Genomic DNA, 71852 nt, shown 5'->3' with positions numbered 1-71852 from the left:
AAGATCTTAAGGTCTAATTACCCTTGTGGATGCTGTCAAGCTCTTTCAACCTGGGCATTTCTAGCTTTACTGTGGTGGAGAATTTAGTCAGTCATCGCCAAGGCTTTGCAGTGTTAATCAGCACTGCAAATGATGATCAGCACTGCAATACGGCAACTGATTGTCAAATTTACTGCTAATGTAGTCTCATCCTGTGCGTCATGGAGAAGATAAACACCTTGTATTTAATCCAGTTATGGAATACAAAACTGCAGATTGCTGGATGCCCTCCAAATACAGAGGTCTGGTAGGATTGTTATCGGTCCTACCACAACTGGTCTTGTAGTACCAGCAAAGGAGTTAGTCATTATATACAAAGCTATGGATTACAGATAAAAGTCTCAACTAAAAACATTGGGATAAGCAATTGTAATTTTTTCTGAAAGTCTACAGTGAGCTAAAATTACACATATTTTTGAATAGGTGTAGCCTGTCTATCTGATTATTTGAAAAGTGAATATTTAAAAGATATGTTTGAGAAAGGAAAAGTAATCTACACATATATAGTATATGTTATATATTACATATATATCAAAATTGTCATTTATTTTTTTCTGCATTCTGAAAATAAGATTATTTTCCTGGCCTGATTTCATAATATAGGTATGTTGCATAAATGAAAAGCTGTTTTATTTCTATTAAAGATTAAAAGTACTGAATGAGTAGAGGAGTTGCAGGAATATAATTCAATTTAATACCAGTAATTTGTGTAAATAAAAGTCTAACATGAAAGAATCACCACAAGTAGAAATTAGGAATGTTCAATTTTTCATGACACTTATCAAAAGAACAAAAGAGTCCATGCTCATTAAAAAATTCTAAAAATAACAAGCTTCAGTTTCTTCTATGAGTGCATATGAACTTTTTATTTTCAATTTTAAAATTAGGATTGTGCCATATGCATGATTTTCTGTGCATACATGAATTGAATTTAAACTTTTCTGTTAAGATATTAAACAGGGCTTTAGTATGCTCTAAAGTGAGTAAATTGGGGGATCTTGGATTGGAAGAGGTGTAGAAAGTGCCTGTATCAAGGGAATTGGTGATAAAATTGCTTGGAATCATCTGGAAATGGGTACTTTGGATTTTCTTGCAAAAGGAAAAATATGAAGCCCAATTTTCAGCCTAGCTTTTGGGGGGCTTTTGATTGGTTCACTGACTGACACTGGTAGATAAGTGATACGACTGTCCTCATTCACCTGGCAATGCTCTTCCCCACAGTAGAGTCCCAATGAAACTAAGAGGGCTTCCTCAGCAACACAGAATTTCATTAACAGCTCTTAGTTTGAGACTTATAGCATTTAGGTATTTAAATATCAGACTTCCCCTAAAGTTTGAGAACATTTGTGCCCAAAAGCTTGAAGAGCAAACAGGATGCTTACTTCTAATAAAGATGGACACTTTTGACCTTTAGCAATGGACCATGTGTGATTTACACAAACCCATTCTAGGTTTGTGTTTCAGCAAACTAGGGGAAAGCACATGGTGAATGACTAACTTTCTCACAAAGTAGAAACAAAGGAAAAAAATGATAGAGAGTAATGTCCTACTGAGAACAGTAATGTCCAGCCAAGGGCTGGAGGTTTTTTTCACAGAAGCACACTTTTTTATCTATCACACTGTAGTAGAGGTAAATTCTTAAGTCTTTCATGACAGCTGGGACAATGACTCTTTCTGTGCAGTCTACCAGCTGACCACCCCAGACTATTCCTTTTTGAACGGAGCAGTCACATCATTTGAACAACATTGTGGCACACTTTCAAGTCCCAGGATGACAAGACAATATCCTGTTGAGTGCAGTTTTTGTCAGTTTTGTCTACTGATATATAAAGGCTTCTGATGAAATTAAGATCTGTAGTCTGCAAGCAGCTTTCATGCTCTATATAGTCAGCTAGTGTAAATTAATAACTGTGATGATAGATATTGTTATTTTTTTATAAAATGACCATTTTTATAGGCCTCTGTATAAGAAGAGATCTCATAGAAAATGCCTTCCACGTAAATTTTAGAATTAACTCACTCTTTTATGGAGATAGCTTGACCTTGATTAAGCTTAGATATGATTAAGCTTAGATGTGGCACAGACATCTAACTGATCTCTAGGCTGAGTGTCAGTTCCCCATGGTGAGATTTTGATGGAGTTTTAGATATATAAAATTTTGATGTCTCCATTTAAGCTATTTACTTTAGGCTGCCTTTTCCTAAAGGCATTTCAGTTGGCCTATTTTAGATGCTTATCTTAGCATAAGAGAGATCATTCTCTGGAGATGCCTATTTTCTTCCACTGACTGCAAAGAAGACATAGGGTGACTGCATCAGGCTTAGACATCATACTTTTGAATGATAAAGTTACAACAGAGGAATCCATCCTCAGCAATGAAGGTAAACTTGTGTCTATATCAAGTCTTGAACCCTTTAGCAGCTCTTTAATTCTTGAATTTTGTTAATTCATATCCAGTTCCCAGAGAAGTGGAAGTATTTTTCCTCTCTGAGTGGTTTTGAGCAATTAATCATCTGCCCTTAGCAATATTTTGTGCAGGATTGTGGAAGGTTCAGTTTAAATCATCTACTACATCCCACATGTACATAAGGCTGCATGATATTCTCAGTATGTAGATTTTTTCCCATCAAACCTGGATGATATGTCTTCACTTTCCGAAATTCAGGTGAACGTCAATCAAAATGGAGGAAATGCCAATGGTCTTGACTGTAAATTTAATGTGAGGTAGTAGCTAACCCTGTATAGTAGATTTCTTATACTTTGTTCAAAAGATCTCTAATTTGTGGCATCTCTTCATACAGCCTCAACTTAGCATCAAAAGCAAGGAATACGTTTTTTGAAAAGTAAGCGTTTGAAGTCTAGACAGTCATTTTTAGGTTGCTATATTAAGCCAAGAATTTATGCCTTCTAGAGTAAACCCCTGGAAGCAATTTTAAGTAGGGATACATGGCCATGTGAGTTACTAGTGCTATTAACAAAGTCAAAATATATGAATCATGAAAATATTAAAGAATATTATTTCACTCATTTTATTTTAGAAGAAACTTTGTCCAGTCTTCCTCCTTCACCCAATAAAGTGTGTAATACTGCCAATACTCATTGAAATAATTACCTTTATTTGTCTACTATTAAGTGCAGAGGAATGATAACATCAATAATAACATTATTTAGAGAAAACAAAATAGGCAGACTAATTATAGCACTCCACTTAATAAAAAATCTAACTCTATTGCCTTTAGCATTGACATTATATAGTACAGTATAATGATTATACCTTTTAGGGGGAAATAACCAGCATGTTTGTCTCAGCATCTCTATTACTTAAATGATCTTCTATTATATAATTACCTTCCATGTAACCATCCTATCTCATGGAAGATCTGCCAGAAGGGAAAATAATTTAAATTTAATGACTTTTCTGGCAGAATCAGTCATTCATACTGTATCTTTTTATGTGAATAAAGTTATTGATACTGATTTGGAAAAGGGAGACGGTAAATGCATGAGAAACACTGTTCCAAAACACCTAAATATTAGAGAGTAAATATCTTTCCATGCATCTATCTAGATCAAGTTCCCATAGATATATCTACATGTATGCTAGATGTCTCCTTCATTTTGCCAATCTCTGCTCAGACTTCTTCAGATGACCATGACTTTTTGTCTATTTCTCTCTTCAGTTACTTCTTTTGACTTATGCCCTCCTCCCACAGCTTTGTGCTTCCCTGTTCCAACTCTCTTTGTAGGTGCAATTTCATAGGAAAATGTTATCATGTCACAAGACTCTCTTTGCCTCCAGCTCAGCTACTAACTGAAACTTATTATGTTAGTAAATTTTACTATGAAGTCACTTGTGCTATGTCTGCAGTGAATGCATGAACCCAACAACAGGATCAGAAGGGGAAACATTTTTGAGAACGAGGGAAGCTGGCATGGGAGTGGGAGAAGAATCCCTAAAGCCGGACACATCTGGAAGGCCTCCAGGTCTCATAACTCTGGAATGATGCACTCTTACTTGATAGCCTGCCGTGGTTTCCTGCAGATAAATTAAGCTATGACATACATAGCTCAGATTAGAGGACAGGTGACAGATGCTCTTTCTGCCAGACACACGAGGGTCTTCAATTTTACAGGCAGATGAGACCACTGAAATTTGTATAGTGTAATTTTTGGTGTAACATAGGATGCCTCTATTCTATCTTTGGAAGAGTTTACACTGTTGACTTAAAAAGAAGAACTCACCTATAAACCTGTGAATGCCAGTGACCCCTTCAAGCAACCAGGCAAATGATCATTCTGTCCTTTACTTACCCGCCTACTCTATCTGAGTGAAGAAACAGCAACTGGAGGATAGCGCCAGTGCCAGATGAGGAGGCTAGCACCTGTTCCAACAGCTGTCTTTGTTCCTTATGAAACCCCATCCCAGATCCTTGCCAGTTTTTAATTCACAAACACTTCCCCCAGCACCCAAAGTATTCACCTTTTTATTCCAGCTAAGATTGCGAAGTGCTGCACAGGCTATGTCTTTCCTCTGGTTTTCTTCAGAGCAGATATGTTACCTTATGACCTGATGTTTATGACATTGTATAACTGAATTGAAAATATGCAGATTACCTTATTAATGCCAAATATGGAGCTACAAAAAGCTAAACAAATAATTCTTGTGTTCCTGGCCACAGATTTGGCAAGACTGTAAATTATTATACTCTGGGGCTATCTAAGCATAAGGAAGAATACTGTAGTGATGTCTGAGTCACTCTCCAACACAGAGAAATGAATGTGCATCTACTTTGGGAAAATACAGATGACTGAGAATAAATGATGGATTGATTAAAAAGCATATGATTTTGAGGAAGTTTAAAATATAATGTCACAAGTAAGTTATACTACAGTCAGTGACTAATTGAAACCCCCTCAGCATATAAATATCTCTGTCATGTGTGAACCAGAAGAGACCTAGATTCCTATGGCTTCAAACCTTGAAACTGAGTTGGCATCAAACTGTATCATGGCATGGCGATTAGCCACACTGAGAGGAAGCTTGCAGCAATGTTTCTGTTTGAAGACAGATTTTCAAATCTGTCCAAAAGCCATGTGCAGTGATGTCACCTTGAACACTGAAGGAGCTATACCTGAGTTTTTCCTGCTCTTTCACATTTGAAATGTAGGGGTGGAAGTCCCACGTTCTGGGTGCACCCAAGGAGCAGAGAGTTATTTAAGCAAAAACAGCAGGAGAGGGTGAAAGAGGGTGACTGAACAGAAGAGTCCACACGTTAGTAAAAGAGAGCTGGTGTGGTCTAAAGTGGAAGTGTTTAAGAGCCCTGTCCAGGGCATAGAGCAAGTAATATGACAGTCTTTAAGGCAGGCTTCTACACTTTGAGGTCCTTGTTTGTGCTGTGGGGTGAAGAGTTGTTGCTTGCTTAGTGGTGCAATCAGTAGTAGCACACAAGTATTCAAAATGAAAGCTGTATGTAAAGGACTGAAATGAACTTGCAGATTTTTTGTTTTTCAATACAGTAGTGATTTAAACAGCTGCTACAAAATCTGATTGAGAATTGTAACTATTGTATTCAGGATGTTGTAATCGGGTTCCTTTTTTCGAAGCTTTTCTGTAAGTATTGCATAACAGCAATAGGTCTGTGTGGCAGACCCTCAAAGGAGAGGTGATTGCTGTGTTTTATGGCATGAGAACCACAGGAATGCAAAAAATGACAATTGCGAGCCTTTTATGTTTGTGGTGTTATGGATTCTGTGAAGTTAATGTTACTGTTTGGAGCGTCTAAGATTAGTCAAAGCTTCCTTTAGATAGCACATTAATGTGATGGATTGTTTTCCATGTCTGTTTAATTTAGCAAATTGTTCAGTTGCCTCAATATTGTACGTTTAAGGAAATTCAGCTGTCAATTCCTATTAAACTGGGTTGAGTTTTATATTGTTAATTCAGTTGTCTTTCACACTCTGACTGTTAAACCTAAAAAACTCTTTGCAAAGGCAGATTTATGGTGGATGCCATCTGGCCTGATAGAAGGAAACAGATATTGATTTTTAATATTTTCTCCAAACTTGTTTACTCTAGGATAATACAGCAGCTGTGTGGCGGCTTGTCTCAGAGTGGAAAGGATTATTACCAGTGCCTTTTGATGAGATAAATTACCTAGAATGACTTGAATGGCTAAAGGGTATACTTTGATGTTATGTCACTTCATTTACCCTTATGACTAAATGATTATTGATTTTATATTTTTAAGCTCTTGAAACGTGAAAATAAGTTGGTAGAGAAGCCTAGCTATGATAGTTTTATTAATTTATTTCTGGAGGGCATAATTCACTTTGGACCAGGTTGTGGAGGTTTTGGGTTCATGACCGACTCCAGATACAGTTGCAAAGAAATGGCTTATTTATATAGTCATTGCAAGTAGTTCCAAAATCAATACTGTCTGGGATTGGATGATTAAACTTAGTCCCTTTGTGGGATTCATTCCTGTAGCTACCTCTGAAATGATCTTGACTGAAGCAGATTCATGTGATCCAGTCTACAAATAGCAAGTTTGTTCAAGTTGAAATATTATTTTTTGCTCATCATTTTTTTAATCTACTGTGTTCACTCAGTGACATTTTAACAACCAGAAAAAAGCAGCTGATTGACTACTTCAATGAAATCACTAATCTGCATTCAAAGAGTTGCCTCCAAAGACTACTTAGATTTTCCATGGATAGATTTAACTACTGCTTTGATCAGTTAGTCGCAGTATGCAGTGGATTTAGGCCTCTGTACTTATGTAGGCAGCAGGAATCCAAGGTGTACACTAAACCTTTAAATAGTCTTCACAGTTCAAAACAGCTATTTGCCTTTTGTGTACAACAGACACCCACATATTTCTGTGAAGTATTGCCTTTTCTATCATCATTTAACATGTTGGTGCTATTTAATGTTTGTCTGAAATGTGACTCTACTGTCAGTCTATTGAAGTATTTTGTAGACACTGGAACAAGTGCAGAAATGTTGCTTGAAAAAAAATCTCTCTCCACTTTTTCCCACAATGACTATTTATACATGCATTTCATCTGGTATCATTTCATACCTTAAACAGCAGTACTTTTAAACTTAATTTCTTCTGGAAAGGTTCAGCAGCCAATCTACTGCATTATCTTATTTAATCTTAAAAATGTGGATCAGAATCCTGACATTTCATTTATATAGACCATGAACAAATTATGAATAATATTGTTAGAGGTATTGCAGCTCTCTAAAAGCAACTGAAGGCAGTAAGCTATAACAAAGGCTATAGGACTCTAACAAAGTTTATTACTTGGAAGAGTTAGCAGTGCATGAACCTGTACAGGACTGTCTAAACTAAAGAATAATATTTCATGATTTAACAGTACATATCCATCCATCTTCTGTATAGGTTATTAACCATATGCTTGTCTCTTGTTCCTACATAACTAAATAGGGAGAAACTTTTTTTAAAATAGATGCCTCAGCTAAAACTATGTGTTTTTAAAGCATAGAAATCTTTCTATATGTTAAATTTTATGTAGATAATATTTGTTATTTTAAATATATGGGGGGGGGGGGTTGTCAGTCAGGAATGCTATTCCCCAGAAGGATCTTTTATTGTTATAAGCCTTGGCAGCATATTTTACAGAGTTAAAAAGAGGTGTAAAACACTTTTTCTTACTTTAGACACAATATATATATAATTAATGCATAGTAAATTATATGGCCCAGTTTAAGGCTTGTTTAAATGCATAGAATTTGAAGTCTAATGCAGGAATAAAATAACTTTTGGATCAGTGTAATGTAATATGTTGATCCATTTTACAGGGTGGTGGTGATTATTTAATTAATCACCTTTTGACAATTATTCACACAGGTCCAAATCAAGGTCTCCATTAAAACCAAAGAATAGCTTCATTACAAATGACCCATAAAAGTGTCAAGTGCTGGCAGTGAAGACAAGTAATTTCCTTTCCCTTTAAACCATTAGATCGAATGATGGGGGAGGGGAAGGTGATGAAGTGCGTAATAGTGTGATTACAAAGAAAAGCTTAAACAGTAAATTTGACAGCCGCCTTAGAGTGGATAGAAGATAAGGGTTATAAACTGTTGGTTCTATACCTCCAAAAAGCTTTTAATTTTATAAGAAGACAGGAATGAGTGGATTACATTTTCAAGAAACTTTTTTTATCCTCTTTTGGTGTTTACTTATGAATTGAGATTTGAAAATCATCTAACTTAAAGCCATGTAGCTATAAAATAAATACTGAATTGCCTTACGAACATTGCTTAAAATAACACTTAATCGAGATAATTTTTTACAGTTCTACACCTATTTTCAAAGGCTTCTTATCTATGGAATCTCTTCTATATCATATTGGTTAGAAAATCAGTAAGACATTTATGTCAGAGTAATTATTTTGTGCACCTTCTTTTATGTCTGGAAAGTACCAAGAACTACTGATTGATTTTGTGTAGAGATAAAATTGCACTCATCTTTGATTAAATGTAAATGCTCTGTCTTGGTGAAAGTTCTTATGTCCTTACTGTGCCAAAAACATTTGCAATGGTTTTAATTCTCAGCTTCTGATAAAGCCTTGTATATTTCTCTAATGACCACTACAGTTTCTCTATAAAAAGATAATTTTTGCACCTTTCAGCTCAAAATACAATCCTATATCTTCAGTATTAAATCCAGCTAAATATTCATAAAATGAAATGAGATAGCACTGTAGCTTCAGAAAGAGTAATAAGAATAACAAGAGTGTCACTTTCAGGTCAGCCGAATTGAAGAAAACATCATTTATCGACCACATTCTGATTTTGAACACATATTTAATAAGCCTGTAGTAGTTTTTCTTGTTGTTCTGTTTCCTTGTTTTACTTTAACTTGTGAAATAAAGCTTTTCTAAGGAATTCCATGTAGTGACCTTATCTCTTAAGCAGGCACACTAGCTTCAATTTTAGAGAGCTAACAGGTGGTGATTATTAAGTTCAGCTATGGTCACAAATAGACCTTATATTTATACTCTCACTTTAAGATACTGGATAATCTTGCTAGCATAGATTCGATTTACTACAGAAAATGAATATATATTTAGTAGTTCTTCAAAAGAGCAGCAAATATTGACCAGTTGTGGAGATGTATTTGTTAAATCTACTTGTCATTCTTTCTTTGATCTTCATTTGTTTTAAAAACTTGCACCTATGGTTGGACTAGTTACTGTAAAAAATCCCAAAAGTTCAAGTGCTGCTTCTAAAACCTAATGGCTATTGACTTTCATTAGGATTTCTGTGATGTTATCTAACCCTGTAAAGACATTTGTGGTATGCAGTTTACATTGTATCTAGTGATTGTGTAATCATTATTGATTTTACTTCTGTGTAGTACCTATGTCAAACAACCTAATATATTTAAATGGTGATTATTTCAGCAATATATCTATTATTAGATAAGATCAAAGGCAGTTAAATGTGTAGCAGATAGTGTGATAAGATGATATAATGTGTATTTGTGCCAGTACCTATGGCCTTTTGTGCATAAAACTGCAATTCATAGTCTTTAATGATTAACACTCTGAAGCATGTTGTGATTTTTATCCTGTAGTAGAATAAAGTATGACAGATGGATTAAAGGAAGCCCAGTTTTAAAGCAAAAGGCCTAGGAGTTATGTAAATGTAATACAATTAGATGAATTGCTTTTCAAAGACCATGGGAAATCACTCTGTATACGCCATTCACTTCTTGTTTTCCTACCAGTACTTGTGAAGAAAACCAGAAATATATTTAGAAAGCTGCATGATTTCCCAAAGGATATAATCGCCGCTAATCCCATGAGTATGGATTAACAGAATAACTCAGCCCATGACAGCAAGTGATTTCTCAGGCCGATCTCATGAGTTGAATGGTTATTGTATTTTATTAGTGATCAAACGGTATTCTTCTTAGACTATAGTAGAAAAGTGGCAAATGCATTAATTTAATATCAAAGAACACTGTAGTTTACTTGTGGTGTTTCTCTATTTTTACTAATATCATTTAATTAGAATATGCTTCTGGTCAAAAAATAAATGCTGAACTATATATTTAGTGCAATTAAATAAAATACAATATCTCAATATATCTATAATACTGAGGTGAAAGTACAAACCCTGTCTTTTCATTTTGTCTTTTTACTGTTGTGGTTTCATCACTTTCTGTGTGGCTCCATAAACGGATGTTGCATTTGAAAACATAATATCTGTGCCTGCAAAATACACTCTTGAACGTGTGATTGTACTCTCTTAGCAAAGCTGACAACTTCATTACAAATATTTAGCAGTTCTAAAAACTGGAGCCTTATGATTGTACAACAGGCATATGTTCAGCTCCTGCCACTAGTTTCAGTTTGGAAATGGTTCCTGTGCAAGTGCTAAGCCTCCACACGTGGTGTTAGATTGAGATTATATAGGATGTAGATGTGTGTTATGTCCACTATTTACTTGCTACTCATATCCTCAAAATTGCTCTTTGATTTTGCCCCTTCTCTCTTCTGTATCCAGATGTAACAATGGAACTATTACTGTCCCTAGCTCCTTAACACTGTCTTCCATCTGGAAGTTACCAACCCAGATAGTCCAATGCTGGAGCAACTCATGTGGATGTTTCCTAATTCATCTCAAAGAAAAACAGACATATAATTTAAACAATTAATATGCTTGTGTGCAATAACCTGTCTGAATTTGCCTGAAGCAGTTGAAGAATGCTCTCAGTAAAAGCTCTTCCAGTAACTCATCATTAAAGGTGATTGTTCTATTGACCAAGTAATAAAGGGGTAACTCCAGCAGGGAGTAGTGATGAGCAGCTGGAGCATTAATCTCTTCACTGGCACAGCTGGATTAAGAACAGAGTGCTAGGTCCCAATGGACTGCTCTCAGTTTCAGTGAGTCTGCAAGCACAAAGATGCCTACCTGGTAATGTCACCTCCTGGCTCCAACCTTTAGTAATCTGGAGCAAGGTAGCCAAACAGTGTATCCCCTCGTTTGCTGCTGTGGCCCATTCTTTGATTTCCTTGCTCCAGATTGACACCCATCCTAGGGTAAATGTGACAGTCTTGATGATGGGGATATTCATCCCAGATAGGAGAGCAGTGCTTTGGGTTGGGGAAGCATCTTCAATTGACAGTGAAGCTCCTTGGTTGATTCTCAGTTTTGGAAACTCAAAGTCCTTTTAATGGAAAAATTTCACATTCAGCTTCACATTTAGAAGCTGAATGGTGAATTATTTATTTTAATCATTTTATCTAAACCCTGATTGTGCAAGTCCTATCAAAGCTACCTCAGGAATTTGAATCATTCTGTTGAGCTTGGTAAAATAGCATGTGTGCATAAAGCTACTTACCATATGGGTGTCTGCATGGAATGCTAAGGACAAATTTTAGACTGTAGAGATTATTTCTTTATATTCCAGATTAACTAAAGATACTGTATGAAGTACAAAGAGTTGCACCCCAGCAACAATTACTGACTTGCCATTACAAATTGGCATAGATGTTCTTGTGCAAGCCAGCCAGGTAGGCTTAATTGCAGGACTTGGATCTAAGTGATTATCTCTGTTGTAGATCCAAACACACCAGCTGAACTTCTCCCTTGTGCAGCCCTGTGATGTGTCAAGATGGTAAACAGAAATAGGAATTGGTAACTTGAAAAAGAGGACACTGCTAAATCAAGGAGGCTTCCTAGAGAATGCCCCACTAGCTCTTCCATCCATGTACTCGTGAATCATTTCCATTATAATTATTTTTACTGAGCTTTGTGGTGATCCTTAGACAGGAATATGCACAGAAGTGCAAGTGGCTAGATCTCAGCCATTTATTTTTCTGCAGAAAGTGCAATAATGATGTTCTAGTTCACATTTAGGAGCTTAACTACATAGGAGTTTCTCTTTTATTCTCTGACATACTTTGAGTAGTAAAGCAGCTATTTGTGTAAAATTGTAGTTCAGCCTATTGCAGTTATGAGAGAAATGAAGAAGAAAAGATCTACTCTAGTTGTGTCTGAAGTCTATGATTTCTTCTATTAAAGGCAGAGTGTGGGAGAAGATGAGAGTGAGCAGCCAGGAGCAAAGCTGTGAGCAAGCTTGCAGGGGGTAGCCAAACTGTCAAGTTATTCTCCTATGTTTATGAGTGTGATCATTCAACTAAAATGCTCATTTGTTTATTTTAATGTGGTCTTTTACATGTGCAGGCAAGAAAGCACCCAGACAGGCACAAACTTGCTCTTTATTTAAATGCATTTTTAATACTGTATTTTGCATTTTGTAACACGTATTTTTTTCAGTTGATACAACTCGTTCTCAAACTTCAGGCATATAAACAATCTAAATGAGTTTGAATTAACTGCCTGGAGCTTTGCAAAAGCCAATTAAACAAGTTTAAGTAAAACCCCCAAACCTTAAATCTTTTTATGCCAAATACTAAATCTCATTGCACAAGGATCCAGAGGCCAAAAGGATGCCATGGGATAAATTGCGGACAGAGCCTCTAATTCCATGTGTCCTTGAATTTCATTGCACAATTTGTGTCTCTTTCCAAAAGTGTGCAAAGAGGAAACTGGGAGGAGCATGTTAAGAGTATGATTATTATTATGTCTCAGCATCATGTAGAGCCGCTATGCAGAGGAGCTCTGTAGTGGTTGGTTACAGCAACATAATTTCTGCACATCATAGCTTTGGGCTGCAGGGAAACAATTCCTACCTCCACCCTCCCCTTTAACTTCACATTGTTTCTCTCCTTTGCTAAGTCCATTCAGTCAGACTTTGTGCAGGACACCAAGAAGCTGGCTAGAAATTCCTCTTGTGCATTAGAACAGTTCTTAAGGACTTTTGCTTGGGAGACTGTCAACCTCTAAGGTGTCTTTAGGACCAGGATAAATTTGTAGTAGATAAATTTTTTTTAGGTAAGAGGACCAGAAGTCCCATCTTTGGTGTATTTTATCTTTTGAGGGGGTACAGGAAGTTTTCCCTCTCTCCTCCCCATAAGCCATTGTCCATTCTGAGCTTTGTGACAAAGTCTGGGAGACAAGCCTTGACTTTTGTGCTGGGCTATATAGTCCTTTGCAAGGAGTTTGCCTCCAGATACATGATCCAGTGCAAAGGCACATACTTCCCCCTGTCTTCTATGCCTGCTAAATATATTCAAGCCAAGCATATTCCCCATATCCCAGCCTGTTTTAATTTAACTGGCTATCCTGGCTTAAATGCATGCTTGCCTTTTCCCAGACTCACTTCTGCTACGCAAGTGTTCTGTGCAGCTGAAAACCTTGCTGAGAGAGGAAAGTATCCACTCCAGAAAATAAACAAGCAAACAACCAACAGTTTGTTTGTTCTCCCATTCTACTTTGGGACAAAACAGAGCCTTTCAAAACATTCTGTCCAAACCTCTGGGGCTTTCAGTGGAGAGAAAGGGAGAGAGTTTGTGGGTTTCACCTTTAAGAACCAAAAGCCCAAAAGGAAAGACATGCCCTGGAGAAATGTAAGACCCATAGGAAAGTTCTGAACTGTGCGATGTGGACCAGCGATTTGATTCTCCTCCAGTCCAAAGGATCATCCTCAGCACTGCTCTTCTAGGGATTTTTTTTCTTCATTAAGGCGGGGGGAAAAACAACCCAGTCAGCTCTAGATCCAGGCTTTTGTCACCATAGTATATCTAAATCAATCCCATTTACTGTAAGCCCTTCAGGAAGAGTTGCAGCTACCGTATGTGTTTCAAAAAAAGAAAAAAAGTCATTTTATGTGCTAAACATGGAATAGAAGATATTTTACTGAAATTAAAAAAATAAACAGTATTTTAGGTTACAGTCATTACTTATACAAAATAAATGATCAAAACTAAGTAACAAACTCACATCTCTCTTTTGAGATTTCTATGCAAAAAGAAATTGGTTTATCTACAAACACTTTATGGTTTTGAAATGTGTTACTGCATTCTAAATACTTGAATTAAAACAATTTGGTTTGAATTGTACTATTATAGGAGACTCAAAATCCTTTTATCAGAGGTTCTTTTTTTCCTTTTTTTTTTTTTTTTTTTTTTTTTGGTATTATTAAAGGATTTCAAGCTTTGTTATTTGAACAAGATAAACACTGTGGTAACTAAGAAAGCCAGCATGTTTTAGAAGTCTGCAGCTTTAAGTGCTTTCCGAGGAGACAAGGTAGTATCTATATCCTAGTATTTTCTCAGTGCATGCTGTAAAATAGAAGGAAAACATTTCAATTACATTCCTCAAAAATCATTAGACATAAAAAGTCCTGACTTCAATGGAGGTATTGCTTGAGAAACACCTTCAGGATCAATGTCAGTCATACTTCCTTGTGCTGATGCAACAATTTGTAGGAATCTTATTTTTGCAGACTAGAACATACCATTTTTTAAAGTAAATGCTAAATGCTAATGTAAAATATTTCACTCCCAAATTTACGGATGTTCTACCTGTGTATGTTTAAAAGTGCAATTCCTTTTTTGGTGGGCAGGTGGCTGAAATGATAAATGTGAAAAGAATGCCATATGTCTTTGTTTTTCAAGTGAAACATGCAGTCATTATTAAAAAGTAACTGGTTGAAGCTTACTGAGTAAAGATGACTAAATTTCAAAAGCTTGAAGTCTCAGTTTACAAGTCTGGATACTTATCTGAAGTTTTCTGAACTGCCTAATTGGGCAGTTTCAGATGTGAAAAACATGTATGGACATCTTGTGAGAACTGCCTGTTTCATTTCAGGGTCTGAGTCCTTCAGACTTTTCTCATTTCCTTTTTTTGAATAGCAGCTCTGTGCATAAGTACATATGGCATCTTGCACTTGCTAATGGTCACAAATCCTTTAGAAGGGATGTCATAACGAATGTAGAAGAAATTTAAATATGTATGAAATCAGAGTTTTAAACATATACAATTCCATGCCCATTGGATTTTATTGTGTCAATGCATTAAAAAAATAGCATATATCTTACACATTAGTGCAAAAAAATATTTTTTCTGAGTGTTTGGGATGATTAAACCTCACTGTATTTGTAATCTAGCACCATTAGTCATTTACACAAATTAGGCACAGGCTATGTTGCATACATGATGCTGCTAGCTTTCAAAACTCACCACCACAGGATACCAAGACCAAGACCTTCATATTTATAAGAATGATATTTTTAATAGAACACTATAAATAAAAAAGGAATTCAAACTACAAAAACTATCCAGTTAAGGTCATAAATCATCTTCTAATGATCTGGGAGGGAGGGAGAAATTCTTCTATAGAATATGGTGTAGCATTTTATACGTCTTCTGAAGCATCTCTACCACTTTCAGGGACTGACTGCCAGACCACCTGGATGGCAGGGTAATTTGCTGCACTAGTGGAATTTGCTACATGTGGTATTTGCTTTCCACAAGTACAGGCAATGTGAGTTCTGATTTAGAGTGACTGGCATCCAAACCAATCCAAACCCTCTTACCACTAGTCCTATCATCAATTTAGGCAGCTTTTCACAAGCAATATCATATTTTCATTAAATGAGAAAAAAACATCCCTGAGGGAAATGCTTTTCTTTTGCTAAATTATGTTTTCCTGATTATTAAACATTCAGGGCTTTCCTATGTAAGTTTATGACAGGAGCTAGTGACTGTTCAGTTAACTACTGAAGTGTATGAAGTGCCTTAAATTATCAAAATAACTGAACATTTAAAATTTTACAGAGTAGTTTGTAACTTAGCAGGACAGTTAAGTCTCCTAAGTACATTTCAATCTCTCTTCTCTCTTTTTGTTTCACTTTTTACTTCACAAAAAAAAAAAGAAAAAGAAAAAAAAAGAAAGAAAGCAACCTGCAGCCAAGAAGTTCCATGCAGTGCCTTTTACTGTAATGCCCAAATAAGGTATCTTTACTGAAAGGTGTCTTTAGACTTAGGCTCACAGAATGTTCTGTGAACTAGAAACTTTATATTTTTATATGGACACCTCACATTGTTATGAAGACATGACAGATATCTAAGTCTTGATCTGCTGGTTGGATCTGCCAGAGCTTGCAGGACATGAACATATTCCTACCTTGATGGTGAGGCTGAGAAGACAATAGTGAAAAATGAAAGAATAAGATTCATAGCTAGAAGGATACTCATTTAAATATGTCCTTTCTTTTTACTTTTCTTCACTTGTCTGCTCTTCTGTTTGTTGAGCTAGTTCATAAAATTGTGCTGAAAGGCATGGCTGAAAGATGATCACTTTGGTAAGCTGGTAAAAGATCTATATGTTAATACTCTAAAAGCCATTATATGATCCAGACTTTCATCTAGTAAAATAGTAAAACACACTCCATACAGTCTGTGTCCATTCCACAAAAATGTTGCTGCATTCATTTTCTCCTTTTATTGACAGTCAGGTTTTCAGCAAGCAAGCAGGATGTAACTAGTAAGCTTAAATAGAGCGGCAGCAAATTCTTTACCTGCAGTAAGCTACTCAGGCTCTCTTTAGCTCAGATTCTTTTCCACAAGTTAAAATATTTGTTATGGACATAACTATTTTTCATCCACAAGAAGCAAAAATGTTTCTGCAAAAGCAGCAAATATAACTAGTCTGAGTTTGCAAACAGGTCAGTGAACCATATGAATTGATTTATTAAGCCTCACAGACTAAATATGAGTCAGTAGAAGAATGAGAGTCTACTAATCTTTTCTGTGAGTCTTTGATCAGCATGTGTTTTAACATTTTAGTGACTTATTTTATAAATAGAATTTAGGATGAAAAGTTTTCAAATATTTCACATGTTCAAGATGCTTGGGACCTGATTTCACTAGGTATTTAGCACTATGTACTACTTCCTATCTCCAAGACAGAGTTTTTGTCTGCTGTTCTGAGTTACAAGAGCTCACAATGTCAAGTACAAATCTGGAAGATAAGAAAAATACAATTATAAAATACCTCTGACACCACTGATTTAAATAATCTTCCCAGCCTGACACAAGAGCGGTAATGCAAGTGTCCAAACATAGCCCATCTAAAATGACTGCCATCATCCTGCTCGGTTGCCAGCTGCTGCTCCAGAAGTACATGGGTCTCCCATGGTTCCTGTGTTGTATCTGCCATTCCCATGGAGGGTTCCCATACAGCCTCCAAAATCTGTGTTTAGGCACCTGAATCACTTCCAGGAACCCTATGGCAAAGACATAGAGAATATTCCAGGACACCAGTAAGCCGTTTTACCCATGAGGTCTTAGTCACTGTACCAATTCCAGCTTCTGGGGGGATTTTCCTATCAGGCAACACCTTTCTTTGCTATGCTATCTTGGTTAATTCCAGAAGATGGACCCCCTAGCAATTTCTTATTTTTGATCTCTTAATGTCGTTTTTCTGTAAATACCGAAAACAACATTCACTTGAGTCATCCAGGGGGCTGGAAATGTTAGCTTTCTTCCTCAGTACTGTATTGCTAGAGATAAATGAAAATTCTGATGGCAGTCACTGCACCTGAAGGATTATTTAAATTAAATCATGATCCCACTGCGCTATTACCCAATCTCCAATTAGACAGGATATTTGGAATATTAGGAAAAAAAGGAATCCTAAAAAATCATAGAATTGTCAAGAATAATCATGAGAAGTCAAAAGTGCTTTATGTTTGGAGGAAGAAACAAATTACATAGGTACATTATACTACGATGATGAAATACTCTCTACTGGAAAATTTATTACCCAGATATTACACAGCGTCTGTTAAAGCTAGTCATTTTTAAATCAGTAACTCTAGAGAACGTGCAGATTTTTGAAAGAACTAACCAAAGAGCTCTCTAGACTATTAAAGTTGTTTTTCAATAACCCTAGGAATTTGGAAAAGTCCAAAAAAAAAAAAAAAAAAGAAAAATAATAAAGCTATTATTGTGTCAATGTTTTAGAATAATAAACAGGAAGGCCGTGGCAATTAAAGGCCTACTAACCTGACACTGACCACAAATTAATCAAGTACCCACTGTGACATGTGATTAAAAAAGAATTACAAAGAGAAATATAACTGATCCTTCTGAACATGAACTTATAGAAACTTACTTATATATTTCTTCCCATAATAATACATCTTTTACAAAAAAAAGTGGAATTTTTTTTTGTAAGATATTTGACCAGTTACCACATATTCTGATGAAGGAATCCAACTATTCTTAAATGCCAATAATATTCATTCTGTGAATGAAAAATCATGCTAACTGTTCAGAATATTGGGAAATATTGTTTATCCGTTCCTGGCCCTTCTTACTTAATCTTTCTAGCAATGATCTGAAAAAAGCTATTATTGATAAAATTGGAGGCTGATAAAGCAAATGCTATAAAGAAGATAGATAGGTCACTGATTAATGGGCACATGGATAAACATAAAATACTGGGGAAGGAACAATTTGTTTTGTGAAGACATGTCATGTCTCACAAACCTATAGAACTTTTTTGAAGGAGTCAACACTAATACAAAGACAGATTTAGCTGATATAGCTTTTCAAATATCCAAAAGACATTCAGCAAAGCCCCTCTTCAAAGTTTTATAAAGAAACTAAGCTACTGCAGGATGTGAGAGAAGGTCCCTAAATGGATAAACAATTTCTTAACAGATGGTAAGAGTAAATGATCACTGTTCATAATGCAAGGTAATCACCTCAGGAGTCTCATAAGGGTCTGTTATAATCAATCATCTGAAAAGAAATGAATAATTGCGCAATAAAGTTTGATATGATGATACCAAGTTTTTAGGATAATAAAGATAACTACAAAGAAAAGAAAAAAGGAAAAGATGATGCTGAAAGATTTGTTGATAAAATGGCAAACTCTGCATGCTAAAATGTGCTAAAAAGTGACCAGATCATTTATGGAAGAAAAATCCATCAGGAGAGTCAACTAGCACCTTTGGCTTAGGAAATCCCTGTGTTACATTTTGCTGGGAGCTGCGAGAATACTCTTATAAAGTGCTGCTATCTTACTCACACACTTTTCCTTAAGCATGTAATATTGGTCACGGGCGGGGGGGGGAAGGGTTGGCTTATTTGTATTTTGTCCTAAACCAGGAGAGAGCTCAAACACAGAATTCCACTATCACAAAATATACAGTTGAGTTTGATGCATCTGGGGAAATCACAGGTGATGAGTTTTCACCTGGGAAAATCACCTTCCGGTCATGGTCTCTCCACTGCCAGGTAGCTAAGGACTGCTGTCAAAGAAGGGATATTCAGCTACGTGGCCCACTGGTCTGACCCAGCATGGTCGTAAGGTTAGAAAAAAATATGGCTGGCTCGGTAAACTGAGCGTGAGCAAAGCCCACTTTCTATGTGATCAAATATAAAGCGTAAATGTAAAGGAGCAAGAAACATAGGTAAAATTTCCCAGATAGAAAAGCAATAGCTTGGAAAAGACTTGGAAACATTATGCAATCAGCTGAGTATGACTCTGTGCAATATTTTTGTAGCCAAAGAGGATTGTTTCTATATTGCAATTCTTTTTGTGTGATTGTAAGTGATTGGTTAGTTTGACCTAAATGACTCTCAGTCAACTGAGCTATAAATTCAGAGTAGTGGTATTTATTAATTGGACAGGCTACAAAGTTTTACTGAGGAAAATTTGAACTCACTAGGACCAGTCAAAAGTGTGCCCACAGAACCCAGTGTTCTTAAAATGAAAAAGTGGCAGATTATAGGAAGAAATAATGTGCATGGTTAGTACAAGATTTTTAAGCACTCTCAGCTTGGTCAAATCAAAAAGCTTATCTAGAACAAGTCTCTGCATTACACTTTAGTTAGAACTATTTCCATATTAAAAGTCACTTTCCGACCCCATAGATTTCATAGGCACATTTGTTGACAAGAGAATGGATTGAAAACTTATTTTCTCTGATCTGCAACACACATAGACCTGAATGGCTTTCCTCAAACTTTATACAGCTTTGTGCAAAGTTATCTTCAGGCCAAAAAACACTAAGAAATTTCAACTAGAAGTGAATACATAAAAGATATTGAAAGCATCAGACACATAAGAAAATGCTTTGAGACATTAATTCTGCCCTACACTTTCAGCATTCAGTTTTTGTGTGCCAGTTTGACTGAATAGGTTAAATTGAAATTTACACATTTTCTGGTAAATTTGCCAGGGCAACAGCTAAGCAGGAATTTTAGAGAATTGTGACACCTAAATGTTGGACTTGGACACCAAGGTCTCTTTGTGGGTCAAACTGGAGAACTCCTCTGAGTATTTTGAGTACAACACCAAGGCTGAAATCAGATATCATTAAACACAGGTATGAGGAAAAACAATATTGTGCTGGCCACCCCAGTGCTATTAATATAGATCTTATAATGAGAAAAAACATACTTTTCTGGGGCTGGACATTAAACCACAAATATTGACAGACAATACTTGGTTAAAACGTATCCCAGTATACTCTAGGACTGCAAAAAAGCTTCAAAAATGAAGACAATATAATATTTTTATGCAAGTGCTTTCTAAAAAATAGTTGAAACATTCATATATTTGTTTCTGTGCAATTTTTTTTTACTTTCATCTTCTTTTATTTCCTCTCTCTTTTCTCCTTCCAGAGCTCTACCAAAAAAAAAAAGTTCTATTCCTTTATGATAAGATTAATAGCACGGTTTATTTGACAAGGGTATGGAATACAGATTTTTTGGCTTACTCTTCATCCATGGATATCAGAGAGGGATGAAACTGACTGAAGTATGTAACATTAGATTTTGTTAATACTAGGCCTTAAGAACCTAGAATGTTACTCATACTAAGTTATTCCATTCTCATAAACTAATCTGAGGTCACTTGGAGGCTTACCATTGTGTACTAGCAATGCAAGAATGTTCACAAAGTAATTTTACTGTGAGAATTAGAATTACTGTATGATAAAATGATTAATATATTAATATATAATTAAAAGGCTTTTCTTTGATGATATTCTTTCTTTTAAAATATTTGAATACATAATAAATATTATATATAAAATATATAAAATAAATAAATATATATATGTATATATAAAAAAATAAAAATTCCTTTTAAGGGTAAATTTATTCAGTATTTACTTTTTCCAAGAAGGTACTTGAGATATGCCTTGTTTATTTTGAATAAATCTGCACAGGAAAACACCTAACAAATGATAAATGGTGTTGGGGGGAGGGTTCAGCATATTGTTCAGATGGTTTGAGGTACTAACTGGACTTTGTTAAGCTTTACCTTTGTTGTAGCTTTATATAGAAAAAAGGTGACGATCTCTGTCAGGTTACAAAATGATGGATGAGGTATATAGTGAGCGACTGGAGGAAGCTAGTGTCGGGGTAAAAGTGCAGGAAATTATTGTTGGGAGGAAAAAGAATTACAGAGTTTCACACCAATCGTTTCCTGCCCTTTTACCCCAACACTAGCTTCCTCCACTCACGACAGAGATTTTCAGTCATTTCCGCTGAAGTATCAGCCCTGGCAGCCTCTAAGCTGAGAGACGTAGTTCACCATTTGTTGTATCAGCTGATTGAGGCCTGACCATGGTTTGACAGGACACGTTAGCCAAAGGGGTACTCTACCTGCACCACAGGCAGTGAGATAAAACATAGCAAAGACAGTGTGGTCATCCTGCCCAATTTATTTAGCTGCAATACAATTCTCCTGTAATTTCTATACTGCAATTTCTATGTGACTGCTTTATTTTCACCCCATTTGTCTCCAGATTAGAAACAGGTGACATGGTAAGACTCTACTAACTCCTGCTTTTGCCATTATAAACCCTTCTGCCCTTACAGGGAACGTGGCAAACACAGATTATAAAACCCCATTTCCTATATAAATATTCTATTTCCAAGAATCTCCTAGCAATTTGTTATTTTGACCTTTGTACATATTTTTGCAGAATGAAGATGGGGCGGGGCCAGTCTGAGACATGTGTAGGGAGATTGAGTTATTAAGAATTATGTGCAGAGACAGAGTGAGCTTGGAGCCTTATATATGTTAATTCCCAGATACTCTAATTATTTGTAAAAGTGCAGAAATATGTTTTTTAAAAAAATGCAATGTTGGGTGGCATGTGGATTCTATGGGCACACTTTTAATAGAAGCTAAGGATCTGGCCCTTAATCCTCCTTCTTATAAAGAGTTTTGCATATAAATAAATATATGTGATGCTATCACAAGCCTACAGACTGTATTCTGGAGTCCCTACAGACAAGCAGGGAATGAACACAGGCCCGGTGGGAACGGAAGCGAGCTGAAGGAAGGGGTGCAGCCCAACTGTATGAGTGCCCTGGCACCATGAGGGCAAAAGTGCATACTGCAGGGGGCAGCACGAACGAAGGAGCATGGGTTTAACACCCTCGGCTGCCTCTACAAATGTGTTCTTGCAAGCCATAGCCCAAGAACTGAAGGCTCATAACCAAAGTATCAGGCTAGGGCTGTGTTTGCACGAATAATGTCCAGAGAACCGCTTACACACACGAGTTTCATAACATGCCTATTAGCAGCTCTAGATCTGTTCCAGGTTAAAAACACATGGTAATGTATTATCCCTCAGAAGTGATTTCCTTTGCTGCCTCAGAGAAGTGGGACCTGAAGGGCTAGGCAGAGGGGAGTTTCCCTGCTGGAAAACATGCCCCTTTCCAGGTATGCGCATGAACTGATGGAAGGGCAACATCAGGTCATGAATGCACTGTGCTTAGGGCATCTTGCTGGGGTTACTAGTGCTGGTTCTTTCAGAACTGCTTCCAATACCCCAGGTATTATTATTAAAGAGCAAAGAGAATATTTCGGTCAGCTGCCAGAGACAGACACAGACAGCAGCTTTTGCAGCCAGAAAAGTTTTGCCAGGTTAAATTTGCAGAAGGTATGTCATCAGTAGAGCAATACTTTATATAGATATGATATGACTTCCCTGCAATGTATCATGGTCAACTGGCAAAGCAAGCAATTCCTGAAGGCAGCAAATACTCCTGGGCATGCTGTCCACTCTGCCCATGAGGAGCCTGTACTGCTGAGGGCTGGAAGGAGGACATCCCCTTCCATAGCAGCAATTTGCCCAAAGGAACAAGCTTGGGCAAGAGCAAAAGAAAAAAAGTGCAGTTCTCCAGGACTCTCCCCCTAGCTCTTTGTTTAATTATGTCATTTCCCACTCTCATTTCAGGAATATTCCCCCTCATCCTAGTCCTAGCATCGCATTGTAGGGGAGCAAAATTCAGTTTTCTCAATAACCATTGAGAATCTCTGAGCTCTTGCTAGAGAAGGGTTTTTCACCTTCCTGTCTTGATTCATTTTATTATTGTTGTATTGTTGTTTGTGTTGTTGTTATTTTGAACCAAACTGTGCTAACAGGACACTAATGTCCTCACTGTTTGAACGTGGAATATTGCAGTGCTGTTTCACCACCCTGCACCCTGCCCAGGTCTGGGGCAGGTTTTGCTGTGTAGCCAAGGATAGATTCTGCTGTCACTACAGGCCTTAAGGAAATGCTACTGTGATAAAGTCTGGGATCCATGAGCTCTTCCTGTTAAGTTTGCCTGGAAGCAGAAACTTCCATGAATATATGCAAGGTTTGATACAAGGTTTGGATATGACAAGCATGATGTTGTAATTGAAGCAAATGTATTACCTCTCTTTGATTGGTTATCCTTGATCCCACACATGATTGAAAGACGTAAAACATCAGCATCAAGAAGAACAAGTGTTGTAGAAAAGTGGGATGGGCTTTTCATTTACCACATCTGGTATTAGACTGGGATGACTGCGCTGGATGGACATTTACAAATCCTTAGTGAAGCGTATTCATTGAATAACCAGGAGGCTCTTAGATAACACAGTCCAAATGATCTGCCCAGCTTGGTCATCACATTTCCTGGCAAAGACACTCTGTCTGTCACAAATGTTGGTATGTTATTGTCTATTGTCATCCATCTTTTCGGGGTGAATATATTCCTCCTAGACAAGGCGTAACATGATATAATAAACTGTGCAGTTATGGAAGTTTATAACCCCTTGCAATTAATAAGTAGGACGGGCAGCATCCCTTATATCAGAACACCCTCCTTTGAAATACAAAGTAACCACAACACATGATCTGTCAAAAACTATCATGATGATAAACAATGGAGTAAGCTCCAAAATAAATAAATAAACACCACCAAAGAAATTATTTGCATATTTTTCTCTCTCCCCAACCAGTGCTTGAAAAATGTCCTCATTCAATGTGCTTGCTCATCCACGCAGCTGCCAGCTGTGCCTCTTCCTTCAGCAGCAGTCACATGTTACAAGGTTTGTAATAGCAAGTCCATACTGCTGCAGAAACCTAAGCTATGAAATACAACTCTCTCCGGCCCTTTAGAATTTATGTGGAAGTATGATTTCAGCACTGCAACTAAAATTTGACATTCGGCTGAAAACTGTGGCATGCAGGAAACCAAGACAGACCGAGTACATGCAAAAATGTCCAGACACTAAGAGACATCTCCAGAAACCCTCATGTAATTAACATAAATCTGGGCTGCCAAAAGTACTAACAGCACTTGAAGCAGCTTTGAAATCCCAAATGCATGACTTCTAAATTTAGAGCTCTGTTCTTACTGTATTCTGTTATGCACATGTTTAGATTTCTGTTGATTGTTTGCAGAAGAAAAAGAATGTAAAGGTTACTTGTTCGGAGCTACACTGTGGCCTACAACTGCATCTCAGTCCTGGGGAAGAAGAAAAACTACCCTGCAACCATAGGAATTTAGAGTGGCATCACAAAGTATTCAGAATTGAGGCAGCTGCTCTGCTCTTGAGGAGGGTGAGGCTGGTGATAGCAGTGTTTACTAGCAGTGAGGTACACACAATCCACCCCGTTCCCTATGCCCTGCCTTTTTCAGATGCTAAAAGAAATGGTAGGTCTGCACAGCTGTTACACTCACTTAGTGCAAGATTCTGGCCATAACTGTCCCCTGGGAGGATGGCACAAATGTGAGAGATAAGATTAGAGTGTAAATATAGTGGCACTGCAAAAGGATGCAGCTTGCACTGAATATGAACGCAGACCTCAAATATGGAGGAAGAAGGTAAGAACCAACATGCTTTTTTTATTATTATTCATGAGAGTAACCAGGATGGTGGTACTCAATACATGCACTGATGTTTAGCATCCCCCCTTAACATGTCGCAGACAGCTGTGGCTGCAATTCAGTTGTGTACGCCACCTAATTATCCATAAAGATCTGAATTTTTAATCTCTTTTACCATTACCAAAGCTTTTACTTCAGCATTTCACCCCATTTCTCCCATGGGCTTATAAGACATATCTGTACCACTACATAGCTGAATAGAAATAATATGTATCCTATTCCTGCCATTTTGTCTTCTTTTTTTTTCCTTCTGTGTGGAAGGAAATCAGCAGAAGATCATACCACATGTCCACCCACTAAAATCTAAATCTTTTTTTATTTCCTGTTTCTAGATTTTATATGCAACTTCATGAATTTGAAGCTGCTTTAACGTGTGCTTTTACATGTGCTCTGTAATGATGAGGCTGTTTTACTTTGTGATTATACATGCTTTTATGCTGTTATGAATCTTGAGTTCAATTTTATTTCTTTTTTTGTACTTAATTGTTCCCTTGTAGTTCTATTAACTGCATTAAATGTATTTTGATGGAAAAAATAGATTGTATATTGTTCAATATGATTAAGTTTCTTCCTTTTCTCTTGTCTTTTGAAGCGATTCTGTAGGTCTTGTCTCCTTTTTCCAGAAACCTGAAAATTATATTTCCTAAAGTTTAGGGTCTTGTTATACCAGTATTTCTTCCTTTTCTTTGTAAATCATTCTAGCAGTAGTCTGAAGGAGAAAGAGTGTGTACCCAGTGGCATACACACATACTATGAACAGAGGCAGACTGCACGACTCTGATGGATACCATCTCAGCAGGAGAAGGAATAATCTCTAGGTAAGGTATTAGGTTGCTGTTAATGTAACTGTGAAGGCACAGGGTGGTAACAGGATAATTCTGGTAGACATACTCAAGTTTTAAACCAGTTTTATGGTATCCTCCACATGATAATGTAAGCAAAAGGGGTCAGATAAGGAACACATTTTTAACCATTTGTATATTAGTGAGACGAGGCTCGATAATAAAAATAACAGCTGGACATGCTCTTGCATGAAAATAAATATTCTGCATTTGGTACTGGAAATACGATAAGATGGTTGTTACAACTAAAATAGCCTTTCAGAGTTCCAGCTTCTTCCATAATTTAAAATGGAGAAAAAGGGTACAGACACGGACTTCACATCAAAGATTCTTTGTTTCTGATAACTCAAAATGGGAGGCAAATGTTATGGACAAAACATCTACATAGCAAAAAAATCTAATAGCCCGTTTGTAGAATCCATAATAGAAAACCTAATCACACTAGATAACAGTCTGTCCTGCTCTTTAACATTTGCCCATAATGTGTGACAAGACAGAAGATTTTAATAGGGGTGACTTCACCCCAGAATATATTTGCTCATCATCTCATGCATCACAAAATTTTCCAGAATTTCTAAAAATAATAAATGGTAATTTCTTTGTGCAGAAACTTCTGATCTCAAATAAGATAACTCAGGTTTTGATCTTATTCGAATGAACTAAGAGTTAATTGCTACCGTAAAGCAAGTGGTTTCCTAGATATAGATATCATTATCTGATTGCATTTACCTTACGCAAACAGAATATGTCAGCAAACAACAACACACATGTATAACGAACTTGGCAGAGGCTAGGTTTTGGTATATCATACATTAAAACTGTTGTTGGTATAGCATACATTTAAACTGGTAACTATTGGAAAAAATATGAAAATTGACAAAAAATAAAAACCTGAATAGCCACAATGCATTATTCACATAAATAAAGCAAATTATACTGAGCAAGAAGCTGTCCTAGTTAAAAGGTGATAGAAAACAATAGAATATAAAATATTAATACAAAACGTGAGTAAATAACAAAGTATTATAAGCTACAAGTTGAAACATACACAGCCTGAAGAAACGATTGTATGTCCAAAAGCTTGTCTGCCTTTTTCCGGTTACATCTTGTTGATCTAGTAAGAAACATCCTCTTTCCCTGCAAAACTTGTACTGAATATATCCTTAAATAGTGGTGGCTACAACAATACATAGTAATAAAACCTTTAAGAGCAGAGGAAGGAGAAAAAAAAAAGCTTATGTATGTTCATTCCAGATTGCAAACTGTAAATAGATGTGTATGTTCTATATATGGTTTTGGCTTGTAGTTTTAATGAAGTGGTATATATCAAAACCATTCAATATAGCACCAGGGAAAGGGAGTTAATCATCCTCAAAGGATGGCATGTGATGATATATATACTAAAATGGGAAAGGTGCAAGCTGACATACTTTATGTAAATACTTTACAGGCCTTACAGAAACTAATTACAGAACTCCAAGCAATCAGTATTATAGTTTTATAAGTGTATGAAAAAATGGGAAAATTTCAAGGTATTGAAAAATTGCCTGTATTGATATCATTGATATTTAAAGCATAAAAGGTTCACCCAACTTGGTTTCTGGTTGAACTAATGGATTTTTAATTTAGGATTCTATTAGTAAATAAGCTTGGGTGAAAGAATTGTTGCATTAAAAAACAGTTTGCCAAACAATCATTTTTATCAAAATTACAAGTCTAATCATGTGTTATCATAATAAACTTGGATTTCTGAAGAGCGCAAGGCACTTCAAAATTAACAGAGACTACAGAGATCAGGTTAGAATCAGCTCACTAAAAGATCTCAGAATGGGTAGTACTGTTTCTAAGAAGTCTTTCAGGGATTGCTTTTTATTCATATTATTTTACACATTTGCCAATTACCTAGAAGATGATACAAAATCTTTGTTAACAAGTTCTGCAGATAACGCAAAGTTTGGTGAGGTAGGTAACGAAGATGATCAGGAATGATGCAAATAATCTGTTTAAAGTGTCACACCCAATAAAATTTCATTTAATATGATCATTAGAAGGTAATATATCTGGAAAAAAAGAAGGAAAACTGTGCCTACTGGCTGAGATGTTCTGCTTTAGAAAACTGTGACAAAATAATCGGTTTGAAGATACTGGGAGTTAATCAACCTCAATGATAATAGCGCAAGCAGTGTTTGTGAGGAGATCTCCTCTAGCCAGATCATGGTCTTGATCTTTGCTGTGACACGCAGCTTAGAGTCCCTAAACACTGAAATGTTTTAATCTAAATAGTTCATATGGCACCGAGAATTTGCTGGAGATACCTGAACCCTTCTGCTAGTGACAGTTTGGATACTGGAAATGATGAAGCTGCAGGTGGGAGCTGCTGTGCCTGGACTGCATTAGCTGTACTGCTTTCAGCACTGTTCCCAGGCTAATACAGCTTTATTGCTTCCTGTATCTGAGCTAATTTGTTCAGAGGTAGCACTGGTATCACTGTATGGCACTGCATTGTGTCATGTGCATATACCTTTTATGGCCTGTAATATACAGGATGTCAGGCTAAGATGATCTAATAATCCTTTCTGGCCTTAAACCGTATGAAACCATCATCAGTCAGTTCCATTAATCTTCTATGAAGGAAAATAAGACACCTGAACATAGCAAGACAGTGAGATACAGCAGTAAAAATGTTGAAAATGTTTTTGAACTTCACCCTGTTCCCTCACTAATTCTGCCATAAATTACTGGCCTGAGTCATGCACTGCCTGTGGAGACATAGAGGCATCCTCAGATTTTATCTGAGCACTGCAGAGGTATTAGATTTGGATTAGCTACCTGAGCTGAAGAAATTAGCATCATTTGGATGGTGGATAAGGAAGAGACAATTGCACACAAAAAATATATAATATCACCATCAAAGTCCCTGTGTGCTAGCTTGAGAATTTGCCCTTAGGCCCACAGTGTTAACTACTATTGGCTGCTAGTTTCATAAGCATGAGAGAGAAACAATCTTGGATTTATTCCCTTTGTTTCAGATGTGTCTCGTGTAAAATGAACTGAGTGGGTAAGTTGCAATCTGGAAATGGGTAAAAGCTTTGGATCAAAAAATCTCATGGATCATGGCCAGTTTGTGCAAAAGTTACCAGAACATGATCTCATTGCTCCATACACAGAGAACAAACAGCTGGAGGGCCTAAACATCCATGTGATGGGGATTTGAGAGAACCAAGCCTGTGAGATGTGCTGATTTTCTCTTCTGGCATGTAAATAGGTTTATTTTGGACAGCATCTGTTTTATTTTTTTGTTCTCCGTTGTATGTCATGTTCCTTTAAAAAGGGAGTGACTAGGTCAGATGGACCCCCTTGGAGGGAGCAGAGATTCCTCCTTTCCCTGAAGAGCAGACGAGCATGCCTGGGGACTTGGTGGGAGGAGGAGAGGTGGGGAGGAGGAGCTTCCAGGCTTCAGAGTGTAGCAGAGAGAGGAGAAGAGAATGGGAGTCATAGCGAGAAGATGGGAGCCTGCTGTTCATGGAGAGACTAATGAAAGGGGCAGGGAACATATGCACAGCCAGGCTCCCTTGGTGACAGGAAGAAAACTTCCTAGGGATCAGAGAGGAGTGTGTGGAGTTTGCTGCAACTCAGTCACTGAGTTGACTGAAACTGGACCTGGAAGCAAGTAGCCACCTAACACGACAGTGGGAAAGGGGTGAAGCTGTTCATAATTTTTTTCTTGCATTTTTTGCTTTCACAGAGAGAAAATGTTTCTTTATGTATAAGGTTAAACATTCTCATTCCTGTTTTATAAAAATTGTCTTTTTGAGTTTAAAAGAGCCTTTGGTCTTTTCAGGGAGCTCAAAGTAGGAAAAAGTCTAGATCATCTTCGAAGCCCTGGCTGCTCTGTCATGAGGTGCAGAACCAGAAGTGACCCTCAGTTTTGCTCTTCAACACTAGAGACATGTGAATAACAGAAGAACTATGAACCAATCAATTCAATGTCATTCATAGCATGAAACCACCCCCAAAAGTGTGAGAAAATTTGGGGAAAAAAGCATATCCTTTAGCATTTTTTAATAATTCTTTCTTTAATTTCAGCAAGTTGAGCAGAGCAAAAAAATGGTTCATTGGCAGTTCAAAAAAAAAAAAAACCAAGGGTTTGCTTTGGATCAGATGGAAAATGATTTTCTTTTTTACAGTTTCATGAAACATTGCAAAAAATGATGCAACTCAAAATATTTTATGTGGGTTCAAACCTCTTAAAACTGTTTTGCTCAAAAATATTGAAAGGAAATTTCAAAATGGAATGTCATTTTAAATGAAATAATTGAAATGCTTCATTTACAAAAATGTCAAAAGTAAGCATTTCATTCTTTCAGAAATTCAGAAGGATCTTTTCAAAGTGAAGCATGTAACAAAATCAGCACAACTTTGTAAAATGCTTTGGTATAACTCTGCCTTCATTGCTGAAAAAAAAAAAAGCAGCTGAAAAATTTCACTCAGCTTTGCAAATAAGTAAACATTAAGAGCTAAAACAGTACTTAATATATGAGCATTGAACTTTTTCTGGTCATGCAAACCAGAAGTGCCCCTAAAGAGTTAGCTTAGTCATAACCAGAATAGCCTACCAGAAACCCAGATCTGTTAAGAAGAAAAATTAAAAACAGATATGCCATGAATCTTTGTGTTGCGCTTTATTATTTTCCATTTTCTTTCACATTCTTTCTCCCCTCCTTTTGCCCAGTTCTTCTCAGTTGCCTGTGTACCAGACATTCCAGGACAGAATGTCTTGTGATCTCCACACAAATACCTCCCCCAGAAAAACTGTGGAGCAAATTCTCTGCTAGCATAAACTGGCTCAATGCTCATGAACTGAATTATGTTAGCTGGGCTTTCCACCTGATAACTTTGGATACAATGATTTCAAATATGTGTTTGGTAGAACATTTTGACCATTTTTATTCCATAAATCTTCATAGGCATGACAAAAGTTTCCTATTGAGGATTTAGAGAGGAAACAAACTAAGTGTCAGCATCACTGATAGATTTCAATTATTTAGGAAATGAAACGATTTTCAGGACAAGGTAAAGGAATGCAATAAAATGCTTGCTGGCTGAGAACTCTTCTGAGTAAGAAGATCTGAGAAGTTAAGCAGAAGGGCAAAACCCGTAGTCTTCAGGGCAAAGTGAGCCTACAGAGTATTTTCACATGTTCCCAGACCTCCTAGAAATCTGGACAAGCACATCAGACTGTGCTGGGGGATGAGGACCTTGAGTTAATGCTGACCTGAAGTGCTAGGACATATGGCTTGCTGCTGTGCCATACAGATGCCCCACTTCCAACTGCCAGCTGAGTTTATTAGTTTTAGTATCACGTCTGAAGAGCAAAGTTGCATTGCTTTGGAGCCCACACAGGCTCCCGAAGTGCTGAGCAAGGCTCTAGGTCACAGGGAAAAATGCAATGTAAATGGAAGTGCCAATATGGTTTGGGTTTATACTGTCTCTGTTTAATAATGGTGGGTGAGTGGCATAGCAGGTGCCAGGATACTGACAAATAAAACCAGATAAAATAAGGCTGATATCCCTGCGACAAGAAGTATTTCTTCTTTTCCAAATCAACTGAGTCCTCTCTGGTTCTGATGAATTCATATGGGGACTTCCTGTTCTTCTCACTGTTTCTTTTGAACATAAAACTTCCTTTTGTTAATCAATTTTATCTTCCTTTTCTTTTGATGTCTGAAAAATAAAATTCATTGGAAAGATTATTCATCCTTCCTTCCTTCCTTCTCTCCCTCCCTCCCTCCTTTCCCCCTTCCTTCCCCCTTCTTTCCTTTTCCTCTTTCCTCCTTTCTTCTTTCCTCGCTCTTTTTCCTTTTCTTTCTTTTTCATTCTTTCTTCCTTTTTTCTCTTCTCATTTCTTCCTTTCTTCCTTTTTCTGTTTTTCTTTCACTCTTTTCCCTTTCTTCTTTCTTTATTTTTCCTTCTTTCTTTCATTTCTTTTTCTTCTTTTTCTTTCTTTCTTTCTTTCTTTCCCTGTCTCTCTCTTTCTGATCATTTGAAGGCATTTTAACATTATAGGAATACCAAGTTTGATCTTTGCCATTTTATTTTTCCTGGAGCAGCTCTCGGAAGTCCTGTGTTCTGGGTGTTCTGGCACTGTTGTATAAAGAATGAGGGTCCTGAACAAAGACTTTCTTTGCTCAAAATTGTAATTAGTTGGTGAAGTCGCTAACAAAAGCAGAGACAGATGAACAAAATGATTCTGGACATTAAAAAGCTGGTATGATGACAGACTGAAGAGACAAGGACTGTTTAGGGGAAAACAGGGCCATTTTCATTCAGAAGGACAACCAGTCCTATTACAGGAATAAAAATAATACTACCACAATTACTATGTTATTATATAAATGAGTACTGCACCTTTATGTTGAATCCTTTTTCTTTTAGTTAAGGTACTATCACAAAAGTGAAGTCACTTTTCAAAATGATACTAAGCTTCTCATCTTTCACCACACTAAGGACAGCAAGACTTCACAAGCGGATGGAGCTTTTGATATGAAAGCCCACATCTTTTACTGAACCTAGCTAACTCATGAGATTTACGGGATGAATTTTGTCAAATGCTTTGCGAAAGTCCAAATAAATTATGTCTTCCAATCTTTTTGTATTCACTCTTTTGTTATCATACCCAAACAACTAAAAGAATGTGAATAGCTTACAGAGGCACAGATTTCTTTTACAGAAGCCATGGTGATCTGTCTCCATCATATTATTTTCAGCTGAGTCTTTTATAATTCTGTTTTTAATTAGCGTTTCAACCAACTTGCTTGGTACTAAAGTAAGAATGCTCAGCCTTGAATTTCCCAGAATAACCTTTACAGTAAAATCCTATTTACAACAGAGCTGTTCTCTGTGACAGCAGCTGTTTAATTTTCATTTCTTCTACTTGACTTTTGAACCCTTTTGACGAATATTTTATTTTTCAGACAAGGTTTTCAATGGCTGGAATGAACATTTTTGGTATTATTTCTCACCTCCTAGAGCTTAATTAGCACCTACTTCCCCTGCAGCACTACATGAAAGAAATCAGGTTTTACTGTAAACCCAAAGAAATCTCCCAAGAAGAGGCCATGGATAGAAGGGCATTGCAGATGGACACAAGGATCAACAGGGAGGCTGAGAGAGAGCTCAGCAATCAAATTATAGGACGCAAAGGTGAAAGTATGATAGAGTAGATGGCTTACAACTTTTCCAGTGAGTTGCAGTACAGTTTTAAATACCTGGCTTATGGTTCAGCTCTGCCTACCATGGACATGTCAGACTCCCCGTACTTCAGCAGTTCAGCTCAGTGCAGGAGTCTGTATGAACTGGCCATGCCTAGTCCATGAAGTCATTAGTCTTCAATGAACAATTAGCCTTTTTAATGAACAAAAACTGAGCACATTCTGCCCATGATTCTGTGAAACCAATTTCTGCCATCCATTTCATCAAAACTACCACTTCTAGTGTAGACAAAGAGACAGGATGCAGTTTTTATAGGCTTTCAGGCTCTGTGCCATTTAATGTTGCAAGGCCTGGGAACCAAATTCTAAATCAGGGCATTTAGGTACTTAAATGTCTCTGAATAGTTTTCTTTTGTTAAGTACCAACTCCAGCAGTGGCTCAAGCACTTATTAGTCTGAATTACATAGAAATCAATGAGGTATAGGCTTCTAAGTATGTTGCCATCTTTGAAAATGTCTTTTAGGCCTGGAAATCTTCTGTGGGGCAATACCAAATGCTTTCTAAAAACAAAGTCCAAGATGCTGGTGTCACTCCTTCGGACAGATCTCAGCCTTGGGAATTTACTGCTCCATGGTATTTTGATTCTGATCCACCATCAAACCAGGTTCCTGAAATAGTTTATTCAAATCACAGTGGTGTGGTCTCCTTTATGTAAGTGTATCTGTAGGTGGTATGCCCACCAGCCAAATAGCTTCTGAAATCTAGAGGATATACATCACATGGAATAACCTCTACCAAAAAAAAAAAATCATTCTTTAATCAGTACGGTCAGTAAAGGCATAATTTAAAAAGAAGAAAATATTAAAATATAATAACCAAATTAACAGTCTACCTTTTCTTGGTGTGGAATCCAATTTTGGCCTCTTAGTTAAAGTTTCTCTCATTTTGGTGTTGACCCCCAAGCATGTTTAGAAAGATTAAGCACTCAGCTCCAGGCAAACACAATACTCTAAAGAACTATTTTAAAAGAGCTTTCCTGAAAATACCAATAATGGAATACCACAAGGGAACTGAAATAATGAAATACAAATGTTGCATGAAGGAGATGATAATTCATAATACACTTTTTTATAAATGTAACAGAGAGAACACTCTTACTGCTGACACTTTCATAAGTTTTAAGATATGAAGAGTCGGTTTGTGAAGAGATAATTCTTGCCCAACTGCAGATGCCAAGATTCAAAGGTTTCATTTCACCTGCAGGTGGGCACATGAGCAGGAACATGGGTTAAAGTGGGGGAGAATCTCACAGAACCTTACCTTTATTATCTGCTCACAGACATAAAACTGTGTTATTACAAATATGTCATACGGATGTTCCCCATCTCTTGGCTAGTTCTGGCTAAAATTCTGCCTCATTTATATGCTCTGTGTTTACCTGTATCAGTCCAATGCTGTTCTGCACTCAGTTCTGCCTCTTGATTGGAGAAGCCTACTGCTTCCACGGCCCTTTACCTATTAGTATTTTCCTTGAATTTTCTTCCCTTGATATCTTTTTTTGACCTAACTTAAGTTGAAAGTCTTAACTTGTAAAACACAATTTATATTCCTAAACTTACTAAGGTCTATTAGCACACTACTTCCCCAATAGTAATATTGTATACATGTCCTATTTACTGTCCACTTATAGTCCATTTGGCTGCATGCTTGTGCAGCATTTGGCATTATGGCATCATGATCTCCTCCATGACTTTAAGGAGTTATCTTGAACACTGATGGAAGAATTCCTCTTCTTTAAACTTTACTGAGTTTTGCTCTTGAGAATATCATGGGCCTGAAAACTAGGAACAAACATTGGCCTACATGTTCAGTTGTCAAAATAGTGATTAGTGACTTTTAAAAGGATAAATCTGGTGGATGGTATGTGGCCAGCCAAAGTGGAAAATGGAGAAAGTAAAATTCCCAGGCTAGTTGCCAGGATCAGTGGACTAACAATTTTTTAAGCAAGCTCTATTTAAAAAAAAAAAAAAAAAAAAAAAAAAAACAGTTAGAAGAGTGGAAAACACCAATTCCATCATTCAAGTAGAAACAGACTAAATAATCAAAAGCAAAGAAAAAAAGCATATTCGGTATACTGTTTATTCTTTCAGTTACTTCTCAGAAACAAGCCTCTTCACAGGGAAAGGATTCCTTTACAATCCATTTTTTTAACACAGATTAGATTTAATGCTTTATTCCTTCATAGATTTTTTTTTATCAAGAGTTCATGGAAGTATTTTTAGTGGCTACTGTTAAAAACCTGATAAGGTGCATAAATTCAACTGAAAGACAATGGGTGTTAGGAATTAAGTATCTATCCCAGAAACTATGTAACATTTTTATCTGCTGTGCAGGTGCACTTCTTGTACTAAGTATGTGTAAAATCAAAAACCTGATATTACATTCCTGCAAGAATGCTGGTGAATGATTTCTTAAAACTGTGTATTTACAGAACTAAGCTTTACTAGTTTAAAAAGAAATCTCACCAAAACTGTGGTGAAGTAGCACTTGATACTGTGTCTGATTATTGAGCTATCCTAAAATAATGTGTTTGAAGTTCAGGTGATAAGATGAAGCTCATAAGGTTCTTTTGGTGTGATTATTTATGACAATTATAATAATGCATCCTAAAGTCACAAAGGCAAGTCCGCCATTGCCAGGCTGTGATGTGTCAGCTACACTGTTATCATCTAGAAAATCTCAGCTAAGTGAAGATGAGGGAATAGCAGCAGGGGAAGAGAAGAGTGGTAGAAAGAAGGGAACTTCTGTTTTACCTTGGTTTTGAGAATCCAACAGCTTTAAAAAACTGAAAAGACCACAAGGCCGTAGAAATTCTGGCAATCTCAGGACAGAATTATTTGAGACAAAAATGTCACAGTGGAGGCTGCTGGTTAACCAGTAGCTTTTTCTTTCCACTGACATCACTTTCTATCTTTCATGTACAAGGGCTCAGCCAAACAGGTTGCAGCTGAAATAGTTGGAAATTGTATTTGTGTGAGAAATAAAGTTTAAACAGAATTACATATTTTTGGTGTTGAGATACTGACATCACGTAATTCTCAAAAATAGTTTCAAAAATGTTCAAAAGCATGAAGGAGTCATAATCTTTTAGGATTTCATTAATTAGCAATTTTGGAACATTCAAAAAAATCATTTCACTACTTTCCTTTTAGAGATGCATTAGAAGGTCAGCTGTTTTAAGGCTGAGTTGCATAATGCAGAATTCATTGTCTCCTGACAAGCATGAAAAGATTTTTTAATTTGAACTCCCAGAACTACATTTCAAATATAAAATGTCTCTCTGAGAACTGAAGCAAATCTGTTTATTAGTTTGTCTTAGTATTAGTTTTTAAGTATTTAGCATTTAGTACTAGTATTTGGGTATTTCTTTTCCCTAAATGATCTTACTGCCAAAATAATACCAGCTCTCCAAACCCTTTATAGAGTGAAGAGTCAGTCCATATACTATATTTTGGCTGTGACAGGATCCCACCATTATGGCGAGCATAGCCAAACACACAACAAACTCAACAGTCACATCGTTCAAAGCCATGTTGATATCAGAAGGAATCAAAGCATGCCTCTTCTTTGCAGCTGATTTTCATTCTGTACTTCTGCTGATGGAAATGAGTCCATTTGTTGTATGACAAGAAACACACTTGTGTGTTTAGACTTCTCATTGGTAAATTGTTTGGCCACCAGCCTTTTCCCAATGAAACTGCCTGAGAAACTGTTCAGTTATAGATTGAAAAACTAGGTGCCAGATGGTCTGCCCGCCCTTCCTTCACCTGACGTAAAGCAGGCTGTAAGCTTGGGTCAGCTGGCAGTCTATTCTAGCATTGCTCCAGAATAGAGAAAAGCAGTCACATTGTGTGAGTAAACCGAGATAGCAATTTTTTTAATAAATTAGAAATAGTGCTATGTTTATCTTGCTCATAATATCCATAGTAGTATGTGTAGGGGAGGGTTGCTTACTGTTTTTCTATGAAAGACTAGTACTAAGAAAAATCTTTCCAAAATAATCTAAAGATTCTAATTTGAAGCACAGGTTGAAGGCAAAGCATATGTATATATAAAAAAAAGTAATTTTGTAATTATTCCTTAATAATATGTGACATGGGAGATTCAACATTGATTTAAATAAAATTACAATTTAAATGAAATGCACCACTTAAAAAAAAAGCCCAATAATTTTGTAATTATTCCATAACTAAATGTAAAGGATATAGGAAACTCAACATTGATTTAAATGAAATTTCATTTTAAAGGAAGTGCACAGCTGAAAACTTCAAACACCCTTAACTCTGCCCATTAGTGTAAGAGAAGTAGAAAATTATTATAAAGCATAAAACTATTATAACATGACTTGAATAGTTGTGAACTATTCTGTACTGACTTTAAACAGAGTTTTTTAACCCTCGTTGGTATCACTACACAAATGAACATATAATGCTTTTCTGAATATGTCTACAGTTTTCCTGTATTTTTTTCTCTCTGCTTCTGAGAATACACCAGCAAGCCTGAATGACCACGATTGAATGCTTGAATGAACATAGGACTGGGGTAGTTGTTCTGGGAAGGGAAGCTACCTGGTTTTAAGGGGAAACGAGTGGTGTCCCTTGTTCCAGAAGGCTGTTATTGGAAAGAGTGGGATGTTTTGATAGGATCTTGGGGTTTTTGATCTAGAAATATGTCTCAGGGTCTCCATATGAATGATATACGCATATACACCCACATGACTGGCTGCATGAATGAGAGAAAAGCACAAAGCAGGTGATCAGGTGCTCTCTAGTGTTAAAAGCAGTGATCAAATGGATGATGGCAATTACAAGAAGGGGAAGGGGTCTGTCAGGGTGGCTTCAAAATTGCTTTAGACAATTCCAATGTGGCAGCAGATTTCCACACAGCCGGCATAACTATGGGGGGGAACCAGTAGGAGAACTCCATTATACACATGTGCTCCAGCTCGAGCCCTCCAAGGAGCCTGCCTACAAGTATTCCTTGGGCAAAACCTGTTCGTTGACTATTCCTGTATCAGAAGAATACATTTTAACTTGAGCCCTTAAAATAAAACCTCCCTGGCTTCTTCGATCAAATCGTCCCCCTTTGCCTTTACTCCGTCCACCATGCACTTTGAAAGTGCACTGGGCGCGGAAGGGATTAAGCCTCGCACTAACTCCAAGGCACACTTTTCAGTGCACGCCGGCGGAGTACAAAATCCAGAGGCGGAGACGTGGTGGTGACGGCCTGGCTCTGCAGAGGGGGGCTGGGGAGCGCCTCTCACCGCTGCAGCCCCGGCGCGGGCGCAGGCGGCCGGCGGTAGCTGCGAGCCCCAGCCCGGCCCCCGCGAGCCCCGCTGCCGGCAGGCAGCCCGGCCGAGCGAGCCGCCCGCGCCCGGGCTGCTCGTGACTTTGCGCAGAGGAATCAGTCAGAGGCGCTGCGGGAAGCGAGCGCGGCTCCGCGCAAGCAGCGGCAGCACGCGCAGTCCGGAGCGCGGCAGCGCGGGGCGCTGCGCGGGGGTGCGGGGCGGCGCGGCTGCTCGCGCGCGGCCACGGGCGCCGGGGCCATAGGCAGCTCCAGGCCCTTCCGAGCCCCTCGCAGCCAGGGACCTCCGTGCCGCTGCCTCCGCCGCACAGGTTTCTCGGCGGCTCGTTCAAGAAACGCAATACACTGATTTAACTTTTTCCCCTCTCTCCTGAAGAAGGAGGACCAGTCCCACCTGTGGATCGTACACTTGTTCTCTCCCTGGGAAATGCTGCCTGCCTTTCAGGGGAACGTAGCAGGCTCCACGAAGGCTTCAGCGGTCTTTTATTTCATATTTACGGACATACATTTGCTTGTATTTCCCCAAGCAGAAAGTGACGAAGATACCTGATAACAGTGGGACACATGGGAAGCAAATCTCCTAAGTCCCAGATCTGCTTTTTCAGAGATCCGTTTTAGTTTTCCAAAAGAAAAAAAAAAATCCCAAATAGAGTCTCAAAAGTGGGAAGCTAAATCTCCCTTAAGATGTGGGCACGTTTTTTAGCGTAAAATTTCACTTTCAAAGCCACAGAAGCTGGGGAGAGGGGGTACAAATAGGGGGTACATTTCATTTGTGCCTATGTCGTCCGTGTTTATGTGTTAGAGAGAGATGTCTAAATTCTCATCACTTCCCTGGATAGATCCTTCTTCCAGTCTATTTTGAAAATGAAATATAGTAGTCCACTCTTACAGAACTGAAAAGGGAGAAAGAAAAAGAAAGAAAACTGGGTTAAGGAGAAGTGAAGTGACCATAACTCATGAGAATAGTCCACCTTTTAGTGTAGGTATCACGGGGCGACAGTTATATAATATTGTTAATAAAAGTAAAGACTGAAATACGAAAAGAAACCCCAGGGAAGAAGCTTACGTAAACAATTATGCTCCGAGTGCTCTGGAGCGCTGGAGAATTCATTGCCACAGCGCCCCCTCCCACACACAGCCTGAACTAAAGATTTTGTTCTGGAGAAGGAGAAAGAAAAGTTCTTCTCATCGCTCCCTTTCAGTTTTCTCACTTCTTTCCTTTAACCCTGTGAGCAGAGGTAGGGCAGAAAGGCTCGCCCAGCTCATCCCGTCTCCCCTCACTTGTACAGGTCGCTCCTGCAAAGCACCTCGTTCAGAAAGAGCCTCGCCGAGCAGGCGTCTTTTACTAGAAAAACGGACAACAACACTTGCACAGTATGCGTGTGTCATTTGTTATTTTTAAATACAATAGTCTATTATTTCACGTCGCTGTCTCTGGGAGATGGTGGCGGTCCCCCATTTCATGAGAGGAAGCAGAAAGCATTCCCAGACCTTTGGGTGGTTGTGTCACAGGAAGCCGTCTCTGCCGCGCATTGCGCTACATCTCCAAACCCCACCAAGCTCCCCACTGTCCCAGTAACAGGCATGTGCGCCTCTTTAGCCACAGGGATTGGGGGAAACTCTCCTTCACGCCAGCGAGACTTTTCTTTTTTTATCTGAGTAAAATTTAGGGGAGTGGGGTCCTCGATAAACAGTCCCCAAACGCACAAGTCCCGGGCAGAACCGCACGCAGCTGTTGCACAAAGCAACTGGGTCGCGCTCCCGCAACAGTGGCATGAGTGCAATTCCCACAGACAGGGCTTGCGACTTCACTCGCCCGAAAACTTCAGCCTCTGTCACTAGTGCAAGGACAGGTAGCTAATACATGACAGACCACGAAACCAGTCTGCCAGGACGCCAGTGAGCGATAGCTGAACAGGGGCAGGCGCTGAGGGGCTCCCGGCTACCTGCTCCTCTGTACTTGGAGCAAACCGAATTACACAAGACACGGCGAGCACCGCTTGAAATCCGGGAAGGTAAACGCCGAACAAATACATAGATTATTCAAATAAAAACGCTCTGCATACAGTCTCTGTGTAGGCATCTTAATTTGCCACGGTTATTATCAATAAAAAGTGCACGTAATACTATTCTGCTGCTTAACTGTGCAAGTTAGATGGCTTTTTATTAGTAACGGGTAGTAGTATGGGAAAATTAGGTTTCAGCTGTGGAGCCAGGCAGATGAAAAACCTATTCCCTGCACAAGGCATTCAAATCAAGCAGAGATAACTCCGAGGAGAAGTTAAATACAGCCACGTACCCTGACCAATATTTAAAAATATTATTGACACGGTTTTCTGGTTTATTTATCGCAAAGACTTCACCAGCTATATTTACATTACCTCACTGACTTTTCGTTCTCTGCTTTGTGCAGACTCAAATTAGTGGTTTACTTGGTGTAATAAAATGCATGCTCTCTCCTAGCAGTGGGCAAATCCATGCCTTTCTGAAGCCAAGCAAAAATTATGCAAATGAAACCAACGCAAGAACTTGTCTTTTGAAATGATAATACTTTACCCCATTAATCTCTGATTGAGAAATTAACCCCCATTTCCGCGTTAAAAACATCATTTTTGGACTGCACAAATTAAAACATCAGAAATAGAATCTGTTGCTCTTCGTGTTTGAGGGAAGGGGACTTACGTTCCAGATTTAAACGTTGCTCCCACCGAAATCATAAAAAAAATATTTTCATCGGGATAAGACATGCAGATGGAGCAGAAAACAACATCTACATTTTATACGGACGTGCACGTATACCTAGCGTGTATAACCTATGTATATGCGTATAGATATGTATGAACATTTGTATCTCTTGTGTGTGCGTGTGTGTCTGTGCGTATCTACACACACTCTGAACTGAATTATATCAATTCTCCTGGGATCATGGTATTTATTTAAGTACTCTTCCCAGGTCATAACTGTAACACTCACTTAATAGCATGAATCCCTTGTTATAATGTAAACACAAGGGCCATTGTATTCCCAATCTGTATTGTTCCACTGATTATTAAAGAGGAAGAACTAAAAGCAATCAGTTCTCGTAGATAAACACTCACACCACCCCTGCAGGAAAGAACAGGCTGGACTTCCCAAATAAAAATGCAGCGAGTATACTACATTTTGCAAGGCATGCAGGTTGACTTAGAGAGGTTCCTGTATGACTTTATAATGTTATAATTAATTTTGCATTCTCAGCTCTCCAGAAGCTGCTCCGTTCAGAGGCAGAGCTCGTACACTCAGAATTCGCTCTGCGGAGCACAGAAATTGACTATTCAGATGTAATCGCCCGATATCGATTATCCCACAGAACTACTGAAATATGAATGTGTTTTATATAAAGCTCTTGTTTTTAGAGTTTCTATTTTTATTTAATATATGCGCATTAATCATCAAGCAAGGAAGCAAACGTCTTTTCTGTAATCTGTTGCACTGAGTTTACCAGTTGTTTATCACTCTCTTATCAGGAAGTCGAGAGTTAATGACAAGAAATACCTGTTGGTGTTAACCTCCTCCTCCTCACCTGCCTTTTTAAGGATTGCTTCTTCTACAGGCCAGCTGATAGATCTGGATAGGAATTAATCCAATATGTCTGGTGGCCAGATCTGTTCTGCTGCGTGCAGGGACAGGGATAAACTGGTATGTAGATTTCACAGAAGACGAGCGAAGGAAAGAAATAAAAAATCATATAGGAAAAGAAACTGAAAAGCTCAAATTGCTTCAGACACTATACGTAGCCTTATACTTGACTGTAGTTTTAATATGGTGATTTCCCCACTATGTCCGCGAGTCTATTGAAATGGCTTCTCGAAGTGCATTTTTTTATTAGCTGCATGTTTAATTGATTAACAATAGGCTGCCCTGCTAACCCATAATTCTTCAGTTATTGCCATCTCTCCTTCCTGTCAGTTGCGAGCCGATTCCTCGGCGTACTGTGATCTGATGCTTTTTTTCATCTTAGCTAATTGAAATTACCTGAGGTATTTGATGAAGAAGTCGAGCGTAAACGTAAAAATGACTTTATTTGGTTAAATACGGGCTAATGCTCAATCGCAGATGTTGCAAAAATAATACACACGGTTTGATGAGCTTTTTTTTTTCTTTTCGGTCCGAGCCTAAAGAATTATTTCGATAGCTCGGGGACTCATCCCGCTCTCTCGATGTGGTCCCTGTTGCCGGTGAAGGGGCTTGCTGATGACTTTCGGCGTTTGCAGGCTGCGAGGCTGGGGCAGCCGCTGCCCGCCGCATCCCCCCGCTGCCGGGGCGAAGCTCGCGGTGGGCTCAGGTGCGGGCCGGGGCGGCGCAGCGGCCTATGCGGGCACGCAGGGGCGGCTCTGCCCGCGCCCCCTACGTGGGCTGCCGGCAGGACGGACGCGTTGGGGGCTGCGCACACGGCGGTGCGCTCCCCACGGGCCAGGGGCGAGCGCCCGGAGCGGAACTGCCTCGGCATCGCCACGAGGCGAGCTTGGATGAATCGGGGTCGCAAGGCAGAGCACGGACACTGGAGCTGGTCCCAAATTGCGCTTAAGTGTATGCAATTAACCATAGGTTTCTTAAGAGTCTCTCCAGGCTAACCGTCCTGGAGGGAAAAAAAAAAGGAAAAAAAAAAAAGAATTCATGCCTCCACAAACATATGCATTTATTTATATTTGTATAAAGAAGAAAAGATCAATGCCTTCATCTCGTCCTCTCGTATCTGGAGTAGAGCTGCCAAGGTCTAGAAGCTGACGGTGTCCAGGGCCGAAGAGGGGGGGGGGGGAGATTACCTTATGGGGGAAATTAATTACATCGTGAGCGTATTCCGAGAGATTTATCTGAACTGCAAAAGGGAGGGGGGGGGGCACCTAGCCGCCCGGAAGGAGTCACCCAGGCCTCCTCTCCACGCACTAGACCAGGAAGAATAGAAATGAAACAGAGATCAAGATTTCTCTTTCCTTCATGTGCAAACGCGCTCTACGACTTGACTGTTTTGTGGCAACTTAGAAAACTGGAAAGCTCTTGCTGCCAGGAACAGCATGATCCTGGCTGTGCTGATCTGAGCAGTTGCTCTTCTTTCCTGCCATATAGGGCAATACTTTTACGAAGTGCTCTTCACTTGTGTTACTGCTCGGCTCCGTCGAGCCTGAGTGTGTATGTACCCACAGGCGTGCAAGCGCACATGTGTGTGATACATGTGTGTGCAGCGTAAGTTGCGAGAGCTGCAGCGAGCACGTGTGTGGGGGTATATACATAGGGAATATCAATATATATTCTCTCTCTCTTTTTTCCTTGTGGAGAGAGACAGAGGGAGCGCTATGGAGAGCGTGTGAAAAAGCATTTATGGCGCTCCGCGTGCGGAGGAGCCGAGCGGCAGCAGCATCGCTGGACTGCAGCGGTGTGCTGGCTGCCGGAGAGGCTGGCTTGCATTACAAAGCCTGCCCTCTCTCCCTCCCTCCCAGCCTCCCCGGCCACCTCCCTCTCTCCCTCCCCGGCCGCGGGAGGGGCCGGGCCCTGGGCCGGCGCGGGCGCGGGCGCGGGGGCGGGCCCGCCGCGCTATGCAGATGAGCGGCGCTGACGGACAGCTCCGTTTTCCAATGTCCCTCGGAAACTCGAGCGCTCCTTCCCTCAACTCTTCACTTCAGACTCTATACTTCCCCCAAAATACAGGCTCGCAGGCGCTGGGGGAGCTGGCTGGCTGGCGGGGAGAACTCCATATGCAGCAGCCACTTTTCTGATTTCGGGGGCTCGCTTTTCTCCCTCTTTCTCCCTCTCCCCTTCTGTTTGTCTCCCCTTCTCTCTCTCTTTTTTTATTAACCCTCTCCTCTTCCCTCTCTCCCAGATGCCCTTCCGCTCCCGGTTAGATTTCTGACCGCTCGATTTATTTTCCCTTTTTGGGGGGTGTCCTTTATTTTTTTCCCTCCTGTTTGTTTTTATTCTGAGCGGGTGCGCATGGGGGGGAGCCTATAACAATTCTGATCCTCTACATAACTGCACAGAGCCAACCGGGGCGAGAGAGAAAGGAGAGGGAGAGAGAGAGAGAGAGAGAGGGCGGGAGAGAGGGAAAGAGGGAGAGCACGAAAGCAGCGCCAGGAGCGGCAGCAGCAGCAGGGCCGGTCACCCTCGCCCCCTCCCTGCTCCTGTGCACGCCAGTGCAAGCCATGTCCTATCCTCAGGGTTACCTCTACCAGCCCCCCGGCTCGCTGGCTCTGTACTCCTGCCCGGCGTACGGGGCGTCGGCTCTGGCGGCCCCCAGGAGCGAGGAGCTGGCCAGGTCTTCGTCGGGATCGGCGTTCAGCCCTTACCCGGGATCGGCAGCTTTCACCGCCCAGGCGGCGGCCACAGGCTTCACCAGCCCGCTCCAGTACTCCACAGACCCCGCCACGGGATTCCCCTCCTACATGGTAACTACCGAAGAGCAATCCTCTCCTTCTTCATTAGCATCCGCATTCTCATCCTCATCATCTTCAGCTTGGCTCCGCACACACTCACCATCAGCCCCCGACACCACGCCGCACCGCATCGCACCGGCGGGTGCCCCGCGGCAGCTCCGCCGCCGCCCGCCCCTGCGCTGCCTCCCCGCAGCCCGGCAGCGGCCGGCGGAGCGAAGCGGAGGGACGCGGAGCGGCGGGCCGGGGCCGGGCCGGGCCGGGCCGGGGCGCCGCCTCCCTCCGCGCCGCCCGCCGTGCCGGCGGACCTGGGACTCGGGCTCGCCCCGCGGATCGCAGAGCCGCGCCGCAGCCCCGGTTACAGAAATACGGATCGTCTCAGGCAGTTGGGCTGGAGGCTTTCATTCCCCCCCCCCCCCGCCTTCTCTTTTTCTCCTTTCGCTGTGATAGAATAGGGGAGGGCTTCTTTTTTCTTTTTTTTTTTCCTTCTTTTTTTCCCTCTCTTTTAAGTCGGTGTTTAGAGGCGCTGCGGGCTTTATCCCCGCGTGGTTTTATTTACTTTCAGTGTGTTTCGTGCTAATGGTTTAACTGGATTTTAGAAATGAAAAGGAGCATCTGTTTGTGATCTGTGAGCTTCGCTTAAGCCCAAGATGGTTGTGGTGGCCGCAGTTTCGGATTTCACTTTCTTCTTATTAGTTAAAAGGAGCATTTGCAAATGCATGTGTGTGTATTCTATGCATAAACTATATAAATAAAACCATAAACTATATAAATAAACTGCACGTCTAGATGGTTATATAGTTTTATACACATGCACACACAGTCAGACACATATCTAGTCCCATACGTACAAAGACCTGAAGCCGGAATTTAGGATTGGAGCCGCTGTCGAGAACCTAAGAAAGAGATGGCAGCAGGGTAGTTCGCGCTCCCTGCAAAGTGACAGGGAAACTAATTGCTTTCTGTTTGTAAAACGGTGCATAAATTCTTGCGCAGTCTTTATTCGGGGTGGTATAAAAGATCTGTGGCTCTCCCTTGCTTGTTTTTCCTGTTGAGAAGCAATGAGTGGCTGGAAGTTACAGTGAGGTTGTGAACTATCTCGAATATTAGGTGAATTTGTGCCTGTGACTCGCCATTCTGTAGGATTCTGAAACGCGCTAAAAGTTAGCGAGTTCCTTAGCAATATCTTTAACTTTTCTTGCATTATGCAAACTTAAATAAGCGCAATTTAAACGTTAAAGGACGAATTAAAATGCTAATTACATCGCATTTGAACAATTCGAAACGGTGCATATCTTCTGATTTGCAAATTGGATTTGCAATGCATTAGTGCAGTGAATTGCTAAGTGGTGGCTTTGTTGTATTTTCTATAGCAAAAAAGGAAACATCTTTTGAACCTTTGAGAGAAATGTAGATATCAAGACACTACCTGTAGGGCCTTTAAAATGTCTGCGTGGTTCAAAAATGATATTGGGAAATATTCAATTACAAAGAGCTAAAATTAGTCAGAAAGATTAAAACATCGACGATTGTAAGTGTGTGTGTGTGTGTGTGTGTGTGTGTGTGTGTGTGTATTGGGCGGAGGAAGGGGGGGGGGATCATAACTTAATGGCCTTTGGGTGCTGTTTCACCCTCCTAATAGAATATGGATACAAGACACCATCTCGGGGAAATACAAATATAACCAGCGATCTCGCCTTGACAACTTACTAATGGCTATCAGCAATAACAAATTGCCAACCCCGCCGTTTTGTTCTGTCCAGGGCTCCCCTTACGACGCTCACACGACGGGGATGACCGGAGCCATCAGCTACCACCCGTACGGCAGCCCTGCCTACCCCTATCAGCTCAACGACCCCGCGTACAGGAAAAACGCCACCCGCGACGCCACGGCCACGCTCAAGGCCTGGCTGCAGGAGCACCGCAAGAACCCCTACCCCACCAAGGGCGAGAAGATCATGCTGGCCATCATCACCAAGATGACCCTCACGCAGGTCTCCACCTGGTTTGCCAACGCCCGCCGGCGCCTCAAGAAGGAGAACAAGATGACCTGGGCCCCGCGGAACAAGAGCGAGGATGAGGACGAAGACGAAGGCGACGGGGCGAGGAGTAAAGAGGAAAGCCCGGGGAGGATGCCCGAGAGCAACGAAACCTCCGCCGAGGACGAAGGTGAGCTCGGGGTGCAGGCCCGCCGCATCCCGCCCCGTCGCGCCTCCCCGGCCGCCGCGTACGGGCCGCGGCTGGGCGGCAGGGGGGGAGGAGGGGGTTGCCTGGCAGAAGCGACCCTAAAGGCAGCGCCGCGTCCCGCCCCGTGCCGGCGCCGCGCTGCTCTCCCGCGGCCGGGCGGGCTGGGGTGGCCGCAGGGAGCCCGGGCCGCTCGGCGCCGCGGAGCAGGGGCGCACGCCGGGGTGGCGCAGGGGGCAGCCGCGGAGCCAGCCCGTGGGGATGCTCCTAGAGACGTGATTACACACCAGCGGCCGCGGCTCCAAGCGCCTGCTCCGCGGCCGCGGCGGCGTGCGTTGCGCGGCAGCGCTCTTTTGTCAGTGCTCCTGACTGTGCCTTTCCGCGCCCGGCGGACGCCTTGCAGGGATTAGCCTGCAAGTGGACTCGCTGACGGACCACTCGTGCTCCGCGGAGTCGGACGGCGAGAAGCTGCCCTGCCGCGCCGGCGACCCCCTCTGCGAGTCGGGCTCGGAGTGCAAGGACAAGTACGAGGACGTCGAGGAGGAGGAGGAGGAGGAAGAGGAGGAGGAGGAGGACATCGAGGGAGACGACGGCGGCGGCGGCGGGGAGCGCGACCCGCCGGCCAAGGCGGCCACCTCGTCGCCGCTGGCGGCGGTGGAGGCCCCGCTGCTGGGCCACCCGCACGCCGACGCCGCCCGCAGCGCCAGCAAGGCCTCTTCCGGCCCCCCGACGCCCGCCACCAAGCCCAAGCTCTGGTCGCTGGCCGAAATCGCCACCTCGGACCTCAAAAGCCAGCACCTGGGCCCCAGCTGCCAGCCCCCGGCTCTGTCGTCGGCCACCCCCGCCTCCACCCCGCACAGCGCTGCCTACTCGCCCTCCTCCCTCCTGGGGAGGCATATATATTACACCTCACCTTTTTATAGCAATTATACAAACTATGGGAACTTTAATGCGCTCCAGAGCCAGGGAATCCTGAGATACAACTCCGCAGCAGTGGCTTCAAACGAGGGACTAAGTCAGACTGTCCTAAACGCCAGCTCTGTTCACAAGCAGAGCAGTGACTCTTTGAAAACCATCACTAACCAGCTAGAACAGCATTACAGGCCCTCTAGTTATGACTCTAAGAAAGGTAGGTGATTCGTTTTTACCGCTTTCTTCCCCCTGCTCCCCTGCCCCCTCGCAACCAGTATAAATTCTTTATACACTTTAAATATAGAGACCTTCTTTGGACAAAACAGAGAGTGCTCTGTCATCATTACGACTGCACACCGAAAATGGGCGATAGTATTATCTGGGGATTAAAAACTGCTTGTCGCCTTCGTATTAATACTTGCCTTTAGAAATGAAGAGAGGGAATGTGAAAGATAGCTTTTCAAGCAGTCTCGCACGCTTCATATGCAGCTTAAAAGCCATTTTTAAAAGGAAAAATAAATACATAGATATCCAGAGAGTACTGGTATCATTACCTTTATTTTTTTTCGGCAGACTGCTTTTGCTTTTTTTGATTTCAGTATCCTCACTTTTTTTGCAGCTTTGGGATCAGATAATTGCTAACCTTGAACATGAAACTATGTGCAGCGTGACACTTTTAACTCTATTTTTTTATAAGTTTTACATAAATATATCTGTCATTTTTTTAAAAAAAAACACTCGAGATAAAGGCAATTCTGAAACATTGGCCAAAGTCTTTTAAACGACTTAGCTATGAATTGTGTGCAAGTGAGGGTTGGGACATACATAAACTGTATAATCTAGTTAGCTAGCTGTGTCCTGTGACTAACTGACGGTTATATTTTGACAGATCCCACTGAAGTCTGCACAGTAGGAGTACAACCATACCTATAGAAGTGCAATCACACAGCAATGCAAGTAAGTGGGAACATTTTCTATTACACTGATCATTTGGCATCAGGTCCACGACATACTGCACAGTTCTAGACTTGCTTAACGTTCATTTCTTGCTTCATTACATAAGAGGCTGATTACTAAGTAAGAAACTCTTTTCTGCTGTTTTTTAAACCTCTCATTACAGCTTTTCTTCCTCGGGTTAATATTCATTTTGAAGTCAGGTTAGCCAGTTCCTTAAACTTGCATACTCTTTGCTTACATAAGGAAAAACGGAAGAACTATTTAAATGTTATGGAAAGAGAGCTTTGCTAAAGTCTTCTTTAAAGCTATTGTTGCTTAAAAATAAAGGACTTGTGCTCACGTGGCAGCGCGAGAATTGTACATCATAAATGAGGTTTCATGCAGTGACCATATATTTAAAATAATAGGGGACAATTATAAGAAATCAGCATTCATCTTAAACAGAATATGTTATCTGTGGTTTGCCTAGCTATTGATGGCACTCGTAATACCTCTGTATGTAGGGTTAAATAAAACAAACAAAAAAATCTCCTTGTCAATATTTTTAGCTAATTCTTTTGTTTGTAGAAAGTAGAAGAGTAAGAATTTTGTCTCACCTCCTTTTTACGATTTAATGGTGTCAGAGTGTAATTGAAGGACTTTTGGATGATCTGGTTTTTTCCTTGGTCCACAGGTAGGTGTCACAATTGCTTTGAAAAAAGTCAGCAAGCCATCATCTCTCCCCGAGCTAATATATATAACAAATCTCTAAATGCGGATCACATGTTGTGCCACTGTATAAAAGAATACCACAGAGCACTATTAAATCTTCAGACTCTAATTATTAAACCAGAATTTTGTTGGACATATGTGAGTTTGCTGGTATAGTATAGTTTCCCCAATGTATGTGTGACTTTTGAAAACAGATCTGTTTTTCTCAGGATATCTTGAATTGATCACTCCATTGCCACGGTATATATTCGATAGCTGTGATAGGATTTATTGTAAAATTTATTTGTAAAAGATGTATACAGTAGAGATAATAAAGACGTGATTGGAGAACCTGAGTCCTTACAAAGTGGAAACAAATTTGATATTTATTTTTGTAATGATATAAAGCTTCTAGTAATTTATGCAAGTTGTATTGCAATGGAATCTGAACTTTTTGTAAATAAATTTTGCCTGGTTTTTATTTGAAACATTGATGGTTATACAATCTTTCGTTGTTTAATGAGAATTCTTTACTAATTTATATCTCTAATTGTAAATAAAAACAGACTAGTCTGCAACAATATGGTGTTTTTCATTCATTTCCCCCCCCAAATAATCTATTATTTAGAAAATGACAAAAGTTGTAATTTCACTTAGTACAGCTTAGACCATAAAATGAGTAAGCAATTTAAATATGCTGCAAAGATATGGTTTGCATAAATTAATTCCTTCTGGGTTGTTCCATTATACTGAAACTGTAAATATACACATGTGTGTGAATATATATTTATATATATGCATGCATAGGCATAGAGAGAGAGAGATGAATACATGCATGTTTCTTATAAACTATTTATGTTGGGTGTGAAGCAGCTTTTTATTAGAGTTAATGTTCTCTAAAATTCACCATTTCCAGCAGAAAAAAATGCAATCTACTATGGCTTATTTTTAATTTCTTTGTTTCTGTTTCTAGCTAAAATATGCAAATGTAAAAAATGAAGCAAAAACAGTCCAATCCCTATTTTTTATGTTTTTTGTCTTTTATATCAGTGAACCACATCTTTAATTCGATAGTCATATTAGAAATCCACCTTGATAAGGCTCATAAAAACAGCTAACCAATCATTTTAATTTTCAGTAAAATAATGGGAATCCTCATATAATATAGTTTCAAAAAAGAAATGAACAATCATTTATTTTCCCCAAAAGATAAATTGAGTGAATATAACTTACGGTTATAAAACAAGAATAATAGCTTCTTAGATTGCCCTTTAATCAATCATACACTTATTTTTCAAGAGGCTCATCTATTTTATTCCATGATTAATAATGTTCCAGCGTGAGAGTATTATTAGATCCCAGCAGGGGAGATCCTGAATGCTTTTAGCTGCTTTGGAATGGTCAGTTGGGGTTCATTATGGTTTGATATTGAACAATTTATAAAATCTTGTCTAAACATCTGCCAGCTCAGATAGGCCGATGTGTCTGAAGATGGGAAATTGCTGGACCAGTTGATATTGACAAACGGATCTCTCTCCAGTGGCTTTTTGTTCAGTGAAAATTAGTGGCCTCTTGCTCAGGTCTTGTTAGAAAGGGCATTTGAAAGTGATCTTAGATACTTCAAGCTTCAGCCTTGGGAATGTTAACTGGATAAAGAGCCATTCTAGGCTGGAGTCAGGAAAAATGTCGTGATTATATTAAATGGGGGGAAAGGAAGCTGTGTTTCTTAACTGCGGACATGCAACTCTCCCCATCCCTCCCCGCCCCCCCATCATATTTTACCCAGGTAAAGCTGTCTAACTGATTGAGAAAATGCATGTGTTTTTCAGCCGTTAGGGCAGAAATTAATACTGTAATTCTGGAAAACTCTGGGATTCATCTAGCTAAATATAAAACACTGAAGATCTTTACAATTGAAGGCCTACTCATCTGCTTCATGTACTGTAGAATGATGCTTCTCTGCTCCTATAGTACTGTGGTTTTTTTATAGAGGTAGAATGCAGTTTTATCTATGTGCAGTGCATAGTACAATTAGATAAACAGCTTAAGAACAGTTCAGGAAATGATTATTTTTTCCCCCTCCAATAAAGAGTATGATGCAGATGCAAATATTTACTACAACCACCCTCAAACCATCTTTATCGTGCACTTTAGGAAGATTTTACAGTGAAACTTTTTATGCTAGGAGAGACATCTGAACTTTCTTTCCCTCACTCTTCCTCCTGCTCCGTCCACCCCCACCACCCACGTTTTCTGTTCCAGGTCTCTGTTGGACACAACGTGTACATTTCAACTGGTAAAAAAAAAAAAAAAAAAAAAAAAAAAAAAAAAAAGCTGTGGCAGAGATTTAAAAAGGCTAACGACATTTCTTTGATGTTTATACGCCCAAAGAATTATAAAAGATTTCCATAATTTACCCACCCTTGCTAGTATTTAGACCTGGATTTCTTTCTGGAAAGAAAAGTAGAAAGACTTGGGAAACTCGCTTTTAAGTATTCACTATGTATGTAAAACCCAGTGGACTTCTCTCATCATCTGAGAAATTCACGAGTGGTTCCTAGATTCAGGTGGGCGACACTCAAACGATTGGCAAATATATATTTTTTTCAAATAAGCAATTAATGGGCAAGAATTGCATATTCAACAACATTCGAGATCTAATAATTAAAATTAAAAGCAGGAGGAAAGTGTAGCTTTGCTAGATTGTTGGCACAAACAATGCGATTAATTCAGGATAGCGAGAAAGAAGCATGAACGACAAAATTCAGCACTTTGTGTACAGTTTATTTCGTAACGATGCTAATCAGCCCGCTGGGATTAAAATCTCACACCCCTTTTTATATTTACTCCCTTCGCCCCCTCCCTCCTGTTTCTGTGCTCGTTTCGGCGCGAGGATGACAACCTCTGGCCCTGAAGAGGGGAGGGTTTTCATTAGAGATGATTTATTGAAATTCAAGCTTTAACCTCAGGTGGGATCCCCGAGGAATTAGCGCTGTCGTCAAATAGGAAGAGGGTCGCTTTCCACTTTGCACTTCCTGGGCTGCGCTTTTCCTCGCTCCCTGCAAATGTCAACATTTGTTCTCAATAAGAGAGTTACTGTTTCGGGAAAGCTGCTTACCAACCGCCTTTGAGAGTGGAAAAAGCATCACCCACCTTTGTTTGAGTGGAGACTGGGGGAAGGGAGGGGGACAGAGGTATAACACAGCGCAGGCCAGCAGCGGACAGACAGACAGACGTGGGAACCGCTCCTGGACACACAAGGTCGTGGCTTGAGGGGAAACAGGCCCGTCTAAGAGGAAAGTTAAAGCAAATCGCAATAGATGCCTGCGTTTCTGTTTCCACTACATTTGCATGTTAGCCGCGGGTGTGCTTACCCCTAAAAAAGAGAGCGACTGCAGAAATAATAATAATCATCATCATAATAATGAGGTCAGGCTTTCCAAAGGCTCACGCTTGGAGGAGGTCTTGAGGCTTTCGGGGGAAGGATAATTTTTAGGCGAGGAAACAAATTGCAAAGTGCACCGTCTAATTCCGCCCTACCTGGAGGACCCACCCGGCTCGGGAGCGGTCAGAGTGCTGCCGGGAGGCGGAGGCGGGGGCCCCGGCGCGGCGCTGCGGCGGCAGCCCGGGCCGCCGCCCGGCACCGCACTGATCGCCTCGTCGCGGCCCCTCCGAGCCAAACAAGCCGGGAAAAAGCCCTGCCGCCTCTGGAAGTTTCTGCGCCCGTCGCATGTTACATCTCACTTAAGCGAAGTTAAGGCTCAACGCACCGTTGAGAAACCGTAGCAGGAGAGTAAGCAATACTGGAAGGAATTTATTACTTATTAACTTTGGGGAAAAGAAATAAAGAGAGAGGGAGAGAGACACACACGGGATTTACATATAGTTCCTTTGGTCGCCTTCTGCATTCAGGCACTTCCCCGGTGCTCGGGCAAGCTTCTCACGGCCGAGTTAATCGAATAGAGCCTTTTCACTGTAGCAGTAGAGGAACAGTGGAAAAGTTAACATTTATAGTTACAGTAGTAATGCTGTACATTAAGTAATATAAAATTCACCCCTCTGTTTTTAATCCGGTAACTAATAACTCGGATATGTTCCTGGCTTCTAAAGAAAAAAAAGACGCAAAAAAGTTAAGAAACAAAGGAATCCACGGTGAATATTCAAATGCATCTATGCAACTAATTCCCGATTACTGACTTTGAAGCAGAATCTTTATTAAAACTTCAGAAGGAAAGTGCGCTCGGGAGGGCACATGTACGTAAGCAGGTAAAAAAAAAAGAAAAAAAGAAAAAAACTGCAGGGAGCTATGTGGAGGAAGGCTCTGTATCCTGGAGGAGCGGTTTACTTGCAAGCACCCTGGCCGAGGTGGCAGTCGCGCACCTGCAGTCTGGTCCCGTGCCTCCCCGCTGTTCCCCGCTCCCAGCCGTGAGTCGCAGGCGACTGTCACTATTTCACACCCAATTCCTGCCGAGCCGGCTGCATTTTCCCTCAGCAAAAGTAAGAGACGGAGGGATCCGGCCGCTCTACTTCTAGGGGAGGCACCGTGCAGCTTCCAAAACGCGCCGTTAACTTTGCTCCTTTGGGGATTTGGAGACTCAAAGGAAAGGAAGAGGGGGGCGGTCACCCGGGCCCGGCTTTCCTCGGACATGCGGCAGTTCAGGCCGGCAGCGACAGTCACTTCTGCTCCATCCGGGCTTGTGTCATCCGTGACGTGCGATTTCAAAATACCGAATATCTGGGCGGAAAAAAAAAAAAGCGGCGTCCCTGCAGTGGCCGTGTGGATGCTGTCGTTGCTCGGCCTCTTAAGAAAAGCCTAGGAAAAGAAAAAAATCATAACTGTGTGCATTTTTATAGGGAGATAAATTGACAATTTATTGTGTATAACTTCTGATCAATTATTAATCGTTAGTGTCAACAACAGGGTTATAATTACTTTCAGTTATTTAAAGGAATATTTATTTTTCTTCTCTCTGATCTGGTAATTAGTTAATGCTCTGGAGTAACGAATTCAAAGCTGATTTGATAATGATTGAGACAATTTTTTTTCCCGCCCTCTTCTCTTTTGGCAGCCCCCTTCGCGAGGGGGGCGCGGGAGGAAAGAAGGGAGGTGCCTCCCCCCGTGTTTGCAGAAGAGTCCATGTAAAGGCAAATCGTGGCGCGTTTCACTTTTCAGACCATAAATAACGATTCTGGGAGGAAAAAAAAGGGCGAAATGACAAACAAATAGAGCGCAGCTGGAATGAATAAAGCCCGTCAAAGTTAGCGGGGGCCGGCGCTGCTCGCAGCCACAGCGGGTCTGGGTCCCATAACGGTGCCAGCAACCTCTCTCCCCGAGATCAAGGCAGAGGGCCGGCAGGGCGTTTTAACCCGCTGACATCTTCTCGCGAGTTGGGGGGAGGGGGAAGGGAGGGAAGGAGGGAACTGAGCATTTCTCTTTTAGGGGAGTTTTCAATGCCTTCAAGATCGCCTAGGGAAGGGAGCGGGCTCTACCTGGGAGCCCCTCGGGGCCGCCGGCCTGGCCCTCGTAGGCTGCGCGGGGGGCGGCGGAGGGCCGCAGAGCGCGCTCCTCTCCGCGGAGCGGCGGCGATGTGGCCTGGCTCGCTTCAGCGATCCCCAAATCCGCCAGAGCCCTAGGGATGGGGAAGCAAGATATTATTATTTTTTGCCTCCTCCCGCCTCCTTGCCGGAGCTCCGCAGAGCTGCATCATGAGGAAGACCCCGGGTGGGGGCCGCCCCCTCCGTCGGGCCTGAGACCCGGCCGCCGCCGCCGGCTGCACCGCGCAGCGCCGCTGCCCCTGCCTGCGGCGCTGCGCCGACCTGCCAAGTCTGCCGTGTGCCCCTGCCCGCCTCCGCCGTCCCCCCAGGCCTCCGCCTCGTTTAGAGAGCCAAAAGGAGGTTTCGGTTTTAACTCACCGAAGCTCGTTTTACGGCAGGTCTGCGCGAGACGGAATACGCATATAATATAATATATATGCCTCTGTTGTGTGTATCCTGTTTCCTCGTGCAACAAGACTGCAGTGAGAATTACAGTGCAAAAATGCAAGTTTTAGAATTAATTCATCCTGACAGGTTTGACATCTCCCGGCTCCTTTTTTTCCTGCAACTCCGTCCGCAAATGAATGCCGCTTCCAGAATGTATGTTTTAATTTGTCACATCAAGGCAATAAAAGGCAGCAATATATACTTAAGCCAGTTAACATTGTAATAACAGGTTTAAAGGAGCAATTAAATGGTAGTGAGTCGCATGTCTGACTTTCTATGGGCATTACCACATCAATGGTACCTTTTAGACCGACTATAACTTAGCGTGATTGTCTCAATTACTTTAGCTACATGATAGTTACTGTGAACTCTGTGAGTAATCAATGTTACGCAAGCTTTTGGGAAGGAGTCTTTAATAGGGGTGAGCAGCAGCTAAATAACATGGACCTCCTATTTCCGAAAAAAACCCACTTTTCTCTTTCTCGCTGTCTTTTCTTCCTTTCCTACCCTCTCCCCGAAGGAAAGAAACGATAATTTATAGTCTTATAAACGTGTTTCCGAGATCGATGTAGCCGAACGTAGATTTACAGGCAAATAACTATTCCTGCCGCCGCTGATGAACGAAACCATCGCTTCAATTTAGCACGGGTGGCGAGTCACCCCTACTACACTTCCCATCTTTTTTAGCATTGTGAGTTCCGGTTGCTTGCGGTCACGATTCGGCCCCGAACCACAAAGAAACTCGAGGGATGTTCACATCAAATTATACGTATGTACATAAGGGGCACGTTAAGTTTCACCTCGATATTAGACCAGGTCCGAATCGGCGTGTTGCCTAGATGCATTCCACTAGGCGTGTGTGTGTGTGTGTGTGTGTGTGTGTGTGTGTGTGTGTAAACGAGGAACGGGAGGGGAAGGGGCAGAGGCAGGCAGGCAGGCGAGTGCAAAGCGGGGTTGTAAATGTGCTATAATGCAGAGGGAAAGGTCCTCCCGGAGCAACCGGCCGTTTAGTAACTTGTTAATTCTTCTCCACCTACAGCCTCTCACTAAATACTGAGCCACGGGTGGCTAATGCAAAATGCAGAGGGCTGCAAATTTTGTGAGAGTTGCGCGAACTGCTTTAAAACACTGGCAGGTTTGCAATGTTTTCTGTCGAGGAAAAAAAAAAGAGCGAGCGAGCGTGTACTATTAAAATTTAAGATAAACAAGATGTAGGAAAATTTCTGTTGCTGAAGTTATTCTCATTAGTCCTAACAATGTCTCACCATTAGACAGGGCTGGAGTCAGCCTCAGTCTCGAGATTTTAGATTCGCAAGCTTTTTTTTTTTTTCATGCACATTACATTTCTGTCATGCTTTGCAGCAGAACACGATATCCCCAAAGAACCCAAAGAAGAAAAAAAATACTCTGACAGCAACCATTAGTTAAGAGTGCAATGAATAAATCCCTTGCACAAGAGTATCAGGACTAATTAAGATTCTGTTTAGCAGCCCTAGATGGAATGTTAATGTAGCTTTGACTAACTGGGAATAAGCAGGGGGGAAAACTGCATTTTAAGAGGAATGCTGGGGTGATAACATCTCTCACTTCTTCTGTCCAAGGTCTGCCCAAGCCTGTTACAAAGTCATTATCTCAAATTACTCCTGTACTTCATTTTTAGAGGGTTTGGGCAAGATCCCCTGGCGTTGAAGAGCTGCCTAGAGCCTCACAAAGCCAATACTCTCTAAGGGGATAAAGGCTGAATCAACCCACTATCTCTACCTTCGAGAGTTTGCTGGTACCAGTTCCTTGGACAAATATAGCCAGGATTCTGGAGGCAGATTAGGATCTATTGCTGGCGTCTCCTCACAAATCCCTAAAGGATTTTTGACCCTTTGAAGTTTCGTCTATTTTGCTTACACAGAAGTTTACATGATTAAGTCAGGATTTTACAAGGCTCAACGAGGCAAATTTAGTCACCTCGGAACATTCAACACCAGAAGAAAAAAAAAAAGTAAAAAAAAAAAAAAAAGGAGAGAGAGAGAAACCGTTGTCCTGCTACTTGGTTAGCTCCAGAAATGTTAGGATACTGTGATATTCACCGCAATTGGTTTAATAAAGAAGAAAAATATCTGCAGGACTGTTTAAGCCGAGGAGGAGAGATTGTACATAAAGCCCCCACCCCCTACGGATAGGGAGTTCTAGATGATGATTCTATTCAGCCGTGGATATAGCATTCCCCACCCTTCCCCGCCTCCAGTGGTGCAACTATGTTTCTTGGAGAGAGGATAAATTTTCCCTAAGTCCTCTCCAGTCATCCTAACATTTCCAACCTGCCTTCCTTCCTCCTCCTCCTTATCCAGGCAGTTGCGTTTTTTCACCCGTCCAGCAACAAGCATGCATAATCCATCTCTCTGAAATAAACTTTTGCAAATTGTTTTCCTTGCTAAAAGCAGGATCTCATCATGCAAATCTTTGTTCAGGTGGCGAGGGCTGCAGATTGACAGCATAAGCAAGAGAGGAGGAGCAGAGCTCTTTCTCGCAGAGTAGCTACCTATTTAAAGAAGTCCCCTGCAATCCGAGAGAGAGGGCTGTAGCTAGAGCTTACAGTTGCATCTGGCGCACTGTACTTGCATCGCCATTTGTGGAATACAAGCAGTCTCTCTCCCTTTGTCTCTCTCTTTCACTTTCTCTCTTTCTCTCTCTTTCTCCCTCTCCCACCACAGGGAAGATCACTTTAGCAACAAATTACTGCTGCAGAGTAATTTTCTACAAAGTAAGGAATGGTCAGACTCTGAATAAATAATAACAACAACAATAATAATAATGTAAATAAATAAATAAACAGACCTGACAGGCTGGAAAATTTCTGTGGCTGGATCAGTGAGCTGCAGGGACAACAAGGGCAATCAAGCAGGCTGCAGATTTCTCTTCCTCGATTTATAATTGATGAATGGTTTTTCTTGTGCAGCTGTAGCATGGTTAAAAACTGTCGAAGAGGCAGGTGTTCTGGGAGGTGCTATTTTGTAAGGGAGACAGTTAGGAGTAACTGGGTGCATTTATCAGCAGGAGATCTGAGCAAGCAACACGATTACTTTAGCTGTTAGTGGATAGGATTCAACTTTCCATAGGCCTCCAGCACCTGCAGTCTTGTAGGTGACTCATGTTGAAACAGGTGCCTCCTGGCTGCTGGCTGTATAGGGCGCATCAACCTGATGCAGAGCTCCCCACCGATCTCAGTGCAGAGTGCTGTGCCCAGGTCAATGGCATGCTGCAGGCCACTCTCACCCTGGGAGAAGCCAGTCAGGTCTAATCTTGCAAGTGAAGGGGAAGTAATATATTGCAGCATTTCTCTCACATGTTTTAAGGACCGTTTAAGTGGGAATACTCCTAGCCTGCTTCTTCTTTCCCTCCAGGGAAGTACCTGGAAGTTAAAGCATTTGCAGTACATCTTTAGGAGAGAGAAGCTTTAAAATAGACCTCAAGAGATGTGGAGAACAGTTATTGTGTCTCTGGACCACAGGTGTTTACTGTAGGTCTGTGTGAAAAGGTGGGCAACCAGCATCATGTACCTGAGGGGGAACTTTCCATACATCCTAGATTCACATAGTAAATCTGTGCTTTGGTGTGGTGGCCAGGGAGCAGGACCTCTACTTTGTTTTGATCTTTGGAAAAAACATTGTGTTTGGGAAGGACAGGCCTCCAGACAACAGGACTTCTCTCCACCCTTTGTAAAGCGGCTTAGGGCTATATCTGAGAAGGGGCCAACATGTCTAGGTAAATGGAACAGAAAATTTTGATTTTGTTCCTCATCCTTGAGATCACTCAGTTCCAGGAACATAGTCTTTTCTTTGACTTTAAATACACTCAGGAATGCCTGTGCTGTCTTTCCATATGCCCAGCCTTCCCAGAGGTGAGGAGATTGTGCCTAGCCTTGCTTGGGATGCTGACCACAGCATGCACCCACCCCAGGTCTCTGAAGAGCTCAGTCTGGTAGGCATTCTCCAAGTCAGCCTAAAACACCAACTGCATTTGCCGCTTAGAGGAGTAGTCACCATTTTCTTTTAAAACACACCTGAGATGGAGCTGTTTCTGCCAGTGACAGCACAGCGTAAAAAGAATATGTAATCTCTGGAGCAGAGACAGGAATCTCTTCCCAGCAGAGTGACTGAACCATGAGATAATGGCGTTGTGTTCCCACTTGGTCTCTCTCTCTCTGGCTCAGTGGCCCCCTCAGTGTCTTCTGCATCAGCTTATCAGGATGGGAGCAGAGAGATGTCCCCTTTGCACAAAAAGGGGGCTGGGGCACTGTAAGAGCTGTGGGCATGCACCTGCCTGTTCCACTGCCTGGGCAAGCACCTGAGTTCCATCAGCAGGTGGGTGGGTGGTCTGCGGTATTCCTGGGAACAGATGTTTTGAAAGATGGGACACAGATACTTTCACAGAGAAAAGAGCTCCAACATATGGAAATTTTCTCCTACTAGCCTTGAGAGAAGGGGCACGTGACAGGTGGCTTCATGCCCATGGAGTGAGCTGTTTTGGATCCAGTTCTGAGAAACATAGCTGAAATGCGCATGTAGATCTGACTACAACTGCTTAAAAGTAGCTGAGGCTTAGTCCTACTGAAGGATCTGTGAGAAACAGTTAAGAGGAATGGCATACGGTTTATTTCTTCTTCCTTCTTTCCTGTTTGCTTTTCCACTGGATGGGAAGAATCTTATATTGAACATGTTTCCTATGTACAACCAGTGCAATTTTCAATTCTACATGTCTTTATTTACAGATCATGAGATTTTTCTTTTTTTTGGTGAGTGTTAATTTGTATTCTGATCTTTGAACCTCATGCTCATCAAGAAAAACATTGCTAATATTTTTTGTAGAAAGCTCTGTATAATGTAATCCTTCAAACTGTCTTTGTACAAAGCCGCTTCTGAATAACACGCAAACTTAATTCTACTTCAGCTGACTTCAGTGGGAGATAAATATCTGAGAAGTAATATTCAAATTAACTTTTCTTTATCTTTAATAGCAATAATGAAATTATAGCCTTGCAAAAACAGGAAAAAACATTTATATAGACAAATAAATAGAAGAAATTACTCAGTTAAGGCACAACTTTGTGGATGTTTTTGAGGGCCAGAAAAAATAAAAAAAGTCTGAGGAAAGGTGGTCCATAGTATCCTTGAAAAATCCATACAGCTGAGTCCAATTTCTATTATTAAATCCAGTCCTGAAAAAAGTGATAAAGTTGAACTATTCATCCTTAAGTTATTTTAATGCAGTGTGCATTTAATCTTATTTTTATTAATGGAGTAGGTTTGTGATTCTGAAGATAATAAGTCACATCATGAATCCACATGAAACTTGTTTTCTAGGCAATGAAGGTATAGGATAGCAGACAAACAAGTAAATTTTGTCTTATTATTTCTTTTTCTCTTACTTTTTTCTAATCCCTTATATAAAGCTCAAGAATATTAATCATGAATGTGTCTGGTGCCTGTGTGAGTCAGTGGGATATATGGCTTCAGTTATGTTTTTCCATTTGCTTCAATTATCACACTGTCATTAAAATATTAAAATGAAAAAGGATATAATGAAGATGTAGCTACAATATCAGTTATGAGAAACACCCTTTTAAAATATGTCAAATCACTTATCAACACTGAGAAAACAGTTTCTAACATTTTCGTGTTGCAAATTAACTATTTTACATTTAAAGCATGTAAAAGAGTAGGCCAATTCTAACTAAATACCAAGATCTAAAATACACAGATTGAATGTAAGCCTATTAAATTAAAAAATTGTCAGAACACTTGCTATGTGGGACATGCTGTCTTCTTAGACGAAAGTTGCTAACATGAATATCCACCTTTGTACCAAATGAAGAGGAAATCCAGCAGAAAAAATAGTGTATGGGAATTTAATGAATTGCTTTATGGTAAGACATATGCATAAAAGGGCACAAATTAGATCCCACAGACATTATTTATGTGATATCCGCACTTCCAGCTGCTGGAATTTGAAGTCTAAACAAACTAAACTCATTTTTTAAATCTCTCAACTTTTTTATACTATCATACATCAGATTCTTCAAACCAGGGAATGCAGTGGAGAACTGAACATCAATGCACTGGGAACCATCGATTTTGTGATGATCAAGTCTCCAAGGTGCACTGGACATAGGACAAGAAAGGCTCTCATCCTGAGTTGTTGTCTGAGAGGTCTGGGGATTTTCTTGCAGAAATCTGCTATGAAGCACTCCTCCATCGTTAGCTCTATGCCATAGTTTCTCTTCCAGTCTGTGATTCCAGATGCAGCTGGTTCACAGATCAGGTTAGGCAACTGCATTTGATGTGTGTGTGGGTCATATGTAAGATCCATGTGTAAGAGACAGAGAGGGGGAGAAAGAGAGAAAAAAAAGAGCATTGACTTGCAAATGTGTGAGGCACAAGCACAGTAAAAGGAAGATGTGTTGGGAATTAAATGGTACAAAATGTGTGAGATCTGATATCTCTTTATGAATATAATTTCCACATTTTTGAAAAAGATAAAAATAAATTGTACCTCTTACCATCTATTATCATCTATAAGAATCCAACATTTTTGTATACACCTTAACAGCTGAACTGTATGACCAATATATTAGGTAGTGCCAGAAGGAGATTGTCATAGGAGCAGGGAGGGTGCTGGTTCCTGGGAGCTTTGCTTAACTATCTTCACTTCATCTCAGTTGCCAAAGCTATCAAATGTTTCTGGAACAGCATCTAATGGTGGTAGAGAAAGACTTCTTGTCTGTTATCTGACAAACTTCATCACAGCCATTAGTTTGTGTAGGAGGTAAAGAAGAGCAGCTATTGTGGCCTAGACTGAAGCTGGGAAATACGTACCTAACACTTAGAACACTTCCGAGAGAAATGTGGTGTGTGTGTACACAGGAAAGAGAAGGAGGAAACCACATTTCTACCAAAATCAGAGCTTTATGGTGTTCAGCCGGGATTTGTCTATATCCTGAGATAACTATCAATTTATAATATATGTTGTCAAAGCCCAGATTAAAGGGCACAATATATTTATAAAGTAAAATATAGTGTACCTTGAAAGTGTGATGTCACATTACTGCAGCTTTTCAGAATTAGATATTAAACATATTAATCCCCTCAAATATATTTATAATCAGTGAATCAACACATAACAATCTGTGACTTGACTTTGAGGAAATACGGTTGTCTTTATTAAGAATGTAAACACATTTAGAGATATAGTAGATAAACCACGGTGAGGTTAGGTTTTCTATCAAACTGTTGAAGATTTATGCATGCAAACTTTGTTGTACTCTGTAGGCATCTTTCACATGGATCCCTTGAAAGGAAAAAAAAATCTTAAATTAAAACAATGAAGCACATTCTTTATCCAGCTGTTCAGAGTTTATTATCATCTGTAGAGAGAATGGAATAGGCTTCATGCTAATTTGAGAAAAACCCCTACTAAAACCAGTTCTTTTGTGTAAGTAAGTTATCATTAGGTGTCTACAGTGGGAAATAACTATGTGTAGTGAGATTTCAACAGGTATGTTTAAGATATGACCCTGTAGAAGAACAAGGAGAACTGCAAGGTTTCAAGTCATTTTCATCTCAGAGCTTTAAGTGCATTTAATTTTTACAGTATTAAGTATATTTTAGGTGAAATTAGTCACTGATGTTACTCAGAATAAACTAGTGAGTTTATCAGTAGTAATTTGGCCAGTGAGTTTGATGGGACTTTAACAGGAGAAACAGATCATCTATTTGACATGATTACACACAAATACAGGTACAGAAAACCTTTAGAAATGGATGAAGAATAATGATAGCAGATGGTTAAAAATAGATAATACTGAAAAATGAACACAAATATATATTTACATATGGATGGAACTGGAAATGGGAACCCTAGTTAAAGATAGATAGCATTTTCTTATGTAAGATTCTGGTGCATTTCCTATTGTTAGATGTAATTGTTCAGACAAGATTTTTTTTGACTGATGTTTACCGCACGCTGTGTGTCTTGCTTTCATATAAAAAAGAAAATTTCAGCAAAGCAGTTTAACTATTTCAAGAAATGACGATAGGGAGACAAAATTTGGTTTGCTAATGTTAAAAATCTCTGTGACCACTGAATAAGCTTTTTACAGTCAATGATGAAAATTTAGAAAAGAGGGTATCTTGGGTCCAGAAGGAGATGCATTTTTTGCTTTCCCTATAAAACTGCACACCCATATGGCAGAATTATCGCTGGGTATACTTGATAGAATAGCTCGTAGTTTCAGTCTTTGTAGATTCCATCTGTGGTGTGCATGTTCAAGGCTGGCAATCTCCGGGCAGAGCTAAGCATGTCATTCCCTATAATTGTCCCTCTTATGTGCCTCAGTAACTCCGGAGCTGAGGGCAAGGAGACTGTCTTTTGTCTGCTCTCATTCCTTCCTCGTTGTCATCCGCATCACTTCAGGGCAGTGTGAAGAAGGACAAATTAATCAGGCTCAAATAAAAGTCTGAGTGTGGAGCAGAGCTGGGATATGGCCAGGTGTCTGCAAGAGTTAGGATCTGAAGGGGCACAGGGACAGGCTCAGGAAGAGGGAAGGATCATGGACCAGGTCAGGGACAGAAGCTGAGGAAAATAGGAATAGAGAGGTGAAAACAGCTGTGGAGAGGAAAAGATAGGGATAGAATCAGACAGGTTAGAGAAGACTGTAAAAAAAGTCTATAACCACTAAAACACATTGTCTTCCAGAACCCGGATCAGGACCCCGGATTTATATTTATCAGGATTCCTCTGATAAATGACTGCAGCATCACTGGCAGCATAAATATTTTATTTCCCATAGAAGTGGGTCCATAATCACTGCTGGTTATTCCCTTGTCTCAAGTGATAAACTTTTGCTAGGAGTTCAGATTCCAGTGCCATTGTCCACTATGTAAGAATTGGAAAGATTTCATATGGTTAACATTTTTGTCAGACTAAGAAAAAAAGAAATGATTATCTTCATTCTTTCCTGGGTCCTGAATCATTCCATTTGATTGCCTGCTAGAGAGGCAGCTCTCTGAGAATGAGGCACTGTGCCAAAAATAGTGTTTAGTTGTGGATTTCCTAACTTTTTAATGTTTGGCCTTGCAGCACCAATGTTTTGTTTAAATATGATTGTTCCATGTAACAAGTGATAGAGAAAAATGGCACAACCAGGATGTTTGTCTCTCAACATCCATACTATGTTTTAAATATATATATACACACACAGAGACATATATATATACACATATACATGTATTATATATGTATATATGTTGTTATGTGTTCTTTTTCATATATCTTTCTATGATCTGAGGGTGGAATAAAAAGTAACAAAGAGTTACATAATCCTATGAACAGTTACTCTGATGAAGTAACTTACCTTATTTGAATGAGGACTGCCAAAATCCAGCATGAAATTCTGTGACATTGATATCATTCAGATGTGAGGGTTTCTAGGATCACAATTATTAACTGTAGCTCTTTGGAGACTTTCTATTTCTTCCAGCAGTGTTAGTGCTGCAATACCCTGTAACTAACTGATTGCAACAAGGCTCCATGCTAAATTCATATATACGGAGCTCCCATATCTATCAAAAATGTATGCAGATAACTAGTGTCAATGAAGGCATTGAGCCATTTATAAGTTTACAGTTACTGGTTTACCTTAATATTTGTAGAATTTGGGCCTTTGTTATTTTGTTGCCTTTCTAAATGGAAAAAGGATATGGACAAATTGGGGCTAAACTGCCAGATGTTAGTCCTGCCAATGCATTTGTAATGTATCTGATGATTTCCTTGAGCCAGTTGGTCAGTCAGTCAGCAATTCTCTTCCCTCCCAAAATTGCTCCTAGGGAGAAAAACAAACCTTAAGAATTTAGTAGCAGAAAGGGAACATAAGAGACAAGAATATACTTTCCTCATATATTTCCTTTCTGCTGCTACAGAGAAATAAGAGATGACATAGCAGATATAGCATAACAGACATCTAACCCTTGATGCCTTCCAAGAAGTAATGAAATGGAACAATAACTATTTGTTTCTGCAAATTATATGAAGGAAATCTTTAATGAGCTCTCCCTTCACAGCTATGCAGCTTAATAATCACCCCAGCAAGAATTCACATCTCTGCTTTATATCTATATACAGATCCCAGTTTGTCCCAGTATTTTACACACATACGCATGTATACTCTTCTCTCTCTTATAATTGAGGGTGTTGTTTGTGCACATCTGCATGAAAATTTGACCTCAGAAGCTTTATTACAGAATATTTTGTAATCTTTGATTAATATTTATGACACTGAAAAAGCTATTTCCAAATATTTTTGCAATCATCCATAAGAAAAATGTATTATGCCATATAAAAACTAAATCTAGCATAATTTAGGTATCAGATTAGAAGAACATCATTAGCATTTTCATTAAGGCAGTTCAAAACTTCTTGAGTAGGCCTGAGCCTGATACTTTTTGTGGCTTTACAGTTAAAAATTTCTCATTTTAAGGTGCTCATGTTTTGCCAGTAGCTGTGTGTTGTGCTCCTTTGACTCTGTAGAATAAGGTTTCATGTGTTTTTTAAAAATGATAACATATTGTCTGGATATAAGAAAGACTGAGAAAAACAAGCAAGACAAATTTAGCACCCACGACTGGAACTCTGTGGCTTGCCAACAGTATGTGTTAAACTCTGAGTCCCTGGAGAGAGTCTTTGCTTTTGTGGAGGGCTGGTCTGTGCTGGTTTGATTGCTAATGAGGTAGTGAAGTACGGAGAGCACAGAGAAATCTGAGAAATCCCCTCTTACAGCTGTTAAAGAAAATGGGCCTTATTAAGAACTTTGATATGTGCTTTGATAGAGAGCTTTGATGAGTTCCTCTGTCCTAGCAACTGATTCACTGTGCTACACAGGATAGGGACCTCAGCTACTTGTTACCTCTTAAGACTGCCTCAGGAGGGCACACCTGGCTGGACAATGAAGCTCTGTTCTGTTACTTCTTGCTGTTTGCCACCATCCTACATCAGAAGATGTAGCATCACATGTTCTTATGGAAGAGGGTGAGGACGTCTACTGCTGGCTAGAGGTGTCTTTCTTTTCACTGAACTTTCAAGAAAAGAGCTGTGTTAGGCTAGGCAAACACGGCTGTGCCCCATGATCATGAAATAATTGTGCTCAGGTTTTGGTTCTAAACAGATAGTATTTTATTTGGTAGCATTAAAAACAAATGAAAAAAGAAACAGGGAACCAAACTGGGTAGGACTTCATACTAGAAACTCTAGTGATTTCTTCAGGATGATGGAGGACTTCCATTTGGGAAGAGCTAGCTCAAGGGGGAATTCAATTTTGTCTTCCCAAAGCTAAGGAGCTTTTGCCTGACCCCTCTTGCCATTGAGGAGGTGACAGAAAACAAAGCAGAGCTGATACGGAGAACTGGTGGCAGCCCTGGGGAGTCAGTTATGCAGCTTCTGCTCCAACCAGAGGGAGGAGGCAGTTGTGGTTGCTGCTTCTGTTTGCAGCAGTATCATACTCTGTTTCACTTCCTTTCCTTCTCTGCCTGTGCCCTCCCAGCTGCATTACTCTAGCAGCCTGCTGACCCAGTTCATTTTGTTTTTGTCTACAAGCCGGATCTAATTTTAGGAACTAAAAAAAAGGAAAGAAGAAAATTATTAAAATAATAGATAATATTTCATGAGGAACCACTATAATATTTTGCTTAAATATGTCTAGATTTTGTATGTTCCTCTTTAAACACACTCATAGTGTATTACACAACAGGTTTTCAAAGGATGACTGAATATTGTGGACTTTTATAATATATTTTTATATACCCTTATAGGCAAAAATGAAAATCAGAAGGAGCTGAGCAATATGCAAAAAAACCAAAATAGATTCAATTTGGTGCAGTATTCTGTGCATTTCCCCTGGAATTTGTTAATATTTTTGAGTTACTTTGTACAGTCTGCTCAGCAAATGACAGAACCAATGACACCAGCTAAACCCCTACCAAACCTGAGAGCATAATATGCAGTAGCTGAGATCAAATGCATTACTTTAGTCTTCTTTCAACTGATTGAAGTGAAGTGGATTGTGTAGGTTCGCAGGCCTTACCAAAAGCTAACTGAAATTGTCATAAAGTAATTTTATTTTATTTAACTGAGCTTTGGATGAAGTCCAAAGTGCAGGTAAATTTTCATGTTTAAAAATGTTTAATAAGAAGAAATTATGCTGTCAAAGTCATACCCTTTCTTGACTATATAAAGTGGCCAATGCTTAAAGTATTTTGACTATTCATGATGGACAATATATGCAAGCACATTAACCCTTTTTACTTGCCAGTAACAGGTAAACATATTTATACATATGAATGCTTTTTGAGATTGTTTGATAAACAGTTTTATGAGTGCCTCTAAGAAACAAGTTGAATATAAACCAAACTGGCTATTCAGTATACCATCTCACAGAATTACATTGTTATCAGAACTACGCAAATGGACATCAAAGAAGGTGCTTTTGCTGTTTAAATTGAACTCAGTTTACCCTGTTTTTTCCTTGTTTATTTGTTCATTTGCTTGTTTGTTTTTTCCCTCTTTTTTCTGCAAGAGAATGGCAAGCCTCGTTTGATCTTTGGCCTTAACCTCATGGATTACATTATGAATTGATTAAAATTCTAGCTAAGAGGAAAGATGAATTCCCAGAAAGTTAATATTTCTTGTTAAGCAAATCTGGAATATAGATTAACTGCAAGTACCAAACATGATGAAAGTGAGTCTGGAATTTCTTACTTCTCCTCTAGTAAAACATAAACAGATGCAAAATGTGCAGCATCATATTTTTGGTCACTTTTTGATGTCTTCTTGTTATATCTAAACTCCCAACATCAGAATGAGTTTCATATATACTGAGAATTTTACATTGTGCAGGTTCAAGATTTTGTTCTGAAGAGCTTTATTTAACCCATGTCCCCTCTGGAATATCCCATCTGAGCTTTATAATTCATTACACTAGAACATTAAGATGGTCCAGACAACAGAATAAATTCACTTAACTTATTTATTTAGCTTAGATATTTGTATGTATGCAGTTGAGGCAAGACATCCAAAGCAAATCAATTTATTTGTGCCCTTGATTTAGTGTCTTTAAGGAATCTTGTAATAATAATAACAATAAAAGACAGAACTCCCTAAGAATTTTCTCCATAAATTGAACTTTTGAATAAGTTTACTCCCCAGCTAAATCTTCCTTAGAGAGTTGTCTTCATTTCAAGGCAATCATCTTTCAGCAAATCCACACAGTCTTACTTCATTTAATCACCAAATCCTTACAACTAAGTATTTACTTCATTAAAGGCACTCAAAAATTCTGACCAGCTGTTTCCTGCCACTTGGCTGAGGACAAGATGGAGAAAGATGAGCAATTCAATCCTCAGTAACTCTCAGTTGTGTTCCACATAATTCTGCCACATAATTATACTTTCATCATTTTATTCCTAAACTGGAATCTGAATCCAAGATGGGTTCTCTGACTTATGGGCTTACATTCTGACTTGTTTTAATTCATGTTATGTGCACTAAAATTTCCAGAGATTTTAGTAATCATCTCTAACGAATCCTTTGTTCTGTCAGCTATGCTTTCTGTTCTGCTTTCTTTAAGCATTTTAAATTACAGTGGTCAAATAGATTGAAGATGGAGATGTAATTAACACACTAGTTGTATACACAAATGATGGATTGCTGACTTGCTCTGTTCCTGGAAAACTGTTTCCTGTTCTAGTTCAAATACAAAATTCCGGAAAATTAAGAACTCTTTGTCAAAGATCAAGGTGACTACAGCATGGTGTTTTCAAAGCTGGTATTAATCTTAATACACTAAAAGTAAAAAGAAATGCTGATTACAACCAAAGAGTGAATTAAAAAAAAATTCATCTGGTTGTATGAACTGACAGGTCTGTTGCATATGAAAGTAAATGGGAAGATATCAAATCATAAATCAATATTCCAAGGCCAGATTCTACATCTACAGATGTAAATCAGTGAAGTTATATGGACTTCAGCTAAGCTGTGCTTATTTATACAGCTGGATCTATTGGATGCCACAGAAGTGGCAAATTTATCAAATTCAGGCATAATTCAGAAGTATTCTTAGAGAAAGATACACTTGTCCCTGGAAAGAAAATCTAACATTCTCTACAACACTTGGGAAAATTAAGTACTGCAGGATGGGATCAAAATCTGTCCACCAGCATGGGAAATGCTGCACAGGGCTGTGTCAGATCCTGCCCCTCCCTGGTGTGTAGGTGTCCTAACATAGGCATCTGCACCCACTGGTGAGCCACAGATTTGTACCTTCCCTTCAGTATAACCCTACCAATTTTCTTTGGAAGAATAAACACGACACTGTGTTTTCAATAAAGGGAGTCACCTGCCTAACAGCCTGACAATGACAGAGTTCACAATTTTTTGAGAATTTTGTTCTGCTTTCTATGTAGTGCCTTTCTTAGGAAAGTGCCCTAACCCTTGAGCCAAAGAAAAAGGGAATGAGCCTCTTGATAAAAATCTGTAAAGATTTTACACCAAAATAAAAGGGCTTCACTGAGCCAAAAGGAAGAATAGAAGAGGAATATGACATTCTGGTCTAGATGTGAAGAACGTTCATCTGGGAGTGGGATGTACTGAGTTCTAGACCCCATTCTCACTACACAGGTTAATTAAACAATAATGGCAGAAAGTGCATTTCCCCTTGCCCTGGGGTTTTGAAACTGAGGAGGAGCTTTGCATGATGCTGTCAGCAGCTTGATTTCCTTAGCACTTGTTGGGAATACTCTGAGGCTTGTGATCTGAGTAGGGTAGCTCAGCCAGCAAGGATCCAAGAAATACCAAGCACTTGCTACATGAAGTCTCTCAAGGGAGTCTGGTCTAGTTTTGGATTCCTGTCAGGTTAGTAAAGTGTTCAATTTTAACTGCTCATTACATTTAAAACTAGAACAAATCTGAGCTTGTGTGGCACACTCTAAGGTTTAGGTTGCCTTCAGGTCTCAGCAGCAGCTGAGGAAAGGCTTTTGCATAGCGATTTTGGACTTAATTTGGCCTAAATTCCACTTCAGGTGCTGTGTTCCTGATTGGCTCAGTCCACGTAACAATTACGTTGAAAGAGGACTTAAACATGTGCTTCTACATTAGGTATGATGCTTAGATACAGTCTTTGAACAAGGATGCTTTCCTGAACTGAATAAATATGAGTTACAGCTCTAGGTAAGGACCTTAGAAAGTAATGTACTGATTTCCTCTTGATGCAGTTTGTAAGTTATGTGCTCTGATCTCCTTTTTAGTTTTCTATATAGAATGCTTGGGTTTGCTTTGTTTTTGGTTATAAGGTTTTTGAGAAAGGCTTGTTATTATTCAATTTTCCAAGTTCTATTTGATTTTTCTCTGTCATACGGTGGAGAGAGGAATAGTAACATTCTACTTTCATGGAAATTTGGAATTAGGAATAACAAAGAGAGGAAAATAGGTAGATGGTAGTCTGACACCACTGCATAGCCTTTTTTTCTTTTTCTTTTTTTTTTTTTTGCCATGGTACTAAGCTCATATTTACCTGTTCACAGGAAAGATGGGCATCACTAGGAAGGGAAATAATACTTGTTTGGTGTTTCATTTCTCCTTCAAATACCATTGCAATGCAGTATTTTTTCCTGCCGCTGCTGTTCATTTAATAAGTCACTTCTCAATCAGCTTTCATGCCCTAAAGAGATAAATGGACTCACAAAGATCAGGAGGCATATGGACATAAAACTGGGAGGCTTGCTGAGTGTGTATATGAGCCAGAAAACTGCAAAGCTGTCACCTAGTGTTTGCTAAAGACTATCTGTTCTCAGAACTAAACACTCTTGTCTTATTTTCCCAACAAGAAAAGGAAAAATGGGTATGTTTTGGATATATCTTTCCTATTTGGATCTTTCAGCTTCTCTGAGGGGAACTTCCAACCCAATGTGAATTTTAGGGATTGTAAAAGAAGCTAGTTTCAATGCTAGATCCCTTAAAAGGCCGGTGGAGACTTGACAGCCTTCAGTCAGGTGTCTGATGTTTATGTGCAATGTGTGGAGTCATTAGACACCTCAGACTGGCCT

At 40.0% G+C, this 71852-nt stretch overlaps 2 protein-coding genes and 1 long non-coding RNA gene across 11 annotated transcripts; 1 reads left to right on the top strand and 2 right to left on the bottom strand.

Moving 5' to 3' along the window:
* Nucleotides 1-42626: 42626 nt before the first annotated feature.
* Nucleotides 42627-45386, bottom strand: LOC135327512 (uncharacterized). Its single transcript, XR_010387737.1, has 2 exons — nt 45092-45386; nt 42627-43202 (listed from the first exon to the last, which is right to left on the bottom strand). It is a non-coding gene; the product is annotated as an uncharacterized LOC135327512 (long non-coding RNA).
* On the top strand, nt 44213-50312 carry IRX2 (iroquois homeobox 2). The gene is made up of 5 exons (XM_026093917.2): nt 44213-45003; nt 46752-47157; nt 47576-48301; nt 48974-49041; nt 49715-50312. Exons 1-4 carry the CDS (start codon nt 44761-44763, stop codon nt 49015-49017), a joined length of 1419 nt encoding a protein of 472 aa, XP_025949702.1. The 5' UTR covers nt 44213-44760; the 3' UTR covers nt 49018-49041; nt 49715-50312.
* Nucleotides 50313-52494: 2182 nt separating this feature from the next.
* LOC112979577 (uncharacterized) lies at nt 52495-58735 on the bottom strand. 9 transcript variants are annotated; one of them, XR_003258207.2, is made up of 6 exons: nt 58543-58728; nt 55222-55361; nt 53285-54544; nt 53106-53202; nt 52885-53020; nt 52495-52790 (listed from the first exon to the last, which is right to left on the bottom strand). XR_003258207.2 is itself a non-coding variant. In XM_064506754.1 (6 exons), the coding sequence occupies exons 1-4, from the start codon at nt 58670-58672 to the stop codon at nt 53640-53642; spliced, it is 768 nt and encodes a 255-aa protein (XP_064362824.1). In that variant the 5' UTR covers nt 58673-58735; the 3' UTR covers nt 52495-52790; nt 52885-53202; nt 53603-53639. The 9 variants fall into 9 exon arrangements, 3 of the variants coding, with proteins under 3 accessions (XP_064362824.1, XP_064362825.1, XP_025949674.2); XM_064506754.1 differs by having other exon boundaries at nt 52885-53202; nt 53603-53704; nt 54112-54544; nt 58543-58735; XM_064506755.1 differs by having other exon boundaries at nt 52885-53202; nt 53612-53704; nt 54112-54544; nt 58543-58735.
* Nucleotides 58736-71852: the final 13117 nt, after the last annotated feature.

The sequence above is a fragment of the Dromaius novaehollandiae genome, chromosome 2, assembly GCF_036370855.1.
Source record: "Dromaius novaehollandiae isolate bDroNov1 chromosome 2, bDroNov1.hap1, whole genome shotgun sequence".
In the NCBI taxonomy this organism is placed as follows: Eukaryota; Metazoa; Chordata; class Aves; order Casuariiformes; family Dromaiidae; genus Dromaius; species Dromaius novaehollandiae.
This window is presented reverse-complemented; position numbering and strand designations above follow the sequence as displayed.

Coding starts and splice junctions, on each gene's coding strand:
- IRX2 (XM_026093917.2), top strand. CDS start 44,761: ATGTCCTATCCTCAGGGTTACCTCTACCAGCCCCCCGGCTCGCTGGCT. Junction 45,004..46,751: donor CGGGATTCCCCTCCTACATG/GTAACTACCGAA, acceptor TGTTCTGTCCAG/GGCTCCCCTTACGACGCTCA. Junction 48,302..48,973: donor TAGTTATGACTCTAAGAAAG/GTAGGTGATTCG, acceptor ATATTTTGACAG/ATCCCACTGAAGTCTGCACA.
- LOC112979577 (XM_064506754.1), bottom strand. CDS start 58,672: ATGCTACAGCTGCACAAGAAAAACCATTCATCAATTATAAATCGAGGA. Junction 55,362..58,542: donor GAAATTTTCCAGCCTGTCAG/GTCTGTTTATTT, acceptor CCCCATCCCTAG/GGCTCTGGCGGATTTGGGGA. Junction 54,545..55,221: donor CGGCCCCGAGGGGCTCCCAG/GTAGAGCCCGCT, acceptor TTCTTTTCCTAG/GCTTTTCTTAAGAGGCCGAG.